At 44.8% G+C, this 72,089-nt stretch overlaps 1 protein-coding gene across 1 annotated transcript; it reads left to right on the forward strand.

The window, feature by feature from the left end:
- The first annotated feature begins 7,085 nt into the window (after window positions 1-7,085).
- LOC147683425 (C-C motif chemokine 26-like) lies at window positions 7,086-31,825 on the forward strand. Its single transcript, XM_086943858.1, has 4 exons — window positions 7,086-7,213; window positions 11,761-11,881; window positions 25,582-25,659; window positions 29,026-31,825. Exons 1-4 carry the CDS (start codon window positions 7,093-7,095, stop codon window positions 29,060-29,062), a joined length of 357 nt encoding a protein of 118 aa, XP_086799984.1. The 5' UTR covers window positions 7,086-7,092; the 3' UTR covers window positions 29,063-31,825.
- Window positions 31,826-72,089: the final 40,264 nt, after the last annotated feature.

Below are 72,089 nucleotides of genomic sequence, written 5' to 3' on the forward strand. Positions count from 1 at the left end.
TGCATGGACAAATGATTAAGTAAATACAGTTGGAGCTATTGCAGTTTGTGTGGCCTCTCATTTCCCAAGTGAAAGTGTCAGAAAGAGTTATGGATTTGTATTTTTTGGTGAAAGGGCACGCCGTGCAATTCCCACATGGGTAGTGTCCGGTGACAGGTGGCAAACCCCATAATGTCGCTTGCCGGGTAGGTTCATTTTTTATGTTAGGTCTGGTATGGATAAGGATATCCTTTATGTTCCTAGACCTTTTAAAGGCAAACCTTGGTTGGTCTATATTGAGGGTGCCAGTGTTTAGAATGGACCAGTGGCGTTTCACAATTTTCTTTACTTTGTTGGATATGGGTGTGAAAGTAGTCACACAAGTCATGGGTTGGGCGGAAGCCTGGTCTCTCTCTCTTGGTTCAATCAAGCTCTCCCTATTGTTGTTCTGAGCTCTTTTTAAACTCCTTTTTATGTCTCTGGTAGGGTACCCTCTTTCCATCAGGTTCCTTGAAAGAATTGCAGATTCAATTCTGTAGTTGGCCATGGTGCTACAGTTTCGCCGTATTCTAAGGAATTGCCCATACGGTAAGTTGGTCCGGAGGGCTTTGGGATGGTGGCTTTTGTAATGGAGCAAGCTATTGCGATCAGTACTTTTTTTATAAAGGGTTGTGTTCATGGAACCACCTTCCAAACATATCATGAGATCAAGAAACGCTATGCGGTTATTTGAAACAGTCATAGTAAATGACAAGTATTGATTAAGAGTATTCATCCATGCAAGAAATTCTTTGTACGAATCTTCGCTGCCGGACCAGAAGATCAAGATGTCATCTATATAACGTTTATACAGCTTTATGTTCTCATGGAAGGGGTTGGTAGGGGGTGCTATGTTAGTTTCTTCAAAGTGTGCCATATACAGACACGCTACACTGGGGGCTACCGTGCTCCCCATACAAGTACCTTGTATCTGGTGGTAATATGTACCCTTAAATTCGAAGTAATTCTCGGTTAGGACCTTTTCTGCACATTCCATGATGAAGCTGATGGGCGTGGCAGATTTCCATTCAGTCTTATCCAAAGCAGTGGCTATAACTCCTAGGGAGGCCCTCTGTGGGATGTTGGTGTAGAGGGCCTCAACATCTAGGGTTAGAAGGTAATCAATGGATATTGCCTCATTGTAATCCTGTAAAAGGCACAATAGGTCTGTGGTGTCCTGAATATAGGAAGGTATTTGTTTTACTAGAGGTTGTAAGAAGTGATCGCAAAATTTGGAGAGTGGTTCCAGTACTGAGTCGATCCCGGACACGATCGGGCGTCCCGGGACTGGGGTAACTCCTTTATGTATCTTAGGTAACGTATAGAAATACGGAACTTTGGGGTTCTTTTTTACAAGGAATTCAGCCTCCTTCTTACTGAGCCAGCCTTGACATTCTGCTGACTCCACCATACTCACAATGGATAAAGTGAGTCGTTCTGTGGGGTTATGGTTAATAGCCTTGTAGTATTTTGTGTCATTGAGTTGTCTTTGACATTCTGTCTCGTAATCTACAGTGTCCATTAATACCGTAGCGCCACCTTTATCTGCTTGTTTGATCGTTAGCAGAGGGTCGTTGGATAGGGCGTCGAGAATCGCTCTTTCTTCTCTCGACATATTATTGTATGATGGAATATTGGTTAGTTTGTTGATGTCTCTCAGGACTGCTTGTTCATACGTCAGAACTTCACTGGGTACCATGCCGCTATGGGGGGTGAAGGTAGATGCGTTGTGTAACCCTGAGTCCTCTGTGGGTTCTTGTGGTTTCCCATCAAAAAATGCATGCAGTCTTATTTTCCTGAAGAACTTTTGTAACTCCACAGTTTGGAGAAAATCGTCAATCTTGGGAGTCGGGACAAAACCTAGCCCTTTTTGGAGGACCTTCTCTTGTCTCTCCATATATGGCCACTCAGTTAATATAGGCTTACCTGGTCAAGGATAGCCTTATCTCCTTTCGATTGGGGGGGGCGGTTATGTAGGAGGGTGGATACCTGACTATGGTTACCCCAGATTTTTTGCCTTGTGTTTAGCTGGTTTTCGACTTAGTTGGCCTGGGACCCTGCTAATCAGGGCCCCAGGCTATCTGCTCTCTTGTAAAATGGACTCCATGCACCCTAGGTGCATAACCAATTTGGTACTGGAGACCTTGTCAGCCCCTATACAGTGTACTATAGGTGCCCAGGGCATAGGTGCATCCAAGGCATACCAGGGGCTGCAGCATATCTTTTGCCACCCCTGGCTGGTCCTTAAAGTGACACAACTGGCTGATCACGCAGCTGGGGCAAGGTGGTGTAATCACCCCTTGCTTAGATATAGTATACCTATATCTAAACCTACAACTGGACACATATATACCTATAAGTCACTCCTATGGCAGGCCTTAACAATCCTGGAGGCAGAGTGCTTGGTTTTATGTGAGATGTGCTCTAGCATGAGCTGAGCCTGTCTGCAGCTGTTGGGACCAACTCCCTTAGCTGTTCCGGAATATTGCCATACCATATACTCTTAAGTGCATTATAATCCTCGAGGTTATGTGCTAACTTTGGTTTGGCTTTATCAAAACATGTCGTGTAAGGTGTCATACGATTTGGAATACTACCCCCTCGCCAGTACTGGCGACGGGGTAGCATTCCACCCTTCCAGAGGGAGAAGACATGTTACTTTACTGAAACGCGGTTAATTCTAACCAGAGCCTCAGCATCACAAAATGGATGCTGCTGCCACAGACACGAGTCTGACCTCCTACTGCTGACCGAAACTTGGCAGGGGAGGCCTGGACAAAGGGTTTCCTGTCGCAGGGAGGTGCTACACCTCCACAGACAGGAGATAGTGTATTGGGGCAGGGTGGGTTGAATTAAACTAGACACTGCCTGGGGAGCACAAGGCTTCCCCTTGCATAAACTACTCAAACGGTTATGAGCTACACCAGCCCCAGTCCTGGCGCGAAACTGGACAAAGGGAAAGGGGTGTAACCACCCCCTTCCTGGGTCCCACCCATAGGAGGGACCTAGCAGGTAATCCAGCCCACTAGTTTGGAATAAATGTGGGAGCAGTGCCAGAATATCCTGACTGAAAGTTTGATACAGAACTCTGGACCCTTCGACATCCCACTCGACGTGGAAGACTGAAGAATCTCCCTTGTGGTCAAGGAGTGACCACCCTGTGCAAACAGGCACCATCCAGCACCTCACCATTTGTTTTGTTGCAGTTCCCGCCAGAACTCAAGCAGCAGAGATCAACAAGACCCAGCTTTCCCACCTTCCAACAGCCCGATTCACAGTTCCAGGGAATCTGAGACCCGTGGACGCGACCTGAAGCGTGGGGCCGGCCATCTTGAAAAAACCGCAAAGTGCTGACCGTGCAGCTCCCGAGGCTCCCTCGATGCTGTGCATTGGGGTTTGAGAAGCCCCAGCCCCGAACAGCTTTTGCACCAAAGCTACCCCCTCCACACTTTCCGAGTGCTGCGTGGGGCCTTTCTGCATTTTGCTGATTGACGCATTGGTCCGGTCGCTTGCCTGTTGGCTAGTAGCCCCAGTACTGATGAACCTTTGAATTTGCTCTGCCAGTCCGGTTGCTCTGGACTGGCCCTCGTCCCCCTGAAAAGGAGCACCCGCTCTGACCTTGCTGGTCCGAGTAAGAAGCGATCTTCGAATCCTGCGTGGGTTGCGCTTGCCAAGGTTTGTTTGCTCCAATCCGGAAGCCGACACCGCCGACAGCGAGAGCTTTTGTGGGACAGCTTGTGGTCCACTCCTGGACATCCTCGGTACCCCAGAGCCCACATGGCAGCAGAAACAAGCTTCACAACAACCACCTGATTGCGTCCGACATTGCCTGGTTCCTTCCTGGTTCCACGCTGGTCACTGCTGAGTGACCCAGACTCTGTCCCCTCTGCGTTCAGGTACTCTACATCTTCGATCCACCCTTGGATCCAACCGGACACTTCTCTTCTGGACGCCTGCAGCATCTTCATCTCCAGGCACCATCAGACTGCGTGACGAAACCCGACACACTTTGGCACCTATGCACCCGCTTCCTGTGAGTGCGGTAACTCGTGAACGCCGGTGCTCCTGCATTGGTATACACCTCTAGTGTCTAAGTCTAAAGTTTGGTAATTCTAGTCCAGTCGGAACTTCCTAAAACAGTAACTTTGTAACTTTTACGCACCATTGACTTTGCTTTGGTGCATGCGTGTGCTTTAAGCGCTGCACCCGAGTCCCGCGGGCTTTTCCCGACTTCACCACTGCTAGTCCCGAATAGCCCCAGCGATTCCCAAGGCCTCAGGCCTTACCACTGTTCGATTAGTGATACCTATACCACTATTTTAGTATATGGTTTGATTGGCCCCTGGGCCTCATCCATAATTGTGCAACTTTCATATGTTTTACTGTGCTTTTGTTTAAACGCTTGTGCTTCTAGACTCATAAAGAGTATAGAGGATTATTCTGAGAATAAATACACATATTTTTATAATATATAACTTGTGTGGTGTCCTTTCATTTGATATTACAGGATTGTGATTGGTAAAACAGCTGGCTTCACATGCCCTCTTGAGTTTAGCATGAAGGCTGCTTAGTCCATGCTATCCCTAGGATAACTTGTCTATAAGGTTGACTTACAACCACCACCATAAGGGATTGTTTGGACTGATACAAGGTGCCCCCAGAATTGAAGACATCATATATCAGGCGAACTTCTCACAATTAACATGTTTTTTTTGTTTTTTTTTCTTTTTTTTTAAATACTTCTAATCATTTTACATGGATACCATATTTGTATTATGACATTGTTATGGTTTTAAATAATTTAAACAATAAAGATATATTTATTCATTCATTCACTCATTTCGGAAACTGGGAGTTATTTTTTATCATCAGACTCAGAGCAAAGAGAGGGGAAGACAGAAAATGAGGTAGAAGAAGCAAGAGAGTGATCGGAAACAGTGACCAAGGAAGAAAGCAAGAGAGAAAAAGTGCATGTCAAAGTGAGATAAAGAAACAGGAAGATGGTAGAAGAAAAAGACATGAGATGAAATCTGAACGATTCAGCATTGGTATTTGGCAACTCCTGCATTCCACATCGCTGGAGGCGGGTTCCTAAAAAAAGTTTGGGCTCCTACAATTATTTTCTTTTAATAAACGAAGCCATTGACAAGGTGGTAAATTAGTATATTAGGGTAAGAGCTCACTTTAAATAAAATGAGTGCTCATGAGTTTGGAATTGGTAGCGTTTATCAGCTGGCGCTACACAAATTGGCGAAGCTGTGCTAAAAATATACCCAACACAATTAATTGCAAAAGGTCATGTGGTTTTGCGCTTTTTTTGTAGTTTTTATAGCACCAACTCAACCCCGAAGGTATCAGAGCGCTTTACATGAGCACCAGTTGCGTTACAGTCAGACAAATTCATTTATAGACACTGGGGGCCTCATTTATGAGGCTGTGCGTCACTTTTACGCCGCCGGTGCGTCATTTTTTGTGACGCACCAGTGGCGTAAAAAATGCGCCTTGTTGCGCCACATTTACAAAGTGAAGCATCTAGGTTGATACGTCACTTTGTAAACCCCTGCGCCACATTATACCTGCGCCAGGTATAATGTATGCAAGGGGGGCGTATTGACGCAAGAAAGGTCGTAGAAGTGACGCAGTGAAATCTATAAGATTTCACTGCGTCACTTCTAGGACGCCGTTGCGTCAAAATCTTGCGCCTGCCTCACAGCAGGCGTAAGACTGATGCAGGCCCTTTCACAAGGGGCTTGCCCCATGTGAAAGGACGCATTGCTGGAGTTGCGTCACTTTTGTGACACACCAGCAATGCGTCACTTTTGCGCTTACAGATACGTCAGAAATACTGACGTGTCTGTAAGTCCTTGCGCAATGATGCGTCATATTGAAAATATGACGCATCATTGGGGTCGCAAGGAGGGCGCAATGAAAAGTGACGCATCGCTGTTTTCTCGCAGCGATGCGTCACTTTTCATAAATGAGGCCCTGGGAGAAAAACAGCTAGATTCATCATTGTCCCGTTTTGCGAGTCCTTAATAGCGATTATTAAGGAATCGCTATTAAGGACTTGCAAAACGGGATTCATATAGGAATCGCTAAATAAATTGAGATTCCTACACATTCCTTATTTGCGATTAGAAAATTGCTAATCGCAAATAAGGAATAACTCCCCATTCAATGAATGGGGAGTTATTCCTTATTTGCGATTATCAATTTGCTAATCGCAAATAAGGATGCGATTTCAAGGGTGCCAGGGGTGTCCAAAGGACACCCTGTAGCACCCCTGAAATGTAAATTTAGACTTATGTTGCGCGCACACATGTCCAAAGGACATGTGTGTGTGTAACATACAACTGAGAAAAATGCACAAAAGTGCATTTTCTCAGTTTTCGCTGTTTACCACGAAGTCAGACTTTGCTGTAAATAGCGGCAAAAAATAGCGAAATCGCAAGTTTTTAATGGTTCATGAATAGCATTTAAGGAATCTCAAATTGAGATTCCTTAAATGCGATCGCAATTTGAAAAATCGCAATTTTTTGCGATTTTTCAAATTGCGAGTTCATGACACTTGATGAATTCCAAATGCCATTTTTGCGGGCGCAAACGGCCGAATTCAGCGATTCGCCCCGTTTGCGCCCGCAAAAATGCTTGATGAATCTAGCTGTAAGTGATTTGCCCAGAATCACAGGACGTTTTAGCCTCCATGCAGACCCGAACCGTTTCCCCAGCTTCAAAGGGGGCCGCTCTAGTCGTTGAGCCACATCCTCTCTTTGCCCTGCACACTTATATATTATTACCTCTGCTCATTGCACGTTACTGTACTAACGGCAGTGCCACGCAGTTCACACTCCATGGGTGGAAGGGAGAGGAGGTGTGAGCGCGCAGGCCGCGATAAGGAAACTGAGCAGCCATTCAACTATTTTAAGTCCGGATTTTTATTTCCATTCCGAGTAGTTTCCTTTGTCGGTGGTCTGTGTGCGACAGGAAGACGTAGTGTGTTTCCACCCCTATTGCCGAGAGAGGAGGAGGAGGTGTCGCGGCCAGCGCACAGGTGAGCAGTCTTATATAGCCTGCATGCTCCCCTGCCCGCTTTCTTGCTGGACGGACGGACCGCGGACAATGCTGCTGAACAGGACCACGCTGGGGGTGTGCGCAGTGCTGCTGTTTTGTCTGATGACTGCAACGGCCGACGATTGTAAGTAATTTGATGTGCACAGTGCAATGCTTAATTTGAGCTGGTGTTTGCCAGTGATGCAGAGACGTTTTAACGCATTCGCAAAGTTTGCTCTGACTCAGGGCCTCAGCCTTTCAGGCTCTGTTCTGCAGCGAGTCTTGCCCTGATGGCCTTGAATAATTCTTAAACAGTGTTCCAAATACAGTTTTTATTTAATTTATTTTTAATGTGTGTGATGTGTAGAGTCTATTACTGACATTTTGCAGAGAAATGTTGTGTTCATGTTTCATACAACAGCCATAAAAAAAGATCTCTTAGATACAAAGTACCTCACATATGAAAAACGGGAGGGTGTAACAGAATATTTGCATTAATATTAGTGAATGGCTGCTGTGGTACAATATTGAAAACAAATCTCACAGTCTGTAAACACATTTAATATTTGGGGGAATGTGTCTGTGCAGTGTCAGTGACCTGGCTAAAGAGGGCGTGATAGAGCCTAACTTGTACTGTAAGTTCGAAGCTGTTCTGAACAGGGACCCCCAAAATATCTTTGGCCCAGGGCCCCCAACATTTTTAAGATGTCCCTGTAGTGATGGCCAATTCTAATGAGAAAGGGGGTATAGAAAAATGTTACTGAATCGCGGGTGCATTGGATGTGTGTGTTTGCACTCCGGAGGGGAAAGGCTTTGGCCAGGCTGAAACTTTAAGCAACAAACATTGGTAAAGCCAATAGGTTTGGCCTTTTAAATCTATAAGTGTTTCTGCATTAACTAGTGATTGTAGTGTGTCTTTTTGGGTGGGTGTGAATATGAGTCAATTGGTGGATGGATGGGTGAGTGAGGGCACAGATGGATAAATGTGCTCACTCATTTGTGACTGTGATCCACCTATGCAGATAGTAGCGCAGCTCCTGATGACAAGAACACGTGTATGGGAGAGTTTGTGCTTGTATACTGTTACACAGTACAGGAAGGAAGGAGTGAACTTACTTGAGAGAATGAGTGCAGCACTGAGTGTATGAGTGCAGGAAAGAATGAAGTGAATGCGCGCAATAGTTAATGAAACAGCACCGGGTTCACAAATAAAATCTTGGGCATAAAGGAGTAAATGAGTTTTTCAGTAAGTGCGTGAATACCGGGAAGACTGCATTGAAGTACAGATTTAAATGAGTGTAGCCCTGAACAAGTGAGCAGGAGAAATAATGCATCAGAGTACAGGAGTGAATGAGCGGAGAAGTGAATGAATTACTAAGTATAAGAATGAGTTAGAGTACAAGAGTAAATGAGTACAGACTGGAAGAAGTGGAAGGCCACTAAAGCTGTGAGTGTAAAGAAGAGAATGTCTGCGGTACTGATGTGTGAGTAGAGGATTATATGAATGAATAGTGAATGGATGTTACAGAGTTAGCAGTAGTGAGGAAATGACTACAGCAGAGGGTGCATGCAGCTGTAAGTGAGAGACTGACACAGTAGGTGCTGGCAGCAGTAAGTGAGAGACTGACACAGCGAGTGCTGACAGCAGTAAGTGAGAGACTGACACAGTGAGTGCTGGCAACAGTGAGTGAGAGACTGACTGACACAGTGAGTGCATGCAACAGTTACAGAGAGACTGACTGACACAGGCGGTGCTTGCAGCAGTGACCGGTAAATTGACTGACCCAGTGAGTGCTGGCAACAGTGAGTGAGAGACTGGCACAGTGAGTGCAGGCAGCAGTAAGTGAGAGACTGTCTGACACAGTGAGTGCTGGCAACAGCGAGTGAGAGACTGACTGACACAGTGAGTGCATGCAACAGTCACTGAGAGACTGACTGACACAGGCGGTGCTTGCAGCAGTGACCAGTAAATTGACTGACACAGTGAGTGCAGGCAACAGTGAGTGAGAGACTGGCACAGTGAGTGCGGGCAGCAGTAAGTGAGAGGCTGTCTGACACAGTGAGTGCTGGAAACAGCGAGTGAGAGACTGACTGACACAGTGAGTGCATGCAACAGTTACAGAGAGACTGACTGACACAGGCGGTGCTTGCAGCAGTGACCAGTAAATTGACTGACCCAGTGAGTGCTGGCAACAGTGAGTGAGAGACTGGCACAGTGAGTGCGGGCAGCAGTAAGTGAGAGACTGACTGACACAGTGAGTGCATGCAACAGTTACAGGGAGACTGACTGATACAGGCGGTGCTTGCAGCAGTGACCAGTAAATTGACTGACCCAGTGAGTGCTGGCAACAGTGAGTGAGAGACTGGCACAGTGAGTGCGGGCAGCAGTAAGTGAGAGGCTGTCTGACACAGTGAGTGCTGGAAACAGCGAGTGAGAGACTGACTGACACAGTGAGTGCATGCAACAGTTACAGAGAGACTGACTGACACAGGCGGTGCTTGCAGCAGTGACCAGTAAATTGACTGACCCAGTGAGTGCTGGCAACAGTGAGTGAGAGACTGGCACAGTGAGTGCGGGCAGCAGTAAGTGAGAGACTGTCTGACACAGTGAGTGCTGGCAACAGTGAGTGAGAGACTGACTGACACAGTGAGTGCATGCAACAGTTACAGGGAGACTGACTGATACAGGCGGTGCTTGCAGCAGTGACCAGTAAATTGACTAACCCAGTGAGTGCTGGCAACAGTGAGTGAGAGACTGGCACAGTGAGTGCGGGCAGCAGTAAGTGAGAGACTGACACAGTGAGTGCTGGCAACAGCGAGTGAAAGACTGACTGACACAGTGAGTGCATGCAACAGTCACTGAGAGACTGACTGACTCAGGCGGTGCTTGCAGCAGTGACCGGTAAATTGACTGACACAGTGAGTGCTGGCAACAGTGAGTGAGAGACTGGCACAGTGAGTCCGGGCAGCAGTAAGTGAGAGACTGTCTGACACAGTGAGTGCTGGCAACAGCGAGTGAGAGACTGACTGACACAGTGAGTGCATGCAACAGTCACTGAGAGACTGACTGACACAGGCGGTGCTTGCAGCAGTGACCGGTAAATTGACTGACACAGTGAGTGCTGGCAACAGTGACTGAGATACTGTACATCGTTTCAAATGACTATTGATGATTTTAAGAGAATTGTAATAGTTATGTCTGTATAGGAGACCCCTAGTTGAGGTGTTTGTTTTTCCCCCTCCCTTCAGACCTTAGCTCGAAATGTAAAACTATTACTAGGATGTCTTCGACAGGGGTGCGATGGAAGATTTAATATCATTATTTTATGAAGCATTTTAATAATATACTGGAAATTATATTGGTATTTATTTTATTGTAATATTTGTCCTTTTTTTGTACTTTTACGGTCTATTTTGATAGATTGAGTACAATCTATTATGATTATGATCATGACTGAGAGACTGACACAGTGAGTGCTGGCAACAGTGAGTGAGAGACTGGCTGACAGTGAGTGTGCACGCAGCTGTGAGTGAAAGACTGACTGACACAGTGAGTGCTGGGAGCTGTGAGCGAGAGATTGACTGGTACATTGAGTGCTTGCAGCAGTGAGTGTGTGCAGTGGTGAATGTATGTGAAATGAGCATGTGACCTGCGCGCCATTTTTCTACCCGTAGAATCCAACAGCCCTGAAGAGTCACATCCTACACACGATGTGACGAAACACGTGTCGGCTAGTTGTATGTCATTTGTACTGATCAAGATTGAACTATAAACTAACATTTAAAGTCGCTGGATTTCGACCTCAGTTACTTTTTTTTGTCTTACTCATCTGGTTCCAACAGAAGGACCGAGAATGTTTATATGTGTGCACAGGACTTCTACTCAAGGTTGTAGAATGAGATAGAGCGGTAGAGAAAGCTGCACTCTTTAAAAATAACTTTTCATTTTTTGAGTTAGAAATTGCTTGAATTTGTCGAGATCTGCAAATTGTAGTTCGTGTGTTATGCACAGTAAATCCACACTCTGTCTGCAAAAATTAATTCAAATTCTTTGAACATAAAAAAAATCTACACTTGTAGAATTACATTATCTTAATTCCAGTGCCCTTTGTTATAGTTTACAGTCATACATGGTGCAATCTGTAACGGATGAACATAAAAGCACGATCCTAGAAGGCAGGGCATCATAGAGAAAATTGACAGGCACTTAAGTTACTGAATGATTCACAGCAGCTCAGTTCAATAGTGTGTGAATCACCATTTTTAAAGCTCAGTTGTGGATTTGCCACATTTGCCACACAATCCATCATTTGTTGCGTGATTTGCAGATTTTATCATAAAAATTGCTTCTGACTCAAAAAAATCAAAAACTTGCTAAAATGCCGAAAATGTGTTGCATCGCAGGGGAAGGTTTTCTCGATGGTTGAATGGGCACCACTCAGCATCTCATAGCTCTATTTGAGTGTTAACCTGATACTAGCGAGGTGAAACCTTTGCTAAGGCAGTTTAAACAGTGAAAGAAATGACAAAATAGTGAAGTAAAAGCGTCACAAACTGTGCAGCACTACCCTGCATAATTTGCCTTTTCTTGCCGCATAACTGAGTCAACTCTGCCACATAATTTGATCTTCTCTCAGCTTGGGGTGCACATGGATAAGGTTACATGGTGATGTGTTCTCTTTCCATTCACAGATCGCAGACCTACTAAAGTGACCACTAGCTGCTGCAAGTCTGTTTCCAAGTCCAGGATTCCTTATACCATTACAGACTACAAAAGGCAAAGCCACTTGGGGCCATGTATTGCGGCCTACATGTAAGTATTCGCAATATCATTTAGGAAAAACCGTAAAAAGTAGTTTGTCTCATTGAGTCTACGATGCAGAAAGTTTTGACTTCAATCCTCAAAGTAGATGCCAGAAAAACTTTTGCTTGTAGAGTGTTCCACATCGCTCAAAAAAAGGTCTTCAATCTGTGTTGTGCAAGTGAAACTGGACAGCAGCTACACTAACTTACCTTTATCGATATGCAGTTCGAATTGTACTTAAAATTACAGAATGAAACCAAAACAAGCTTACAATGTTTCACCAATTCTGCATTCTTACAAAAATGTCACATACTTTGAACAAAAAAACCCGCATGAAATGCAGTTTCGATTGTAAATTCAGCTAATGTTATCCAGATCTAAAACTCCTGCTTTCAAACACCTCTTTCTCAAAACAACGCTCATACAATTGATCAGGCCTAAAGTCCTGGGTTCTACTTTTAAGATTCAACCCAACTTAAAAAGGGCCCCAGGTAGGATTTTTTCACAGTGTCTCCGTCTGTAGAATTCTAGAATCTGCAGAGTGCATCAGAATGTTACCTGCTGTGGACAGCCCACATCTTTGCTGCCACCAGACCCCCCCCCCCTGGCTCCCTGCTGCTAAAAGTTAACATGGAAGTTCCTAAAGTCTCTCGCGTCTCTCAGAGCTTATCTGATTGGGTCTGGAAATGGGTAGAAGACACAACTTATGTAATGTAAATGTAAACTGATACTTGTATAGCGCACTACTCACCCGCAAGGGTCTCAAGGCGCTTGTACGAATACCGCTGTGGAACCCATCCTGGCTTTACCTGTGAGGCATCCATTCCTGGGCACCCCCAAGGTGGAGGCCAGGCATCCTTAGCGTTGTGGGGGCCGTTGTGGTGATTAAGCAAGCTATTACCCAGAGTTGCCGAGTGGGACTCCATGATTGGAATAGGCACCGAGGCGAGAATTATCAGGTCCGTGGAATTTGAGCCCAAGACCCACCGAGGCAGGGAATTGAACCCTGGTCCCAGGCTAGACCTCTGCATCAGGGTCTGCCGCTCTAATCATTGAGCCACACTTCTCCACTCAACTTACAAACGCAATATGTCTCGCCTTGCTAAGCCCTCTTCCCCACATTTCAGCACTTGGAAAAACCCACCTATCCTACATTTTATGGAGGTTTGATAAGTAGGTAGAATAGCATATACTTTACGCGTGGACAGTAGGATTGGCTCCCCTCTTCTATGAGGGTGCTTGAACTTTAATGTATTCACAATGATTACATTTGTTCCATGGTACCTTCATGCCATGGCTGCCCATAATATGGCAGGAATGTACACCATTAAGCCACAACCAGCATTATGCTTCGGTGTCACTAACATGTCGTGGGTGGCCACATGATGTCATAAATCACCACCATAATGCAAGGGCGAGCATTATAGAAGGTGTGGGTGCCATAGTTGCCCATTTCAAGAATTACCAGGATTGTGCAGGGCATTCCCATGATATGGCAAGTATGGTCACCCTACCGTCAGAACCATAACAATGCCATAGATGTCCATTGGATTGTGGGAATTACCAGCATTGTGCCTATGTGGATATTGTGCCACAGTTGGAGGTCATTGTGCAGTGGGTGTCAGCTAAATGTCAAGAATGACCACAATACTGCCGGGATTGCCTTAATGCCCTTGGCGGGCACCTTCGTGCCAACGATACACAGAATGGTCTGTCAGAATAGGCATTAGGTCAGAGATAAGCATCATAATACCAGAGAGACATACAAGGAATTACATTCATCAACTCAGGATTTTTTTTTTACTCTGGGTGGTTACCATTGAACGAATGCTCATAACTACCCAATGCTTACCACCATTGTGCCAAGGCCAGCATGTAGCATGTTACCAGGCTGAGCAATGGCATCAAAGTTACATGCGCCTCATACATTCACACATGCCCACAGACAGACATGCACATGTGCACACAAGTGCGCGCACACACTCTATACCTGCACTATGCATGCACATACACACACACTTTCTTCTTTTTAATTCTATTAATTTTAATGTGATTTGTTTTAGATACATACAGTATTTTGCTTATCCTTTGCTGACTGTTTATCCAGTTTTAATGTATCAGATATGTATTCATATTTAGTATTGCAGATCCGTGATCTGCTTCGTTGAATATATTTAGCTAAATCCAAATGTTTATAAGGAATTTCTATATCGTCTATTAATATGTGAATTCAATGTCTTCTTTTATGGTTGTGGAAACCCAAATAAAGAATATTTGACTGACTGAGTGACACACACACGCACACACACAGCATCAACATTAATTTTTAAAAAATACTTTCCTCTCACGGCTGCCTTCCAAAAGTTCTGCTTCTGTCACTCCTCTCCCATGATTGATGGCTTCTTCTCCTGATTGGCACCACTGAGAGGAACAAGTGAGGGACGGGTGTGCCCTGGGAGGCTTTTGGAAGGAAGTGAGTGGAAGTGCCAGAGTATAGGGAGTAAGGGGGATTTCCTGGGGGTTTGAGGGGAAGGGTACAGGAGTGAGTTCTTGCATGGCGGAGGGAGAGAAGCAAGTAGAAGAAGCCCGCCAAAAGAGAGGCAGCATGAGTCTGGGTAACAGAAAGGAAGAGGTACAAGCAAGCAGGTACCTCCCCGTTCAAAGAGACTGGCCCTACTCACCTTCCCGCTCTGGTGTTTCTGCTCTGAGACGGAGGGCCACCACCCAAAGCAATGCTGCCCAGCCTAGTTGGTGAAAGGAAAACAGAACAAAACCTGGCCTTGCAAACTGACCACCAGTTTGCAACTGCTACTACTAGGTATTCTGCAATGCAAGGCCCAAAGCCCACTCTGACATGCAATGCCCAGTCTGAAGAAAAGAAAGCAGTAACCCCACCCCACCTTAAAGTTGATTGAATATATAGGTGAGCAACCCAATATACCCTTGCGTGCTAGGGCAAGGTTAATTAAAAAAGAGTTGGCCAGCAAGGGGTTTTGTTTATTAACTATTTTACAGCACCATTAGGACCTGTATTAAATCATCAGGGTACCTAAGTCTGAGATCGATCAGTGGCTGTCTTAGATTTATTTATTTCTTGGAGAAGAAGTCCAGTAAAATCAGAACAAAAAGTGTTACCACACTAACACATTATGTACAATGAATGAAAAAACGAAAAAAACAGGATTTTGTGTTATCTGAAAGTTATTATTCAAATCAAGCAGGGTACATACATGGATATTATTTAGATATTCAAGGTACTGGTAGTATCTTCCTTTAACATATCTAAACATTAAGTCCAGACTGCTCAAACATATAAACAATGATTTCAACCCAATAATCAGAAGAAAATCAAAGTATGGCAAAAGCTCAAAATATGCAGAGATGGACTGAAGTAGTCGACGTTTCGGTCGTTTTGAAGGTTTTCACAAGACCATCATCAGGACAGAAAAGTTCTATATACAATTGATGACCCTTTAGATTTCTTGAATGTACATCTATTTGGATTTGAGACGACCGCAACACTTTAAATCGTGGCGTTGATTGGGGGCAAAGAATGATTCTTATATGCCACAATATCACTGTATTAAATGAAGAAGAGCGAAAGTCTCTTGATCTACATAGGAATGCTCTCTATGATTTCCGCCATGGAATCCAGATTAAATCGATTTCCAATACACTTGTAAATTTTTTGAGTTTTCAATGTGACCGCATCAGAGAAGGCTTCCAACGAGTCCGGTAAAGGCTTAAAGTGGCAAGAAATAGAGCACATTGCCAGGAACAGTCATTCACCGGCATCACTTCAGACACCCAAATGCTGTTCAACAACCAGATCCGCCCTGTCCCGCAACTGTCCGGCTCCTCTTACAAGGCTCTCTAACTACAAACCACCCAGTTTCATAGAGTCAAGGAGTGACATCTGAAGAAATGCAGAACAGTGCCTAGGGCTGTCATTCAATTAAGCCCATACAAAGAGGCTTGAATGATAGAATGACATTCTGTTGAACTCCCCCTATAACTCACAAATCCCACTTGAGTACAAGAGGCCAGTCCCAAATACTGACAGCGGTCACCATATTACATGTGGACCAGCTTCAAAGAAGAGGGAGAAAGGTTTGAAGCCACCGCTTCCACTCTGATGCTCACACTCACAAACTGAAGACCATTAGCCAAATCTCAACTGTCTAGTTCCGGCCTTCACGGTGGAAACAGAATACCACCTGATCTCATTCCAGTGTTCTGGTGCATCTCTGCACCTGCTCCAGCTGAGGAGCCTAGCATCAAAGAGAAGAGGACATGAGCAGACAAGAAAAAAGGAAGAGAAGAAAGGTCCTCTCCCTTCTCCCCATTCATCACCTTCAGATAGCTCCCAAAAGACAAGAGAAAGGCACTGTCTGGGAAGGGGAAAGGGGAGGAGCTTCTAATACACAGACAGAGTGAGATTTTCCTCAAAAAAAGGTATACCAAATTATGGTAAAAGGTGAACCTGAATCTGCTGACAATTGAACCACCTTCTATCAACACAAATGGAACATTTCTTGCGGAATGAACAGTTCCTCATCAGCACAATTTGATTTCTCTCCATTCAACTTCTTAACTACTTTATATTCAGAAAAACTCACAACTAAATTTATTTTGTCATCATATCATTCTCAATATCTTGATTCTCTTTGACTTTCTTCTGACCGCTCTCACACACGTTCAAGAAATGAACACGTTTGTTCCATTTAAAGCACTATTTCCCTACAGCTGCATCGTTCTTATTATCACAGATGGAATTCCTTCAAACCACAAGAGAAACATTCCACCTTTCCGGAAGTCGTCAATACAATTTTTTCTTTCTCTTTACCATTTGCATCACCTTCTTTTTGAACTTGCTTGTTTCTAACCAAGCAAACAGACAATTGTCTTCCCTTAGACCACTTCTTGACAGATCATACTGATCATTCCACACTTTTCACAATATCTATAGTCTCCTTGACAGAAGGATGTCTGTGGCTTGAAACTCAATCTCCAATTTCCTTCAAGTAGCAACGATGAGCTATTTGATTTCTAACATATTGATTAATAGTACTATCAAATTCAGAATTCGAAGAGAAACAACATAGTACTCCATTTGCTCTCGATATCTTATATAAAATGTGCTTCTTTCCATGGCAATAAGAGATTCTTCAGTGAAGTGTCATTTGAGATGTTCCAAAGCTTCTACAAATCCATTTGAATTCCCACTGTAGAACCTGGTGAAGGTCTGCATTTTGGCTGATGGTCAAAAACAGTCTGTCCATACCCAATAAACTGAATTAAAGTCCATGCCCAATAAACGTAATAAAAGTCCTACACAATAATCTGAATAAAAGACCTTTCTTTCGCTCAACATCAAAACGTGCAATGAATGGCAAGTATGTAGGTCTCCTATTTCATACCGGCTCCCAACGATTCTTTCGCAACGAGGTGGTTGATAATAGCTGTGCATTTTCCTTGGAATACCAACTTGAAGCAAAGAAAAAAAAACACACATTGTAAAACCAAGTACACTGCCTGAAACAGCCGAATGACTTGAAACACAGGCAACTAGAATGCTGTAGACACCCTAAGGCAAATTTCAGACAAAAAAATACAGATACTACATTTCCCTTCATAGAGACATTTGGGCTGCTTGAGATAAAACTTGAATGTAGGCCAGCTACAGCTGTCGGAATTACAAATACTGGTTCAGTGCTTGATGGCTTCCTAAACGTCACTGGCACCACTGCGCTGTTAATAAAGCACAACAATTAATTGTAGTACAAAAATGTACATCTGCCAATGATCTGCGAAGGAAATATTCCATTGTGGGATATACTGAGACTAGCAGAGGGGAGACATACAGGACAGATGCTAGGTAGTATGGAGGATGCAGCACACACAGGGAGGAGTAGACACATCAGTCCAGTACACAGGCACAAATACGGATTCATAATATCAACAGGAGGGGGCAGTCGATGTCCCACAAAGCCAGGTGCTGGGAGTTCCCACCATTTCAAAACATAAGATGCCAATAGACCTTCAGTGCTGCATCCTTGTTGTTGATTTCAGCAGATCCACTACTGATGACCTGAAGTACTGCACCCTTTCTGCTGACTTCAGAGGAACCTTAATTAAGAAATAATCCATTTTGGAGAAGGAGGGGTGTAGTGCCATCAGAATAAACACTATAAGCCTCATTTAGTGTTTAGCAGAAACTTAAAGTAGTCCAAATTCTTCAGCAAGCTCTAAATACAAAGGAAGCCAACGCCCACATTGACTCCACAGTACTGTGCAAATGCAGGAGGAAATCCAGCAGGTGGATTCTACTCCTTATTTAGATTTTCCTCCAGAAATGTGAGGATTTTCAGTTAATTACAACTCTAAATGAGACCCTTTGTCATTTGCATATGAAAATGGCATGATATTATTAGCAAATCTATTGTTTTTGTTTAAATGTTTGCAAATTGAAAGTGGTAGTATTATTGAGTACTGGTCCAAATATGGGCATGTACTGAGGAATAATGAGTGGAGGTTAAAATCTCAGCGTGTACTAACGATTACTGCATGATGGTGAGAATATGAGCATGCACTAGTTTAATGAGTAATGGTATATATATACCCACTCTGCCGAGTCTTCTAAGTAATGATGAAAATATCGATTAACAGGTAGATAGCAAGGACATAAACAAATATTCAAGATGAATGAGTAGTGTTGAAAAGCTGAATATGCACTAAGTAAGTAAGTAAGTAAGTAATGTTTTTATTTGTACATGATTAATTAAAATCTTTACAAAATTGTAAAACCTCTGATAAAATCATTGTTAAAAGAAGCCATTTGTACTTGAACTTGACAAATTGGAATACATAAAATTACAGATTTGTTGGAAACAGTTCATGATTATCCTCAAGGGATTTAAAAGTTCATCCGGCGTTGTTGAGTCTCTTTCTTGTTAAGTCGAAGAACTTCACGACTTGGCAGTTCAATTTAGTGTTGCTGGTGGAAAAGCACAATTTGACTGCCTGCCTACAGGTCCGAACGGCAAGTAGATTGAAAGATGGATGTAGGAGGTTGTAGCTCAAGTCCTTTAAGCTAGGACAGATGCAAATCACATGAACAATGTCCTCCTTGCCAGTTTTGCACAGGCAACACTGTTGTGAAGGGTTGTTTCTCTCCCAAGGGGGAAGATGTGGGAGTATGGGAATTACGCCAAGGTGTAGTTTTAAGAATTTTTCTTTAACTTTTATGTTCATGCCAATGTTGAGGTATGCTTGTGACTGCATTTTTCCATAATCACCCAGCGTTAGCCATCCATGCGCTCTATTTGCTGGGTCCTTCTTGTCTACAATCGCTGAAATGATATGTGCCGATTTTTGGGATACTTTTTTAAAAGACAAGAGATCTATTGATGTTTCCCAGATTCGGTCAAGCCTAGAACTTTAAGGGATTCATATAAGTAGGCTCTCGGCGGGGAGTTGCGATGCCGAAGTAACTCTTCCCATACATTTGCACATAAAGATCCAGCCTCTGCATTGCGAATCTTATGCCAGCTTGTTGTATACACACTCCGCCTTTCTAAAGTTTGTTTCAGGATACTGAATTCTAGTCAAATCTGAGCAGGGGAGACATATTTGGGAAGATTCAAAATAGCCCTGTATGAGTTAGCTATGAGTGTGTCCAGCAATGCTGCATCCTTACCATGGTGTGATTCGCTCCCATAGGTAAGAGTCGGTTGTAGTTTGGCACGCAAAATTTCAAGGAGAGGTTTGAGTGTAAGGTCAGGTAGTTTGGCCTTTAGTGATTTTAGTGCCAAATAGGTCATTGTGGCCTACCCTCGCAAGGAGTTGAGCTGCACCCTAGAGGTATTACTTGAGTCCAGGATTACTCCCAGGATTACTCCCAGGTACTTATATGTGGTAACCCGGTCAACTTTTTGGCCATTCAAGTGCCAGCGGGGATTCTTTTTTTTCCTGTAATTCACAGCCATAACCTTTGACTTATTGAAGTTTATTTGTAGTGCATTCTTTGCTGAAAAAGCATGAATTGTGTTCAGGAGGTTTTGGAGGCCCGTTGGGGTCCGACTTGTCAGAAACAGGTCATCCGCATATAACAGGTTGGAAAGGGTAATTTTCCCTAATTTCGTTGCATGATTGGGACATTTATCGAGTTGCCCAGGTAGATCGCTAGGAAGAAGTTGAATAAAATGGGCGCGGGTAGGCACCCCTGTTTTAATCCTTTTGTTGTCCTGTTGGGCTTTGAGAGGTGTGTTCCAGTCCCAAGTTTGATTTTAATCCAGGTGTTTGAGTGGAGCAGTATTAGGACGTCTAATAAGCATTTAGGTATTCCCCAATTGTCCAGTTTCAGCCAAAGTTTGTTATGGTCCACGTGATCAAATGCAGCAGTATAGTCGATGAACGAGAAGAATAAAGATGACTTAGTTTCTTTTGCTGCTTCCATCAGCACTAAGTATAAGTGAATAACAGTGCACATTTCTAAATGTTCTAAGGCTTACTGATTGAAAAGGCAAAACAAAACATGCAGTTAAGATTAATGTCTGATTTTGTTGGTCTAAACATGCACTAAAGATTACTGAATGATGATTAAAATCTGAATATGCACAATGGTGGTAATTCTTTCATATGGTGTGCATTCATGGCACAGTGATTCCCACTCATGATTATGCATTTACTAGTGCCATAGCAGTAAATCTTGTCTTATTGCAGGCAATCATGGTAGAATTGTGCCCGCTGTTGTGGTTATGCTTGCACGGGTATAATGCTTTTAATGGAGTGTTCTTGGTATGCTGCTGTCAAGCCCTGCTGCAGAGCTTGCAGTGGCATATTATTGTACTTCTTTGTGTTTTTATAAAACTGTTTCTACAGTTGCACTACTGTTGTAAGAACTTCCGCCATTAGAATTGGTGTAGCTCTCTTTACCCATCCATTCACTCAGTCATGAATCCATTCATGCACTCAACAGTTTATCAGTAGTCTCTCATCCATTTAACTGTTAATTGCTGATACAGTGGTTCCCAAACTTTTTCGACCCATTGCTCCTTTGACCTATTGGCTGTTAGCTGCGGCTCCCCGTTATGTCTCTTTTCTTGGCGTGTGAAGAAATGTAAGCCTGGCCTCAGGGGTACTTCAGTTTTTCTTCCTGAAAATAATTGGGATGATGCTATTATATTCACAAATGTAATCCTATCTTATCCACTGCAGAGCCCCATGGAGTGTCACTGACTTATTGGAGGGATACCGGGTTCTTAGATAAGGGAGCTGTGAAGGAATGCTTGATGCTAGGCCCCACCCTTAACAATACTTAATTCTAAAAGGTATATGCTTGGGTGCTACATGTTATGGCTGCTGGTAAACTGTTTTGTGTGCCAGATGCTGGAATCATGGAAGGATGTTTATGCAAATGTTTTTGAGTGAAATTATCGAGTCTGCCTTTCCATAGGAGTGGTTTTAGAGCTGCTCTCCTTTAACCCCTTCCGTGCCGATGACGAGCCCAGGCTCGTCATGCAGCACGGTGCTCGTGTGCTCATGATGAGCCTGGGCTCGTCATGAGCCATGGAAGGCTCACACGCGGGGCTAATTCCCCCGCTGTGCTGAGCGTTCCTTTGCGTGGACGGGTTCATGACGAGCCCAGGCTCGTCATGAGAACACGAGCACCGTGCTGCATGACGAGCCTGGGCTCGTCCTCAGCACCACGGCGCCGTGCGCGGCCCCCCTCACCCCGCACCGTGGGGGAATTAGCCCAGCGGCGAAGGGGTTAAAGATTTAGTTTTCACTCCTCCCCACGCCCCTCCTGTGGCTTATCCTGTCACTGTGCCCTGTCACTGTGCAATACACTCAGAAAACCCACCCATACAAAGTCACTGTCACTTTCATCCCATTATATCCCAATACAACAGCTAAGGAAATAGCTTGCAGCCGATGCGTTTTAACATGCTACTTATTTACCATGATATGTAGGAAGGCCAGCCACAAAAAACAAATGCCAAACACCTTTAAATGCCCTGTGTAGCATTTATTGTGTCACCGTACTGGTGCAGTAATCAAGCACTTCCTTTATCAGCAACAAATACTCACCTAACCTCTTCTACTTTTAAACTCCAGGCCTTGAAGCCTTACCCCATGCGATTACGCTATGAAAGCATCTTCTTCAATGGCAGCATCTTGCATCATACTCTGCATATCACGGAATGAAATTGAATGCAAATCCCTGCCAATCCTCAGCAACAAACATGATACACCCACTGAGCATATGCAGGCAATTTAAACATTTATTTTAATGTTAAAGGCCAGAAGTAAAATAACAGAACCACCATTCTTTCCAGCACTCCTGATTATGGTGGGACACTGTTTAACCCAACAATCACACTGTTTTTAATTTCCCCCGACCAAAAAGATCCCCCTGTTCAATAAAAGCCCAACAGAGACAATACCTTCCCGGGATTTTATCGAAACCTCCCTCTTATCTCTTCGCAGATATTGGCATGTATGGAAGTGAATTTTATAGTCAGATTAACAAGCGGTTCCACCTGCTGTTCAGTGGAAAAGAAACAGAAGATTTAAAAAAACACACATTTCCTAAGAACATAGTGGTTTTAGCAGATTCCAAAACCTGCATTCCCCTCTACCTTGTCCCCCATAGCACACCTCGGCACGAGGTAAACAGCTCTGGCAGACAGAGAGAGAATAAACATACTGCATACCTCAGTGAGGAGTGTAGTGAACGTGGACTTGGCGCTGGTTATGCACATCACGCTGGAAGTAAACGCTTCCTGGTTCAGCAAGTGTCTGAAGTGAAGTCGAAGCTGCCTGCGCTTTGTTCAAAGACATTCATATAGATTCATCAAAGTCCCCTTTTGCGAGTCTGTATTAGCGATCATTAAGGAATCGCTATTACAGACTCGCAAAACGGGATGCATGTAGAAATCGCAATATTTTTGCGATTTCTACTGCTTCCTTATTTGAGATTCGCAAATTGCTAATCGCAAATAAGGATGCAATTTCCTATTCATTCCTATGGGCCTGGCCCATAGGAATGAATGGGGAGTCAATCCTTATTTGCGATTAGCAATTAGCGAATCGCAAATAAGGATGCGATTTCAAGGGTGCCAGGGTTTCCAAAGGACACCCTGTAGCACCCCTGAAATGCAAATGTACACAGGTGTTGCGCACACACATGTCCAAAGGACATGTGTGTGTGTAACATACAACTTAGAAAAATGCATCAAAGTCCCCTTTTGCGAGTCTGTATTAGCGATCATTAAGGAATCGCTATTACAGACTCGCAAAACGGGATGCATGTAGAAATCGCAATATTTTTGCGATTTCTACTGCTTCCTTATTTGCGATTCGCAAATTGCTAATCGCAAATAAGGATGCAATTTCCTATTCATTCCTATGGGCCTAAAGGCCCATAGGAATGAATGGGGAGTCAATCCTTATTTGCGATTAGCAATTAGCGAATCGCAAATAAGGATGCGATTTCAAGGGTGCCAGGGTTTCCAAAGGACACCCTGTAGCACCCCTGAAATGCAAATGTACACAGGTGTTGCGCACACACATGTCCAAAGGACATGTGTGTGTGTAACATACAACTTAGAAAAATGCACTAAAGTGCATTTTTCTAAGTTTTCGCTATTTACCACAAAGTTACACTTCGCGGTAAATAGCGGCCCCATATTGCGAATTCGCAATTTTTAAAAGGTTCATGAATAGCATTTAAGGAATCTCTAATTGAGATTCCTTAAATACGATTGTTCGCAATTTAGCGAGTTCTGTAATTGCGATTTTTGCATTTGGGATGATGAATCCCAAATGCAAAAATAGTGCTCGCAAAGGGGCGGATTCTCAGAATCTGGCCCTTTGCGAGCCGATTTTACTTTGATGAATCTATATGATTGCCTTTTTGAGCGAAACTATTTTTTCCACAGCTAAGCTTTTATTTTTTGCAGCGAGATCCATGCAGTGGTTCACAAACTGTTTGCTTGGTGCGCGGCTCCCCAGGCTAGTTTCGATGGCGCACAGGGGTGCTGCGGCGCACAGATTGGGAACTCCTGGTTTATCACATTCCTCGATTACTTATCCACACACCAACATACACAAATTCACCAATGAATAAAGAACCACTCACGTTTAAAATAGCTCAACTTAATGGCACCGCCAGGGCTTGTACATCTGTGTTTGTTTCACTATTTATGTATGTAAAAAATGTGTATTTGATCTTGTAAAGCTCACTGCTACCCGTAGGTATCCTGGCGCTGTGTAACGCTGGGGAACCTGTCCTGGCTTTCCCTGTGAGATGGTCCCTATTGGGCACCCCTAAGGTGAAGCGAGGCATCCCCGGCGTTGATGGGGCCGTTTGTGGAGATTAAGCAAGCTATTGCCCAGAGTTGCTGAGTAGGACCCATGATTAGAGTAGCACCGAAAGCGAGATTTATCGAGCCTGCTGGCATTGGCCCAACACCGTGCCGCATTGGGAATTGAACCCTCTCGGGCCGACCTCTGCTGCCTCTAACCAGTGAGCCACACTACTCCACATGTAGGTAGTATTTGTGTAGCACAGATGTGTTTGCTATCTGATCATTTCTCTACTGACAGTTCTACTTGTTTGCTGATCATTGCTCTTCAGTGTACCTGTGCTGGCTGTCAATCTGCAACAGACTAGGCAATAGTTGCTCTCCTTGTCTTATTTGCAGTGGACCAATGCATGTCAGATGATGCTTCGTATCGCTTCAAGGATGCTAGTCAGACTTCGTGGTAAATAGCGAAAACTTAGAAAAATGCATTTTAGTGCATTTTTCTAAGTTGGATGTTACACACACACATGTCCTTTGGACATGTGTGTGCACAACATCAGTCTACATTGACATTTCAGGGGTGCTACAGGGTGTCCTTTGGACACCCCTGGCACCCTTGAAATCGCATCCTTATTTGCGATTAGCAAACTGCTAATCGCAAATAAGGAATAACTCCCTATTCATTCCTATGGGCCTTTAGGCCCATATGAATGAATGGGGAGTTATTCCTTATTTGCGATTAGCAATTTGCTAATCGCAAATAAGGAGGCTGTAGGAATCGCATTTTATTTTGCGATTTCTTCATGAATCCCGATTTTCAAGTCCTTAATTGCGATTCCTTAATGATCGCTATTAAGGACTCGCAAATCGGGACATTGATACATCTGGCTGTATGTTACTACAAACCCCAACGAAATATGCTTTTATTTTTTTTTTAAATGTGTGTACCGTAAATGGAAACAGAATGCTGCAGAGTCAAAAAGCAAAGATACAGGCAACAGGATTTAAGGGGTAGCTGAGTTTTGAGAGCGGAAGTGGATTGTTACTTTGTGGTGATGTAGTGTCCTTTAGAGAGGAGGGTCTTTAGCGCTTTCCTAACTTGGAGCAGGGTTCGGGCGGTCGTGATAGAAACAGGGGTGTTGTTCCAGACTTTGAGAGCACAGATAGATATGGCCTGTTGTCTTGTGTTTTTTCTTTTTGTCTCTTCTTCATCTTCAGTCTTATACTGTCTTGACTGTGGCAAGCCACTGGATTGTTTTTATTATTATTATCAATGACACAGGGCAACCTACCAAGCTAAGATGAGAGACATTTGTGTTTGCAAACATTTTGTTATCTAAAAAATGCCCCATAAAACGTTTCTGAAATCTTGAATCTGTAAAATGTGTTTCCTTGTAGATTCGTCACAGAAAGAAATGGAGCCTTCTGCACACATCCAAAAGCCCCTTGGGCAGAAAAGGCCATTCAAAATCTCAAGTAAGTGACATGAAAAGAGCAGGGCGAGGAAGAAAAATATGGGGAAAACTGTGGGACAGAAAAAGAATAAACTGGAGGGTAGAAGGTGTGAAGCCGAATAGAGAGAGGTGGTGATACATGAGTTGGGGTGATGTATATATGAGTCACTAAACATGATAAGCGAATCAAGAGAATTATTGGAGACAGGGGTGTGATTTGCTGTGAGATCTGAGAGAGGAGTGGACTTTGCACTAACTGAAAATTATTCTTTCCATTCACGAGTTGCTTTAAGAATGAAAAGACAAAAAAAAGACAAAGAAATGAAAGAGAAGAAACAGAGCAAACATAAAATAGAAGCACAATTAGAAAAGAAGGAAACAATTTCCAAGAAGAATGTATTTCAATTTTCGGAGTTCAAAATAAAAACTCACTTGTGTTGCACCCTAATTTCTCTTTTTTGACTGCTGAAGCTGTACATTTCCCAGTGATTGGTAGCATCTGGATTATTGTTTGGCCCCTTGCAGTGGCAGGAGGACCTCTTACAGATAACATCATTAAAAAAAACTGCTGCTCCATAGAATCTAATGGTATTCCCACACCCAGGGGTTTATTTATGTCACTTTCCCATGTTAAAAATGATGTGCCATTCATATTTAGGCCCTTAGTGCTTTGTCTCTAGACAGCCCAACACAACTCAGAAAGAGGCAAACCTTACTCACAGTTTCTGAGCTGTACCATCTGAAATGAAAGAACCAACTACAAAAAATAGTTTTGCGTTGTGAAAGAACATTGGGGGAGCATGCAGCGGTCATTAAGTTTGTTTTCTGCTTTCTACAGTGGACAATGTACTGCACAAACAGGTTTTGAAGCCTTAATCGCAGCTGCAATTCCGCTGCGGTGCGGGCGTTCTAAAGGGTGGGCGGAGCTGCGTCGGCCAACGACCGTTCGCAGCACCAGGGGCATGGAAGGGGTTAATTTCTAAATGTGTACTAACACAGGAAGTTGGTAAACTTTCAGGGGCTTATTTACAAGTCACTTTGTCCCATGTTAAAAGTGACGCACCGGCGGCACGGGGGCTTGTAAATAAGCCCCTCAATTCTTAACGACCAGAAGACCAGTTGCAATCCATTGATACATCTTCTTGTGTGTTTCATGTAGCATTGAATGACCTTTTGTCTCGCTCTTTCCATGCTCTGGATCAAGGGCATTTGCAATTCACAGTATCACTTAGATACATTGCGTTTTACTTTAACACCCTTTCAAGGACTGTCACTTTATAACAACATAGGATTTGCAAGGGTGACATTGATTTGATACATTGAACTTGTCATCTCCACCATTTTCCCCAATAAGGATCTGACAGTGATCAATATCAAATCGATGTCAGATGTAGTATTCAAATTTTTGGGTCTCTGTGCAAGATTTGGCAAGACATTCCCTTGTACTTCTTCGGGCCCTGCCTGCCTGATATTAAATAGCAGAGTCCCAATTTGTAATTTATTTTTGCTTTTTATTTCATCATGGGGGATTTCATTTTGCAAAATTGCTTTTCTTCCTTCTCTTCCTCCTATGTTTTCACCTCTAGTTGTAGCAGTCATTTTTATATCATACAGAACCTTGAAGACTTTTTGATATGCAAGCACTTAAAAAAATTAATTCAATTGTTGACTGGCTGAGTCAATTCAAGTCAATAGAATCTTTATTCGACCAAGTTCTGGTCATAAAAGTACATTTTACATAAAAGCACGTACATTTTTAATTAAATACAAAAGATTAAAATAATGTCATGATAAAAGACATGTTCTAACAACCCAGTCATAATTATTAGCCCCCCATATTGTTTCTTTTACAAATTGCCCTTGATAAGAAATGTGCAACCCCATAACAAACAAGTGGGGAGGAAAGCATTTGTTAGTAAATCAATGCTGGCCTAACTTGTGCAAATTGGCAATCTCTTGAAAGTGGTAGGATATATTTAACTCGCAGCTCAGTATAAAAACCACAAAAAACCAAAGTGCAATAGGTCTTGCTCAGAAAAGTTGTCACATGCACATGTTTGCAAGGAACCTAACATTGGGGTCCATTAGGATGGCGGACGGACAAAGTCCGTCCGCCATCCTGTCGGGGGCCGGTACCATCCGCCACAAGGGCGGAGGAACCGTGCCCCCAATTAGGATGCACCCGCCCCAGTGGCGGGTGCATCCCGCATTTTTAACATTGTGGCGGACGGTGCTTAAAGCATAGGTTCCCCCTCATGTGCACCCCCACCCCCCCTTCACCCTGGGTGCCCGCAATGGGCCCCCAAAGCAGGAACTGTATGCATTTTCGTGGCAGCATTGCCACCACGGAAAGGCATTCCTCCCAGGCCATCCTAATATGGCTGGCGGTGTCTGATAGACACCGCCACCATATCAGGCCTTTTCCGCAGCGGGTGGCAAGGCGACCGTGGTGGAAAAGCGGCAGACGGTCTTCCCCTCTGCCACGGTCCCCCCGCCATTGTAATATGGCGGGGGGAAGAAAGGTGGCGGATGGGCAAGGATGGCGGACGGATCGCCACCGCCTGCATGGCGGTGGCGATCCGTCCGCCATCCTAATGGACCCCTTAGACTGGTTGAGCGTCATATGACTCTTGCTCTTTGTCACAATGACACCCGGACATACTGTTTTTGCGGTAGAGTTTTACTATTCAATCTAACTGCAAATTATGTATTTTCTTGAGGCGCTGGGTAAATCTCAATTGTGTAGTGATTAAAAAGGCAGATGTAGCCTGGGTCAAGTCGGCTTTTGTGGCACATAGGAAGGGGGAAAGGGATAAAGGTGTTTTGATTAAAAGTGCATGTATCCATCATGGGATGGTGTCCTCCCCGAGTAAACTAGAACTGTATCTTACGATAGACATGCAAGTTTTGCGTAGAAGATTTTAAACATATTTTCTGTTTAACATGTTTCCTTACTCCTAGAGGGGTGGCATAGTCCCTCTGGTTCCCCAAACTGTTCATGTGATATGGGTGCTGCATTAGACACCTTACATATTACTCTTATCTGTCCAAGGTGGGCAAGTTTACAACACAAGTATATTCGTCCCCTTCTTTTACCCTTGAATTTTAAACAAGATAAGCCAGCATTATTACATTTGCAGTTTTTAGAGAATCTTAATGTATGTTATTATATTACATGTTTCTTAGTTGGTGTGTATCATGTTAATTTATGATTCTTAGAGTGATATGAAATGTCTTTTTTAATGAAATATGTACTTTTCTGATTTGCTTTTTGAAATCAAATAACGTTTTAATTGACTTATGTATTTCCTAAATTGATTTAATGACTAGCACTATTCCTTTGTACTGAGCTATACCATTTCTAATATTTGCTCTATTTTCCCCATAGGAACAGAAAACAGAAAAGTAATGGGCCAAGAAGATGATCTGCTTGTGTAAAGAATATTTCTCCAAAGAACTGTGACTTTTCTGTTCTCAACCAGTCACACCCTGATATTTGTGCTGTCAGTGATGGTGTCAGGATGACTAGCTACTGACCTTTCCTATCATTTTAAAGCAACTTGAACTTGTCTTAACTTTATGGGCAATTTCAAAATGTTCCTTGTTTTTAAGTATTTGAGTCTTTTGCCAAATCGAGGACATTACTTTGCACTTAAATGAAAGCCTACAAGGAAATTCATATCAGAACATCAATGAAACGTTCAAAATGCCCCTAGATAAACATGAATCCGTTTTTTTTTGTCTGAACCTCACCAAAAAAAGCATCTGATCTTGAGTCAAGCAGATACCTTGCTAACTCAGGTGTGTGACTTTCCAAGCCACTCCCACAGCCACTCATTGGCTGGTGGGAATTTGAGGCCCTATTTTGCTGACAGCCCTTTCTACTAATGAAGGAACATTTATTAATGTGATACATACACCGTTGGCATCCAATAAAAGACATCAGGATATGTTCCATGTTGGATTTGTACTGAAGGCATGTCCAGGCTGTACAAATTCCTATGTGTAAACAACTGAAGAAGTGTCAAATGCATTGGAAGTATGCTGTGTAGTGACGCACACGTGCAATCCATTAGCTCTGGGGTGAATCAATGCATTTCTACTCATTAATACCGCTTTCTCTAGACGTTAATTTTTGACAAAAAGTCCAGTCAGACTATCTTAGTTGATTTGAATTCATATCAAAACCTTTGACAGTTTGTTCAACTCACTCCACAGTAACTCAACTCACTTAAAGCAAAACCTCACACAAAACAGCACAAACTGATTTGGCACCCTGAAAAGGTCTAATACACAAAAGACCTAGACCTGGTAGGCATTAATACATTCATCTCTTTTAAGGATATACTGTGTGTTGCATAGTATTTGCAACGCTTACTCCCCATCCATCAATTACCAGGGTAGCCAGTGTATCCTAATGATGTGCCTCCCTTTAAGAAACGCCCATTCCCTGACAGTAAACATCCAGTTACGAGACAACACAAATATACACACTCAGTGTCAAGTGATAATATCAGAAACCTAAGAAAAGTGTGTGAGAGCGAGATGGCACCTCACGGGCGCACCACCTACGGAAACCTGGCAGGTACTTGCCAGGATTGCCCTGTTCTCATCATCGGTGCCATCAAGCTCGAAAGGAAAATGTGTCCAAGAAACACAACAAAAGTTTTGTGAAGAAATGCAGTGCAAAGGCACACAGCTTGTTCTCTCTTCACAGGTGCTTAAGAGAGGCGTGCTTTTGCCGTTGTTCAGTCCTTGTATATAAGAGATGCATGCACTGTAATAATGTCTGGTGTGTCAGTCTGTCCCAGTATTTATACAAATAACAATTTAAATACCATGATTTTATTTCTTTTATAGCTCTGTGCAACCCAATGCAGTGGGTCGGAGCTCTTTATGTAACATACACATTATACATTGACAATAAATCATATACATGTGTAAATCAATGTACAAGATGAGTTACATGAGACAGGGTTACAAGGTGTCAAAGTTGCATGTCCTCAACAGCTCACTGTGTTATATTACAAGGATTACAGTTTATATGAACTGCAGGTAATAAAAATATCTCTGTGTTAAAGTCAGTAATCCACTTTACTATCTACATAAAATAAAAATCTGTCATCTGCATGTTGCATGGTGTATTTTGCAGGAGACACATTAACCTGCTATGCTACTTTGATTCAAATCTGGGACTTCACAAAACACAGATCTCTCCAACAAACACATTAACCTCCAGAGTTATATCACCATTATTTTTATTCCCGGAGATTTACTGGGCACTTCTGCAGCACATGCCTTAGCCCATTAAATATTTTAAAATGCAGACTTTGAAACCAATTAAGCAGACAGAACTACTGCCATGCTTCTCCTTGTTGCCAATTTCTTTCTGGATTGCGCCAGCTTTTTTGGCACAATCCAATGCCAAATTTCATTTGTTAAATCTCTTAATGTGCTTAAATGTACTCATGATATACCCGATAAACATGTACGATGTGTTAATATCTGATGTCACTTCTTGTAATGTCACATCCAGTGATGTCACTTCCTTTTATGGCACGTGCAATGTCACGGTTCACTTACATACTGCCTAACCTGGTTAGTGCCCCCATTTCTTTTTTTAGGACTTGTGCCCTGAAGCATCACGCAAAGTGGGCCATCGAATTTCTGCAAATTAATATGTCCTTTGAATTGCCTATTGCAAGTGTGTAAAAAAAGAAAATCACCACACACTTTACCAATAGAATTGTGTTAAAATCAGAATGAAATTGTCACTGGTGGAAGCGTATTCAAGTCTTTCAATGGCAACAAAAAAAAAAATCAGTGTGCTGCTGGGTAACCCGTGGTATCATACTTTGCCGCTTTCTGTGCAAGGTTTTTTTTTTAATTATTAAATTATTTTAGAATTGAGCATCCTTGACTGACCAGTGTTACTTTAACAGTGTCTCCCCAATAATTGTGAATCAGTTAGAAACTGCATACTATACTACATTCATTTTCCAAATTCTTCCTATATTTCAGCATTTAATAAATCAATTGTTGTGTATTTATCTTGTTTATAATTAACCACAAACTAGTGCTAGGGAAAACGTACTGCTTCGAGTTTGTTATTGATATTTCAGTATGTATTGTTTATATCTCAGTTTTCATGCTATCATTCTTTTTAAAGTAAATAAAAATATTTTATTACATTTCTTTATTTTTACGAGTTTTATAAAATTAGTGCCCGTCACACAGAATAGAGCCTGAAACGCTACTTGGAAAATGAAATAAAGTAAAAAATCAACTATTTCAGCATTTAATTACAAATACAACTGCACAAGCATTGAGTTCTAAAGAGAAATTGCAGCACAATTTGGGTATAGGCATAGAATAAGGCAAGCAAACTGTCCAGTGCAAAGTCTGACTCTAGATAGAGCTCAGTACTGAGTATTATGTTAGGATAATGGGGCGGGAATGTTCCCTGCGTGGTGGGGAGGCTGCCTTCACGTGAGTCTGATATCTCTCCTTATTTCTCTCTGGTATCACACAAAACTAGGGAGTGCACGGGAATCTAGGTCTGTCATTTTGATACCCCTGATTACTGCTTCAAGAAGGCCTATGACTGCCAGGTGCAAAGATCTCATGCTTCATTGTGCCCTTGTTTTGGTGACTCCTGATTTCCTGCTTCGAATCAACATCATTGCTACCTGCTGCAAGAGACATCACATAGCACAAAGAACACCAGCAAAATTACTTTTGATAAAGACCCACCCCAAACTGTTTCTGAAACCTTAGACAGTGAATTCTCATACCTGGTACGAAAATGTGAAATCCATACCACCCCACTTTGTTCCAGTTCCTGGTTCTTCAGGGCCAAGGGAGGAGTTCTCCGCGGAATATTGGAAGGACTGCTGTCTGATTAGATATGATGACAGCGAGTTTCCTAGAGGTGAGGGGGTGTCATTTGCAGTCTGACCTTTGTGCTGGAGGATCTGAGGGTCTGTGTAGAGCCTAGAAGCTTACCTGACTGTTGGGAGAATGAATGAGTGTGCCTGGCCCTGCAGAAAGAGATATTGTAGAGGAGGAGAAGCTCAGCATGTTCCCAGCATGAAAAATGACCAAAGAGATTTAGGAACTGAAAGCGAGAATAGCCAGGAGTGATCTGTGTGGAAGGCGTCTCCTCCACCCGCTCCACCATTCGACACCCACCATGGTCTTCCTAAATGGTTCAGGTCATGTATAACACCAAACCTTCTGCACTAGTCAAGTATAGAGTAACATCTGACAGCTCTCCATGGCTGAGTCTGGTGCTGCCAGTGAGAGGGCCAGGCCCATAGGTTCTAGACCTGTTCTAGAATTACAATTCATTGGTTATTTTCCACAGCATGAAAGTGTAAAGGGGAGAAGAGTTGTTAACTAAACAATCAACTTGTTAACAATTTCCATTGATACATAATAATTCAGGGACAACTACTCAAGGTTAGTTAATTTATCATAAGGCCAAAAACAGCTGAACATAAAGAAACCTCAACACGAGAGTATAAAAGTACAAAGGAACCAGAATGAAGCCAAATCTGCACATCCAGTTTAAATGATGTAACATCAGTAATACAATTAATTCAAGAAGTAGAATACAAAAAATCAGGTAGCATGAGTCCAAGTTTCCCCACATCGAGGGTTGGTATGTAAAAAGCCTTAATATGTCCCTACTGTAGCACTAAGGTGACATCCCTAACTAAGCATTTTCAGGAGGGAGGATAAAAGGTGTCAGTACGTGGAGTCTCCCTAAGATGTATCTCGACATCAATGGGTCATGTAGCATAACGCTACCAAAGGCAGAGCTAATTCTAGGATGCTCCCTCTCTTAAGGCAAGAAAGAAGTGGCACACTATCCCTAACTTCAGCATACAATTATTCTCAGGTGGCACTCCCACGCTGCACTTTGGATCACGCCATCCACCCTGGAACCACAATGTCGATGGTGTACCTTCTTCGATACAGTTTGTCCTTGGTTCCCAGACTTTCTCCTGTGTGAAGCACAAGAACATTCCTTTATCGACTCAAGCCACACAATTGTAACTTCTTCTCTCCTGGCCTAACTAGTTAAGCAAAGACATTATTCTATCTAGTGAGAGCGCTTCTTTCACCTGCAACACAAAACGTGAGAAACAACAAGTTCTACAGCACACATAAAATTCCAACTGTTAAGAGTTTTCAGGGACTTGCATTTCAGGCCTACGAATTTCAGCTAAGATGAGAAAGCATCATATAAACTTTTACGAGTTCACATAACATTGATGTAATTCAATGAATGCATCTACCCATGTATGGAATGACATAATTAATGAGCACATCTAGTGCATGTATAATTGTCATTTGACAACACAAGTTCTTCACGTTAATGTTTTCTGCTAGTTACATTCATATTCTATGTTGAATCTCCATTTTACTTTTCAATGCCCTAAAATACATCACATTTCCATGTTAATACATTTCACAATTCTAACACTTCACGTTAATCCAACAAGTGATTTTATGCGGGTGGGCTCTACGTGTGGTTATGATGCACCCCTACAATTGAAGTTAAATTTCTGCTTCATCACCAGCATCAGAGCCGACCACTATGTCAATGCTGAAGGGAGTGTACTGGTGAGCCATGCACCAACTGCCAAAGTTCTCAAATAGTGTGAGATGGGCCCAGAGGCCACGTCTGCAACAGGAGCCCTTCTCCACTCAGTTCGGGGATGCCATCATTGCCAAATTTGGGAACATCCATCGGTAGCTGCTACTCTGAAATATTTAAAGTCTTCAAGTTCACAGCGAGGTTGTCACAGGGGCCTGACAGCCCTGAAACCACACTACAGGGGCAAGATAATGATGCATGTCCATCCCCACCACCTATAATTGCAACTCCGAGGTGCATGTAAGCACCAGGGTTGAGAACTTTTACCCTATGAGTAACAGACTGAGGTCTGCAGGATGGACTACGACGTTTTGAGACTAACCACAAGAAGTGAATCTTGAACTGTTGAGCGCATATTCACCTTGGGGATGAGAGAGTGAACTGCAATAGTGCTTGATCCGCACAGTATCCCAGATTAGGCATCATACATTTTAGATGCCGGGAAACTCCATTAGCAGGTACAGGTACAGAAGTGTGCAGCATTTAAAGATCATACAAAGGATTTCAAACATGTGAAGCATTCCATTAATTGAGTTGTTTAGTATTATGTTTACTGGTGTGATTATTTTCTTTTGTCTAAAAGATAAGCACAGGTCTAGACAGTATGTTATTGTGTATATTAATTGACTTTTGAATTCTGAGCTCTTCAACTGCACTATCTCTGTGAGAAGCCTTTCACTACTCATCCTTGCTACCCTGGAACTCAAGCGCAGAGGGGTGCACTTGACCCAGTTTGCAGAATCATAGTAGGGCAGGCACAAAAACAGCTGTGGCAATCAACCTCAAACACTATAATTGGTACCCAGTAGTCCTATCTGCCCATGTCTGCGCTTACCCACACTTTTGCAAAGAGCATCCAGGCTATTAATAACAACTTGTTTCTTTTGTATTTTACTGAAGAAAGTTTCGAAAAAAAAGAGGTTTTGGTGTATTTAAAAAATCATTAAGGTTTAGGTGCTTTCACCTTATGTCCTATTCCCACTGTACGGTGTCAACCTTACCTCACACCTTTCTTAGTACTGAAGATAGTTTGAAATGGGATGTATTTCAGAGACTGAATACTTATGTGTATATGTGTGTAAAGGGTTATGTGATGGTGTGACTGCAATATTTGAATGACACTATAGAGCATTGGTAAATGGTGACTGTGTGAGTGAGCAATGGGTGATGTTTTGGCATGTGGTATGTGGTTGAGCAATGGTAGCTGTAAATGTGTACTATGGTGGATGATTAGATGTTTAGATGTATGAAGCTAGGTGTACTAGCATATGATGCTTCTTGTGTGGGTGTGTGATGGTGGCTATGTGAGCATGCACCGGCAGGTGAATGTATATATGTTGGTGTGTGCAGACATCTTAAGATAGCTATGGGGCAGAGAGATGAGGTGCAGGCAAGTGTAAACTGGTAGTTGTGTAACACATAGTGGTGGGTGTATTGTCGTTTAATGTTAGGTGAATGGCCATATGTGATGGGTGTATTGTCGTATGATGCTGGTGGATGCACACATCAAGGTGGGTATGTTGGTATTCTATGGTAAGTTTGTTTACATATCATATTGATTCTGTTGATGTATAGATAATGGCAAATGCTTTAGAATATGATACTTTATATTGTGAGGTGTGCACATTTTTTTTAAATAAGTGTGATGTTGCTTGTGTTAATATATGATGTTGGCTGTGTGCTTGCATGAAGAATATTGATTGTGTCCACCTATGATGGTAGGTGATTTGGTATGTGGTGGTCTGTGTTTGTGTTTATTTTGTTATTTGATGGTGGGTATGTCCCTATCATCTGCAGTCCCTCTGTATATGTGCAACATATCCCACATCACTCGTGTCCTGCACCTCAGAGGTAGAAGACACCCTCTGAGTGCCCTCTCACTCCCTTTGCAGCTCTTCTATGTGCCTCCACACACCTGCAGCCCTTCAGTATACCCCCGATTGCCTTCATTTTCCCCCTAGCCTCCTAGCACTGTCACTTTTTCATTCTTCATTCAATGCCATCACCTGTGGAGTCCCACTGGGCTCTGTTCCGTGCCCCACACTTTTCAACATCTTCATGACCCCCTTTCCGTTGCTTATCTCTTCTTTTGGCCGTAGATTCTACACATTTGTAGGTGATTCCCAGTTGATCCTTCACCTTGAGGGAGATTGTGATCATCTCCAGAACCAGTTTAAAGGATGCCTATGCTCAGTAGCTGACTGGATGTCCTCGAACTCTGTCAGGCTCAATATGGATCAGACTGAGGTCCTTGTTCTTGGCAAGATCTCAATTTGGTAAGCCAATCAGTAGCCAGACACCATTGGCACCCATCTTACACCCTCCTGCAGAGCTCATAATCTTGGGTAACCTTTGAGATAAACTTACTTTTGAGTCCCACAACAACAAGCTTACCTCTAAGCAAGAAAATCACTCTGTTGCCTCCCAGCTCCTCCAGGAATTTGTTGGCCCAAGCCCTTATCATTTCTAAGCTGGACTATTGCAACCTTTTGTTCATAAGTTTGCTCAGGTACCGTCACTACAGATTTCAGCCTATGCAAAATATGGCGGCCCACCTCATCCTGGGTTTAAGCAGAAAAGTAAGCATCACAGTTCTTCTCTCTGCTCTTCAATGGCTGCCCATACACACATTCAGTTTTTTCAAAGCCCTTTATTTCTGTCATAAGGTTTAGATACTGTGCCTTCTAATAGCTGCATGCACCCTCTTTTTATTTTCTATGCTCCTGGGAGATGCCTTAGCTCCAAAACATGTTGCTATGTCAACATTCCGAATTTCAAGAAAGCTTGCATCTGTGGCCATTTATTTTCAGTGGTCTCCTCTCAAGCATGAATGCTCTCTTTGTAACTCTGCACTAAAAGGTGTGGTCTCACAAAACCCACACATTTTCCACCGAAGATCTTTATGCAATGTAGGGCCATATTATCAAGAACAGCGATAAAATTATCGCCGCTTTAGCGGCAAGGAAACTGCAGCTAGAGCTGCGAAAATGGGCTTGATAATATGCCCTTGTGGATTCCCATAGAAGCCCAGGTTTGATGTCCTTCACACCAGAACCTGGGATTCTATGGGAATTCACAAGGGCATATTATTAGGCCCATTATCGCAGCTTTAGCGACAGTTTCCTGCTGCTAAAGTGGCGATAATGTTATCGCCATTCTTGATGATATGGCCCGTAGTTCTATGTAGCACTAGGATACGCCGTATTTACCCACTTTGTAAAAATAAAAATTAAATTAAATCCTAAAGCCGCTATGTGTATTTCTGCCCTCCTGTCCCCTTTGTGCCATCCTGGCCCACCCATACAGCTGCTTTATTTGTCCCTTTGCCAATCCTTTTTGGGTTGTGTGGATGCAAATTAGATACAGCCGATGGAGAATGGGCTGAGGAAGACAGACTCCAGAACTGTTCCCATGTGGTTTTCCATAGACCTGTTATCTGGGGTAGGACGAATCCAGAATTGATGGGTGGCCCGGTTCTATGGGAAGAGTTAGTTAAAGGAGTGAGTCAGATAGTGTAAAATGCATTTGCAGGAATAAAGCTAAAATGGGGGAAACTGGAGCAGAAAGCAGCTGGGCAGTGGGATGGCTTTTCGTGTCTCCTCTCTGTACAGTGAACAGGCAAACATTAATCCAAGATGCTGAAATAAGGAAGTCGCAGGATGAGATAGCTACCTCGCAGGAAAAAAGTTTATCATGGTTGAAGATGTGAAAAGTGCAGTCTCCAGAGGAGATCAGGTGGAGGCAAGATGCACTGCCTTAGCAGTGCTGGTAGCTCAGAAGAAAAGTTGCATCGCTAGGGCACCCTCGCCAGTGCAAGTAAGGGTGCTGGTGTGCAAAGAAGATTGGTGTCCCGGTACAAGGAGTGAATCAGTCTCTGACAGCAATAAGTGGGCCTGGGATTAGAGGGTAGAAGTACGTTTGAAATGAAATTAAATGAAAAAGACATTTGTAAAGCGCATGGCTACCCAAAGGCCTCCCAGCGCTAGGAAGAGAGCAAACAAATATAAACTGATTATCTGGCTGGAAATAGGTGGGTCTTCAGCTTTTTCCGAAAGGCGAAATTATCTTCTTCCAGACGAATATGTTCAGGGAGTTCATTCCATTTTTTGGAGGCAACATAAGAAAAACGTCGGCCTCCACTCCTGGCCTTCTTGATTTTTGGTACCATAGCCTTGCGTTTACTCCCAGAGCGAAGAGCTCTTTTGGGACAATATGGGCAAACCATCAGCTGCAGTATTGGCGGCCCCTTGAAAGTCAGGATTTTGTGCGTAATGCAGAGGGATTTAAACTGAACTCTCTCAGCAATTGGTAACCAAAGAAGATAATTTAACGCACCTCTTGCTGATTCTCTCTGTGGAATATGAAGAAGCATACGTGCGGCACAGTTCTGTACTTTCTGAAGAATATTTATCGTGGATTGAGGTACTCCAAGATAAAGCGCGTTTGCGTAGTCCAGGCGTGATAATAACAGGGCCTGGAGGAGCAGCTTCTTTGCATGGAATGAAAGTAGGGTTAAGATTTTCCTAACCATTCTTAGCACTCCGAAGCAGCACCCTGCAACTTTCCTTGCCTGAAACTTCATATTGAGTTTGTCATCAAGCCAAACTCCTAGGCTCTTTATATGGTCTTTGGGGGTGGGCAAACTCCCCATACAGTTGGACCATCTAATCATAGTGCTAGATTACAGAGTTTTGCCCAGTATCATGAGGTCCGTTTTTTTCTCCGTTCAATTGTAAGAACGAACATTTCATTCAGGCTGAGACTTCCTCAAGGCATCTTGAAAGATTGTTTACGCCTTCTCCTAATTGATTAAGGGATACAATTAGTTGGGTATCATCGGCGTAAGTTACAATTTGTATACCAAATGATTCCACAATTGTTGCCAAAGGATGCATATAAACATTAAAAAGAGTAGGGCTTAATGAAGAGCTCTGTGGCACTTCGCAATTCAATGGCATGTCCTTTGAAGTCGTATCCTCTTCGAACACCTGGAATGATCGATTTTCCAGGAAGGATGTTAGCCACCTCAGTGCGGTTCATGTCACCCCCAAATCTTGACACCTGGAGATAAGAAGTTGATGGTTGACGGTATCAAAAGCCGCACTGAGGTCTAGGAGGATTATTGCTACTCCTCCTCCTGCATCCATGATTTCTCGCGCTTCCTCAATTACTACCATCATAGCGGTTTCAGTGCCCTGATGAGGTCTGAAACCCGTCTGTGTTGGATGCAGGCGTCCATTGTCCTCAAGGAAGGTGGACAAAGTGGAGTTCACATATTTCTCAGCCATTTTTGCTATTCCTGGTAGTAATGAGATAGAGCGATAGTTTGCCCACACCTCAGGCTCAGATCCGGCCTTTTTTAACAGGGCTTTCACCATGGCTTTTTTCCACTGAGCAGGTACTTTTCCAGCTTCCAGCGACAGGTTAATAAGTGTGACAATAGTAGGAACTACTGTTGAAGCTACTTTATTCAGAATAGTAGGGGGAGCCCTGTCTCTTGGAGAGCCTGATTTGAGCTTGGCCAGCAGGGATATAGCGCCCTCCAGCGTCAGACGCGGCAAGTATTCAAGACTAGGTTTGTTTCCTTCCGGTTGTTGTTCATTTTGTAGATTATCAGATGTTGAAAAGACTGAGTAGATCCGCTCAATTTTGGCATGGAAAAACTCAGCGATAGCATTACATCTTCCCAGTGAGTCACTAGGGTTAACTATAATGGGTGGAGGAGTGGTAAGAGATTTAAATATTTTAAAAATTTCTCGAGGGGTATTTGCAGCTGATATAATTTTTGCCTCGTAAAATTTAGATTGTGCAGTGTAGATTTCTAATTTGTAAAGTTTTACAGCTGCACGGTAGGCTTGTTTTTTTTCTAGTGAGAACTCTTTCCTCCACTGCCTCTCTAGCTGTTTGCATTTGCGTTTTATATCTTTTAGCTCAAGGGTATACCACGCTACCCTCTTGGGACCCTGTTTTATATTTTTGCAGCTTTTTGGAGCTAGCTGGTCCAAGGAAGCTTCGATCCAGCTATCAAATTGTCCATTTGCTACCTCTGGGTCATCATGCAGTATTGGGCCAGTATCTGCAAGGATGGCTGCCCAGGTTTCCAGGGGGATTTTTGACCAATTCCGACTAAACTTCTTAAGATGGTTTTCTAACACCTCCTTTACCGGAGGAGACCAAGAGAAGTGGATCAGATAGTGGTCGCTCCAGAGAAACGGAGAAGGATTTCCCACTGCTATGTCCGAGTTGGTAAAAATAGGATCTAGAAGGTGAGCCTTAATATGGGTCGGTTCTTTGACTTTCTGGGTTAGCAAAAATGCAGTTAGAGTGTCGACTAATTCTTCCACATGAGGTGCCGTTCTCTCATCTAGGTGCAGATTTAGGTCGCCTAGAACTGAGAAATTTAGTAAGGTGTTTGCTGAAATCGCAATATTTTCAGTTAAATCCATAATAAAAGAGCCAATAGCACCAGGCGGCCTATAAATTAGCATTCCCGAGAAAGTACATGTTGAGGTAAAACTTATGGCGAAGGAGCAGCTTTCACAATCGCGGATCAGCCCATCTTTAATTCGACAGCCAAAAGGCTCTTTGTAAATGATAGCAAGCCCCCCGCCTTTGCTCTCTAATCGGTCTTGCCTTTGAATGTAGTATCCTGCTGGAAGTCCCTGGACCACAGCTGGATTAGAGCAGTCCGTGAGCCATGTTTCCATAAGATACATAACATCAGGGCTATAATTTTCCAGGATTAGCCGTATTTCAAACGCATGTTTAGAAAGTGAACGACAGTTAAGCAAGTACATTTTATATTTGGTAGCTGGGGGAAGGTTTTTACCCACCAAACTGCCAATATCCAAGACTAAAGGACATCGTGGGCACTTTTTGTAGGTAAATGGGGGTCCCAGACAGACGTTGCATTCATGTGTGCTGCGCAGCTGTCGCAACTGTGAGGCCGTGTAAACACAAGATCCTGCCTCGGATGTACCAGGGGTTCTTGCCCCAGGTCCCGGATGGGCGCGGACGGCGCAGACGGGCTTGCCTCTGGCGCGCCAGTGGCACGCCCGCTGAGCGCGTCCACTGCGCGGTCGCGTCATCCGCCCCTTTTAAGCTTTGGCGCGAGGATTCCCCAGGCAACTATGCCGCTGACCCTCTTCTCCCAAGATGTCCGCCGGCCCCGGAGTATGGAACACAACTCCGTCCCCCAACAGGTAACACACAAAGGAGAATTGATTTTCAAATTAAAAGGTTTTTAAAAGTTCGTGCAAATAGTCAATGTGCAAAGTACAAATTTCCAATTTTTACATAGCCAGACACTCAGTTCACTGCTCTGTGTGCTCTCTTCTGGCGCGCGGTCGCGTCATCCGCCCCTTTTAAGCTTTTGCGTGAGAATTCCCCAGGCAACTATGCCGCTAACCCTCTTCTCACAAGACGTCTGCTGCCCCCGGAGTATTGAACACAACTCCGTCCCCCAACAGGTGACACACAAAGGAGAACTGATTTTCAAATTAAAAGGTTTTTAAAAGTTCGTGCAAATAGTCAATGTGCAAAGTACAAATTTCCAATTTTTACATAGCCTGACACGCAGTTCGCTGCTCTGTGGGCTCTCTTCTCCACGTTTAGCAGCGGTAAGAAGGGATGTGGGTGGTGAGGAAGAGGCAATAGAGACTCACCCTCTTGTTCCAAACAAGTCAAAAGGAGTAGGTAGAAGACAAGTGCAGAATACTCACTTAGTAAGAGATTATACACAAAGTGAATTGCTGGAAACAGCACATATGTTCAGGCAGAAGGCTTGTTTTCAATGACTAGCTCGATTTTGAGATACGGGGGCACAGGGAACATTCTTAACACCTGAAGAACTGTTAAAAAAAGGATCATTTACAACTCATGTCATGTTGGGGCAATGGTTACAAGTTGAGCAAGGGCAGCAAGCATATTTATTGATGGGATAGTTAACAGAGGGAGTAAGACAGCTGTATCCGACTACAATGGATATTGATGAAAAGTGGGAACACTAGCACTTCACCACAAAGCAAACCAGCAATTGAAAGAGATGTGAATGCAGACTGCAATTTATTCTCAACAATTTGCTGGGTCTGATATGGAGCTAATGACTGCTGGAATAAGAGTGTGATTGATTAGAAATGCTCCCCCACACATGAAAGGAGCTTTGGTCACCCTTCTAGGACCCACTCAGGGACAGGCTATGGGAGAAGTGGTATTATTGATGTCACAGCTGGAAGGGTTTCACAGGCAGAAACCACCCTGAGTGGTGAAGCTTGACAGTACAGAGAAGGGGGTGAAGCCCACCATAAAACTTACCTACCATCAGATCTGAATAGATCTCCCAAATGCCTGAGTGAATCAGGAGCAAATAGATCTGAAACCAACTAGTTTTGTTATTCGTTAAATTGAGAGCACTAGACCACGGAAAAAATAGTAAGACTACTCCCTGTTGGGAACAGCCCTCTGCACCTCCCTCGGAGGAGAGGGAGGAGAGGAAGGCCGGATCACACAGCAAAGGGTGGAAGGCAACCATTTCAAAATTGTACAAAGACTTTTCCAGCGATGGCTGAGATGTCCCAGAGCTATGATGAGGGTCATGCCAAATCCCAGTAGTGAGAGCAGTGTGAGAGATAAGCTCCGGGGACAGGATACCATATGTACCTCTCACTCTTTATCATCAAAACAAGAGTACTTCTGATGGCACTGCTTGATTCAGGAGCAGAAGTAACATTAATAAATAAAAACCCCCATGAATGACCTTGGAAAGGTTTCATTATTAACAGTTATAGGGGTGTTGAAACTGAAGCTAAACCTGCCAAGATGAAACTGTCAATAGACAAAGGACAACCATTTGCAGCTCACATGTTAATAGTTGAGGTGCCATAGTATATTATTGGCATGGACTTACTACTGGGCAAAGCTGTTGAGACAGAGTTGGGAAGTTTACCTTTGGTGTGATGGAGGTGTGAGCCCTGAGAATATTTCTCTTTGGTGTGCCAAATGCAGCCCCTTGCATTTGCCCCTGCAGCCTGAGCCAGTTTGTATTAAGCAGTACCTCATACCTGAGGGGCACACAGAGATTTCAGAAACTATTCAGAGATTGTTGGAGGTGAGTGTCCACAGACCAGCTGTGAGCCTTGTCAACTTCCCTATATGGCAAAGAAAAAAATAGACAGTTCCTACTGAATGACTGTTGATTACCACCAGTTAAGGTACCCACTCATTTGACAGCAGATGTTCCAGACATTATAACACTAGTTGGAAATTTGAGCAAAGAAGTGGGGGAATGGCATGCAGTTATTGTTTTAGGGAATGCTTTCTTCTCCATTGATAATGGTGAGTTGAGTCAGGATCAATTTGACTTTATGTAGGGTAGTAAACTGTGCACATTTTGGAAATGGCCAATAGAGTATATGCATAATCATACTTCGTGTCATGGATTGATAGCCAGGGATCCGGCCAACTTTTCAGCAGGTGACTTCCGACTGACACATTAAATTGATGACATCATGATAACTGGGGACACAGAGGATTAGGACACTGAGACACTAGAGATGCTGATTGACAACTTGCAGCAAAGGTAGTGGGTCAGTAACACCAAAAGGTGCAGGGTTCCACCCAAGAAGTAACATTTTGGGTACTATCTGGGCGTAAACAGTGAAGAGAATACTACACAAAGTGACTAATAAGGTGTAGCAGTTGAAGGGCCCTACAGAAAAAGTAGAAGTGCATAAATATATTGGGCTAATGGGGTTTTGGAGACATCACATTCCTCATTTAGGATTAATACTGAAACTATTGTACCAAGTAACCAGGAAGAAACACACCATTCAGTGGGGTTCCAAATAACAGGAAGCTTTGCAGTAGAAAAAGATGCATTCCAGAAGTATGTTTCACTAGGTCCGATCACCGAGGAGGATTCTTTTGAGCAAGAGGTAGCAATACAGGAGGATGTGGCAGTATAGAGTCCGTGGTAAGCATGGGCGTAAAATCCGTTCCGCTCGCGGATTTTGTGGATTTTCGGTAAATTCGCAATCCGCAAGATTCGCGAATTTCCCGCAAAATACGCAAATTCGCACGCAGCGGATTTTTTTTTTCTTGGTGATACAATTTTGCGGTGCGCGGCGTTTACTTGCCGTCATTCACCGTTTGCCGAGTTGTTTTTCTTGATATTTTGCGAGTGCTGCGCCATTTTGGATCTTGCCCTGGGATCCCGCGAGAATTTGGCGAGCGCGATTACGTAATCGCGGCTTGCCAACTTGCACAGCGAGAGTTTGTCAACGCGATTACGCCGTGATCACGTATCGCGGGACTTCGCAATTGCGAGCTTGGAGATGCGGCGAGCAGCAACAATCTCGCACTCGCGAAAATATAAAATGTGCAATTCTGCACAAGAAATCCACCAGCAAGCAGCATAAACCTTCTGGAAATGATGATTTTTATCTGAATAACTCCTCAGGTTGACATTTGCCTGCACTTTTTTTGCGAGGAGTCCATTTTGGGGAGGGGGGTGGGGTGGGAGGAAGGAAGTGCCCCACAGTCTTCAACTTCCTGTTCCTGTCCAGCAGGCTCCTCCCAGTGCATTGTCCATCTCCTGGTCACTTTTCATTTGGATCTGGAGCTGGAAGGATTACTTTTTGTGGATGCTGCTGGATATTTGGATTTGAGGCCTTTTTGACTTTCTTTGGATCACTTTTGGATTAGAAATTTCACAAGTAAGTTTGTTTGGGGCATTACAGTTGCTGCAACTACAATTTTGGAATTTTCGATTTTTGGGCTGTTTTGGGGCCTTTTGCACAGGGGTACTCAGTGGTTGGTGCACTGAGTCTTTGTGTGGGGTGTTTTGAATTTAAACATCATGGAGGGGCTGGATGGCTTGGGATTGTGCTGATTTTTCTGTGATTTTCGTTTTTTTGGCCTGTTGTGGCCTTTTCACCCTGGGTAGTGAGTGGTGCATGGGCCTAGTCTTTCTGTGGGTTGTCTTGAATTTAAACATCATGGAGGGGCTGGATGGCATGGGATTGTGCTGATTTTTCTGTGATTTTCGTTTTTTTGGCCTGTTGTGGACAGGCCATGTGGTTGGGGGCCATTTTGAGTGCTGCTACAGGCCCTGGCCATGTGCTGTGATGGAGGGGGCCATTTTGAATGCAGGCAGTGTTCTCAGGCCTGCACCCATTTTGCCTAGCTTTCATCCATTATGCCCAGGGGTAGTGAGTGGTGCATGGGCCTAGTTTTTCTGTGGGTTGTCTTGAATTTAAACATCATGGAGGGGCTGGATGGCATGGGATTGTGCTGATTTTTCTGTGATTTTCGTTTTTTTGGCCTGTTGTGGACAGGCCATGTGGTTGGGGGCCATTTTGAGTGCTGCTACAGGCCCTGGCCATGTGCCGTGATGGAGGGGGCCATTTTGAATGCAGGCACTGTTCTCAGGCCTGCACCCATTTTGCCTAGCTTTCATCCATTATGCCCAGGGGTAGTGAGTGGTGCATGGGCCTAGTCTTTCTGTGGGTTGTCTTGAATTTAAACATCATGGGGGGGCTGGGTGGCTTGGGATTGTGCTGATTTTTCTGCGAGTTTCGTTTTTTTGGCCTGTTGTGGCCTTTTCACCAGGAAGTAGTGAGTGGTGCATGTGCCTAGTCTTTCTGTGGGTTGTCTTGAATTTAAACATCATGGAGGGGCTGGATGGCTTGGGATTGTGCTGATTTTTCTGTGATTTTCGTTTTTTTGGCCTGTTGTTGTGGCCTTTTCACCAGGGGTAGTGGCTAGTGAGTGTTGCATGTGCCTAGTCTTTCTGTGGTGTGTCTTGAATTTAAGCATCATGGAGGGCATGTGATTGTGCTGATTTTTCTGTTTTTTTTCGATTTTTTTGGGGTGTATAACTGAACTGATGTTCCTCTGTCTTCCATTGCTTTTAGGTGCACAAGACTCAAGAGAACCACCAGTGCCAGGAAGAAGTCATGCAGCGGTGTGTGTGTGCAGCATAACGTCACGCGACGTCACGTCTGGCCTCAGACAACTCTACAATTCGTGCAACTACGGCCTGCTGTCTGACCTGCTCTGAAGAAGATGGCCCCAAAAAAAGGTCTCCATAGCTCCTCTAGCAAGAAAGTTGCTAGTAAGGAGCAGAAGAAGCAAGTTACCAAGGAGGCTGGTGTGCCGCCCGCCGCGTTTTTTGGGAGCAAAAAAAAAATTACGCCTGCAGCAGCAGCAGGATCTGCTGGGGACCAAGCTGGGAGCAGCACCCAGCTCCATTGGGTTCAGTGCCTCCACCACCACGCCAACTTAAGTCAAAGCCCTTGAGTGCTTCAGAGGCAGTCAGTGTACTTCTTCAATCACCATCGACCAGTGATGTTGGCTCATCGCAAGAAAGTAGCAGCAATGTCCCTGAATCAACACAGGTTGTTGTAACTCATCTGACAAGTGGTGAACAACCACAGCCGCAACAACAACACCATGTGCAAGTACAAGCCCAAGTACATGTGGAAGGAGAGGCAGCGCAAGGAGATGCGCAAGCAGAGGTGCATGGAGGGTCACAAGTGCCCACAATAGTTGTTCCTCCCGAAGTAGGGGCACATCAGGAAATTGACAATCAAACTGAGGTATCATTTGAGGAAGCCACTCCTCCTGATGATCATTCATTGTCTTCCACATCCCTAGCAAGGAAAAGATCAAGGGGGTGTCTACATCTTCTTCAAGCCCACCTCCTTCTGATGATCCCATTCTGGATGAAGATTGGGAACCATCATCACGGCAGTCTGAGAGTGAGGCACACCATGATCTGACAAAGATACCTAAGCGTAAAAGGAAGGTCGTTGAAAAACTCATAGCTATGGACTGTGATGAGGCTCAACAAGAAGTGACGGATACTGCTGCTGATGAAGCCTCTCACGATGACGACGAGCCAGTCATCATAAAGGTCACTGCAGCCCCAGCGGGCATGCAGCAAAGAGACATTTTGACCCTATCCCGAGAAGCTGCTGAGCGTGATGATGATGTCGACGAGGAGGCAATGGAAATGGAAACACAACAATCATTAGATTTGGAGTTAACTAGTACACCAACACCTACCGCTTCCATATTTCTTCCTCGCAAGAAGGGAACTCCATCCACCTCGACCTCAATTAGTGGTGGTGAAAGTGCAAAACGTACTGAAGTTCGGCAATCCACATCCTCCACATCATCTGGCATTAGCAGCAGGACCACCACCACCAGTATCGCCGCCTCCTCCGGCCCCCAAAGACATTTCAAGTCTCCAGTTTGGGACTTCTTTAGTGTTTGCCCAAAAAAGGAAAACGTAGCCATTTGTAGCATTTGTAAGCTTCGAGTTAGCCGTGGTAAGTTTGGCACCAACTATGGTACTGGAGGCCAGAGAGGTCATCTTAGGAGAACGCACACTGTCCAATGGTTTGCGCACCTAGAGGCGATCAAGGAAGCCCGAATTGCACGTAATGAAAACGTTGATTTTTCATCTGATGATGACGAGGAGGAAGAAGACGATTCAAACACTTCACTTACACCCAGTACCCCTGTCAGCAGCACACCCCATGTGAGCCACACTAAGAGTGTGGGAGAGAGTGAGACACCAATGCGAAAAAGTTCATCAGCGAGCGTAACTGGGTCGAAGATATCATCATCATCATCCCGTAAATCCTTGGTCCAGGGCAACATTAAAAAGATGTTGTTTACAGAAGCGCAATATGAACGCAACCACCCACTGACGCGTCTGTATAACACTAAGCTGGCTAAAATGCTAGCTCTGGACCTTCTCCCTTTTTCTTTTGTAGAAGGGGTTGGTTTTCTAGAATTAGTGGCAGCGCTCTGCCCTAAATGGAAGGTTCCTAGCCGGTTCTATTTTGCCCGAGTTGCGGTTCCAGCACTACATGAAGATTTTCTGGAGGTGATTGGGGCAGCTTTGCAGAAGAGTGCTGTTCACACTATACATCTGACAACAGACATGTGGACCAGTGGCGCAGGCGCTGATTACATGTGCATCACTGCACACTGGGTCTCTTTTTCAGGGGCTAAAGCAAAGCTAAACGCAGGTGTTGACCCGGACATTGTTTTTAAAGCTGCTCGGAAACATGCAACACTAGCCATGTTTAGTTTGGAGAAACGTCACACAGCACAAAACATTTTGGATGTCTTTAACACAAAGGTCCTTGACTGGCTGTCCCCAAAAAACGCCAGGTTGGTTATGTTTCCATGGACAATGGCGCCAATATAGTTAAGGCCATGCAGCTGGGTGACTATTTCAGAGTGCCGTGTTTGGCGCACTGTATAAACCTGGTTGTCAAAAAATTCTTGGGTGATAAAGACAGTGCAGCGTACAGAGTAGTGGACACCTGCCGAAAAATGTTCAACCATTTCAGCCATTCTTTTAAGGCCCGGAAGCATCTGATGAACGTCAAATGCCAGTGAAAGCACTCATCCAGGAGGTGGTAACACGTTGGAACTCAACCTTCTACATGCTTGAGCATCTGTATGAGCAGTATACGGTACTCAATCACTATTTCTTAACACAGGGTACAGCTCAGAAGGAGGACCTGAGGATGGGTGCGGCGCAATGGAACATAGTTAAAAGCCTGACACGCATGCTTCGTCCTTTTGAGTTCTTCACGCGTGCAGTCAGCAAGGAGGACTGTAATTTGGGAAAAGCTATCCCATTGTTGTACATGCTGGAGCACCAACTGAAGGAGGTGTGTTCTGTGTTTGAAAAAGATGAAGAAAAACAAGTCCCTTTTGTTCTGGCTGAGAAATTATTAGAGCACCTACAAGGTGATGAACGTCTTAAAATGATCCACTCAAACCAGCATTACATTTGTGCCACTATTCTGGATCCACGCTACAAAAAGGCGCTGGCAGGCCAAGCATTCTTTCCTTTTGCTGATGAAGATGTTACAAAGTACAAACAGTGGATAGCCTCCTAAGCCAAGAGGTTTGAAAGAGAACGGCAGCAAATTGAAGGAAAAGGCAGTACATCAGCATCAGCAGGCCATCCCCAGTCACGGCAATCCACTTCTGCACCTGTGGATGCGGCACAAGTGACCTCTCAGCCGTTAAAGAGACCGGCAACCGGATCATCTGCACCACCAGACACAACAGTAACATTGGAGGCTGAAGAGGATTGGCTAGCTCGGCTTGGGTTTGGTTCTCAAAAGGTCACAGCAACAGCTAAGCAAAGTGGAGGAACCTTGGAGGAGAACCTTGAGTCGATGGTGAAGGACTATCTGAATGACTCAAAAGAGGTCTATGTTAATGCTGACCCATTGGCGTATTGGCATGGGAAAAAAGAATTGTGGCCACAGCTCACCAACCTGGCTTTAAACTACTTGTCTTGCCCACTCGCAAGCGTGTCTTCTGAATGAGTTTTCAGTGCTGCTGGTGGCATTGTAACTTCCAAACGGAGCCGCCTCTCGCCCAAAAATGTGGAGAGGTTAACAATGATCAAGATGAATCAGCACCTCATACCACCAGATTTCAGAGTACGAGAAAGCTCGCCGGATGAAGACGAGGTGGACAGCAACATAGATGAGGGAATTTCTTCTCCGTCAGGTGACACTGAACTCACCCTGCCTGAATTCGCAGAGTATGATGACGAAGCCTTATTCTCATTCATGGACCGTGATACCGAGCCCTGAAAATGAGACAACAAATCAATAACTTTCTTTTTCGTCCTTATTCACTTTTATTCCTGTGTGTCTGTCTTTCTTTGTTGTGCACAGTTAATATAATTCAAACTTTAATCAGATAATCACAAAAACAAGCCCATCAGCAGAACTGTCTTCACTTGTTTGCTAATTGATTTGAAGGTGCCGCAGTCTGCATTCCTCATGTTCACAAGTTCAGAAGAACATGCTCCTCTATCCTCCTCCTCCAGACTCCTATTTCCATCAAAGCAGAGGGCTGGTTTACGCCCAATGAAGAAAGACTCAGCACTTGTGGGGGTGTTGTTCTACCTCTTTGCAGGTGAGTTGACGGCTCTGGGGCCATTGCTGGGAAGCTCTAATACAGGATAAAAGTGGTTTGGGCCAAATCCGAGGCGGAAATTATTGGGTGTTTTTGCTGACTTGTTTGCCGTTGATGTGCTCTTTGAGGGGGTTCAAGCTGTTTGTGGGTGAATTTCGGGGTCTGGGAGCACTGCTGGGACACTCTAATCTTGATTGCTTTTGCTTTTCAGGAAATCCGTGGTGGTAAACCGGACTTATGGCCTAGCTACACAGCGCGTTTGGACCGAAGGCCGAGAAACATTGTGAGTATGAGATTTTGCTTTTGGCCTGTTTGGGGGTGTTATGCTTTTTGGCGGGTGGGTTGGCGGGTCTTGGGGCATTCCTGGGAAGGTCTGATACCGGATAGAAGTGGTTGGGACAAAATCCACGCCGTTTTTTTTGTGGCTATTTCTGACATTTTGCTCAATGTAGCGTTTTTGGGGGCCTGTTTGGGGGGCTCCCTGGTGTTTGTGGGTGGGTTTCGGGGTCTGGGAGCACTGCTGGCTATGGATACTTTACTTTGCAAGAGGTTTGAAGCAAATCCATGGTGGCAGAGGGGAGTTAGGGCCTAGCTGAAGAGCGCGGCAGAGTGATTTGGGAAATTTGCCAAAAAATGACTAAGTCCCCATTTTTGTACTTTTGCTCTTTGGCTGTTTGGGGGTCTTCTACTCGTTTTCTCCTGGGTTGACGGCTCTGGGGCCATTGCTGGGAAGCTCTAATACCGGATAAAAGTGGTTTGGACCAAATCCGAGGCGGAAATTTTTTGTTTTTTTTGCTGACTTGCTTGCCTTTGAGGTGCTCTTTGAGGGGGTTCCGGCTGTTTGTGGGTGAGTTTCGGGGTCTGGGAGCACTGCTGGGACACTCTAATCTTGATTGCATTTGCTTTTCAGGAAATCCGTGGTGGTAAACCGGACTTATGGCCTAGCTACACAGCGCGTTTGGACCGAAGGCCGAGAAATATTGTAAGTATGAGATTTTGCTTTTGGCCTGTTTGGGGGTGTTATGCTTTTTGGCGGGTGGGTTGGCGGGTCTTGGGGCATTCCTGGGAAGGTCTGATACCGGATAGAAGTGGTTGGGACAAAATCCACGCGGAAAAGCCTTTTGGCACTTTTTGTAACTTAGGGTTCGTTAGGGTTAGCCCTAGCAGCAGGATTGCATGTGTTTCGGGGTGTTCTAGATTTTTGCAACTGAGTTCTGGGGTCTTAGAGCACTCGTGAGAATGTGTAATTTTGGTTGCAAGTCATTTGAAGAAAATCCATGGTGGGAAAGGGGGGATTTGGCATAGTTAAAGAAAGCCTTTGCCACTATTCTTAACTTAGGGTTCGTTAGGGTTAGCAGTATTTCTATTGCATGTGTTTGGGTGGGGGGGTTTTCGAGTCTTGGAGCGATGCTGGCTATGGATACTTTTGCTTGGTTGCTTGCAAGTGGTTTGAATGCAATCCACGGTGGGTAACGGGGTATTTGGGCCTACTTTTACTTTCAAAGTACGTTTTGTCACCAGTTTTCTGCTAGGCCTCGTTTTTTGAGATTTGATTGGGGGTCTTCTACATTTTTGCGACTGGCTTTAGTAAGGGTCTGGGTGGGAGCACTGCTGGGAAGATCTAATTTTGTTCTAAAACACAGTTTACAGTACACCTAGCTTGAGGGGAAAGATCCGCTACATTAATTTGCCCATGCTTATTTATCCTTCAAAAGGTGACTCAGGCAGAGTACGCACTTTCAAAAATATTGTACTGTCTACTAGGAAAATCAAAGTGTGACTTTTTGCACTCCACAGCCTACATACCTTATATTTATTTATCAGTGGTGTTGTAATATTATATCACTTCCTGTTTTTCGTTGAATAATTACAGGCCGGGTTTCAGTCTGTGCAATGGGGAAAAAAGGATGGAGTCAGGCTTCACATTAGCGAGCCGCAATTCAGCATCCGCCAGGCAGGCAGTGGATAGGGTGTCTTCTGGTCACCAACATTGATGGACGAAGCGTCAGATGGAATGGAGGAGTGTCGCTAATAAGAGGAATTTTTTTCTGCATGCAACTTACTTACCAAATTCAACAGGACAACTACAACAACATACAGATACAGTATCCATTGTGTTTTTCTATGACTGTGACTGCATTTCTTGGATCTCTCTCTGCTTCTAAATTGATCCCTTAACACATCACTTAGTCCACTCCACTATCACATCTGCACCACACATAGTCATTTGTAAGTGCTCCTACGTAATTCGCAAGTCGCAGCATGCCCCAGCCCGTAGAGGACTGGGATGGCCCCAATGATGAAGCATGTCACCAAGGGGCAACCCTGGTGAGTGAGGGGACACCTAGAAAAAGAGCAATTTCTCCGTTTCTATCTACTATACCTTCCAGACCAGCCCCATTGAGTGTTGTGAATGGATTTATAGTGACCAGCAAGGCTCTCAGGTATCTGGCAACAGAGACCTTATCTTGAATATAGTTATCAATATTTCCACACACGCCCTGTACTGTCGCATTCTTTCTTCCACAGTTGTCGAAAGTACTACTTACTTTTCACTGACATGCATGCAGTAGTGCATGCACTTTCAAAGATTGATGGATAGGTTTGTACCCAAAGATTTGTTTATGTTCACAATTGTTTGTCCATGCTGTGCTTTTTTTACAGGGTGTCTTCTGGTGACCAACATCGATGGACGAAGCGTCAGCTGCAATGGAGGAGTGCCGCTAATAAGAGGAATTTTTTTCTGCATGCAACTTACTTACCAATTTCAACAGGACAACTACAACATCATACAGATACAGTATCCATTGTTTCTTTCTATGACTGTGACTGCATTTCTTGGATCTCTCTCTGCTTCTAAATTGATCCCTTAACACATCACTTAGTCCACTCCACTATCACATCTGCACCACACATAGTCATTTGTAAGTGCTCCTACGTAATTCGCAAGTCGCAGCACGCCCCAGCCCGTAGAGGACTGGGCTGGCCCCAATAATGAAGAATGTCACCAAGGGGCAACCCTGGTGAGTGAGGGGACACCTAGAAAAAGAGCAATTTCTCTGTTTCTATCTACTATACCTTCCAGACCAACCCCATTGAGTGTTGTGAATGGATTTATAGTGACCAGCAAGGCTCTCAGGTATCTGGCAACAGAGACCTTATCTTGAATATAGTTATCAATATTTCCACACACGCCCTGTACTGTCGCATTCTTTCTTCCACAGTTGTCGAAAGTACTACTTACTTTTCACTGACATGCATGCAGTAGTGCATGCACTTTCAAAGATTGATGGATAGGTTTGTACCCAAAGATTTGTTTATGTTCACAATTGTTTGTCCATGCTGTGCTTTTTTTACAGGGTGTCTTCTGGTGACCAACATCGATGGACGAAGCGTCAGCTGCAATGGAGGAGTGCCGCTAATAAGAGGAATTTTTTTCTGCATGCAACTTACTTACCAATTTCAACAGGACAACTACAACAACATACAGATACAGTATCCATTGTTTCTTTTTATGACTGTGACTGCATTTCTTGGATCTCTCTCTGCTTCTAAATTGATCCTTTAACACATCACTTAGTCCACTCCACTATCACATCTGCACCACACATAGTCATTTGTAAGTGCTCCTACGTAATTCGCAAGTCGCAGCACGCCCCAGCCCGTAGAGGACTGGGATGGCCCCAATGATGAAGCATGTCACCAAGGGGCAACTCTGGTGAGTGAGGGGACACCTAGAAAAAGAGCAATTTCTCCTTTTCTATCTACTATACCTTCCAGACCAACCCCATTGAGTGTTGTGAATGGATTTATAGTGACCAGCAAGGCTCTCAGGTATCTGGCAACAGAGACCTTATCTTGAATATAGTTATCAATATTTCCACACACGCCCTGTACTGTCGCATTCTTTCTTCCACAGTTGTCGAAAGTACTACTTACTTTTCACTGACATGCATGCAGTAGTGCATGCACTTTCAAAGATTGATGGATAGGTTTGTACCCAAAGATTTGTTTATGTTCACAATTGTTTGTCCATGCTGTGCTATTTTTTCTTGTCTCCCAAAACCTTTCCCAAAAACCCCCGTACCCATCCATTTTTCAAACCCTAACCCTCTTCCCCCGGGCTGTGTGGTTTTGATTGATGTGTGACTAAATTACAGCAATAAATCCACACACTTGCTGGGGAGGATAAGGTGATACCAACAGGCTGGTGAAGAAATCCGAGGATATATTCTTACTCTGCATGACAAAGACCCATGGCTAATGTCAAAGAACTTCAACCGAATTAGTAGTTATACTTTACCATTCGTTAGGCTACAATGTGGCACTGTTCTAGTGTACTGTCACCTGCTATATTCTCTATTGTACCGTTGTATTGCTCAGGAGGACAAACCAGATTTCATTTTCTTTTTTTTCATAGGCATGCAACTGCCACTGTGTCACACCACTAGTACCAACGCTATGAAGAAATGTTATCCGCCCAGGATTGCCAACCTTATTCGCTGTTTCCCGTGGAGCCAGCCCTGGGCCTAGCCCTACTTGCAAACAGAAATTACAGGTAAGATAGGCGTTTGGATGGAGGTAGTATAATGGAGTATTAGGAGAGACAAGAGATTGACGGTAGTACTACTAAAGTCCTAGGACTATTCAGGAAAACAGGACCTCCTGCTCCAGGTAGGACAGTCTGAGGGATAAGCGGCGCCGGTGTGCCTTGCAAATCCTGTGGGGGGCAGCTGCTGTCTTTGCTGCTCGGCGGTGGCGTTTGGCTTTGGTAGCCCGGCTCCGTACCGCTGGAGCACTGCGCTGGCTGGCAGCCCGCACGGAGGAGGATGCAGCTGTCCCCGTGGGCATTGTTGTTGTACCAGACTGCGTCTCCTCCTCCTCCAGGGCCACCAGCCGCCGATATTCAGTGACAGTGGCATCCAGCCTCCGTTGCTGGGCCATTCGAGCCAGCTCCTTCCTCCTTGATGGTCTCTTGGATTTGGAAGGAGCAACTACATGAAGAAAGAAAGACTTACAGCCTGATTCATCAAGCTGAAATCGGCTCGCAAAGGGTCAGATTCTGAGAATCTGGCCCTTTGCGAGCGCTATTTTTGCATTTGGGATTCATCATCCCAAATGCAAAAATCGGTAATTGCTAATTCGCTAAATTGCGAGGAATTACATTTAAGGAATCTCTATTTGAGATTCCTTAAATGCAATTCATCAAACATTTTTAAATTGCTAATTCGCAATTTCGGGCCGCTATTTACCGAGAGGTCAGACCTCTCGGTAAATAGCAAAAACTTAGAAAAATGCTTTTAAAAGCATTTTTCTAAGTTGCATGTTGCACACACACATGTCCTTTGGACATGTGTGTGTGCAACACCTGTGTGAAATTTCATTTGAGGGGTGCTACAGGGTGTCCTGTGGACACCCCTGGCACCCTTCAAATCGCAATCTTATTTGCGATTAGCTAATTGCTAATCGCAAATAAGGAATACTCCCCATTCATTCCTATGGGCCTTTTGGCCCATAGGAATGAATGGCGAGTTATTCCTTATTTGCGATTAGCAATTAGCTAATCGCAAATAAGGAATTGTAAGGAATCGCATTTTTATTGCATATTCCTACATGAATCCCGTTTTGCGAGTCCTTAATAGCGATTCGCTATGAATCGCTATTAGGGCCTCGCAAAACGGGAGCATGATGAATCAGGCGGATAGTCTGTAACCAATGCTCCTTAAGATTAACACAAAACTATTGAGCAGAAAGTTGTCACAGTACAAGTAGCAAATTGAAAGCACAGTACATAACTATTGAGGACAGTATCTATGTAACCTCCGACTTCTTCATCCTTGCTCTAACATTAGTGGGAGTTTAAGGAACAAATTCTACAAGCACTATGGACTTCCATTACAGTCGACTATGACAGTACACCGGTCTTATTCTTCTTCTTCTCTCTTGTTTCGGAAAATTGGTACGTTATCTTATGCAAGCCGGCATAATGCCAGCGCAGTGAACTTGCACCCGAGAAAAACAGACGCACACCATGGTGAGTGAGACAGACTTGCGTTACTGTACCGGTCCAGTACATGCAGGTGGTGAAGCTCTTACTTTTCTATTACGGGTGGCACTGAGAATACTCTGTTAAAAGGGCTACTGCTTAATTAATTTAGCTTTCACCCTACAGTGCAAATGAGTATTAGAAAAGGAAAATAAAGAAGCTAAATAATCTGATTATCTATCACTTCACATGGGATGTATTTGATGACATATGGGATGACTTTAGGTGCTTTGCTTATTATTGAGTGAACAGTGATACCCCCACACATGAATGACGTACTACTACTAAACTAAAGTTATTAAGAGAGGTAGGGAGTGTCCACCGTAATAACCGGATATATGCTGTGCTTGCAGTTGCAATACAAACTACTGCTACTATTCATGGTAGTATTTGGACAAAATTACAACTTCTTTTCCTTGCCTTTCCTACACTGGAACGGACGTGCGGGTGCGGTGTTACATGCTCTTCAAAGTAACACTTAGTTCATCCAGTGACCGTCTACTCTCTCTAGATACACATATGCTATCTAAGAGTCAGATAGTACCATGAATGATCCAGGCATCCATCCATTCAAAGTATATGCACACATACAGTTTCTGTTTCACCCACCCAGGCTGTTCTCCTTCCACCCATCCTTGCTTCGTCATTCACCCAGCCATGCACCATACCATATTATTTCCTTCCCAGCCACCTCGGGGACCAAGCAAACACATATCATTCTTCTTTGCCAGTCATCATTACATTTCTCGTCCTTCCACACTTACTTACACCCTTCTTTCGCTTTTCGTTCATCCCTTCCATCAAGTTCACCTCAGATCTGATTGGGATTCTTCTCGCCAAAAACTTCACAGCTAAGTTGAAGTACATTTAGAGGAGGCTACTACCTGGTTTATTTATAATACACCCGTGCAGAAAGCACACTCTGCAGTCTTCAATCTCAAATGAGTAAGGAATGTATAGCTTACCTCTGCCCGCCACCACCGTGTCATCCCCCACAGATTTGTCCGGCACTTCCACCGCCTCCTCCCCAGAGTTGTCCTCGTCCAATGCCACCACCACCTCGACGCTGGCCCCGCCTCCAGATGTTCCACCTACAAAGTACATTTAATAATGTTAGAATACACCACTCACTACTATATAATATTTGGTCTAGGAGGAAGAAAGAAATGTGAAAAACACAGTATACAATTTTAAATTAGTGACTGTCTACTCTAAAGTAAAAATGTCCCTTTTTCCAGGGAAGGCTGTTGTCTTGCTGCACTTTTTGGCACAATTGATGAATGCTTGCTTTTTATTTTTAACACGCACCACTTTTTCTCCTAACAGACAGAAGCTTGACTTCTAAGAACACGAGCAGGATCAAGTTCAAACCAGGTGAGAGCTCAGCTCGACCACAAGAAATGTGTCTAATTAATCGTCAGCACTAAGCACTTTTCCATTTCCAGTTAAACGCTTACTTTTATGACAAACTTGATTTTAATAAATGTGTTTACTTTTAATAAAGTTTTTAAACTTAAATAGACTCTGTGGTTTTTGGTCCTCCAGACTAGAGTGGATGAGCTAAAGGTTTTGGAATTTTTGCAAGCATAAGTCTGTGCCTCTGCCATCGGTGACTTTGGGAGCTAAATGACTCTGCCACACTATCTAGTCAGTAAGGAGATTGGGGGTTCAACTATAAAGTCTGTTATCACTGAGGTATGTGGAAAGTCTAACAGCACCTATTATAATTGATAAGCTAAGCAATGTATTATTTAGTGTCCATAGTTCTGTTTGTGCAGATTTGTCCCTGCAACAGTAGTAGAATGGATTGTCCTCCTATCCAAACCAAAAGTAAAGTAGTATCTTATTCTTTCTTGGTGGTCATTCACCTTTTTATTGTTGGCAATTGTCAAAGCATAAACATTTAGAATACTTGAAAAGACATTATGGACAATCCCAGAGGACTGCACTCAGTGCATAGAGCTATTGCTGACTAGAATGGGAGTCCAATGGAAATGCCAAATGTGCAATCTTAGTTAGCTACACAGACAGACTAATAAGAATAATCTAGTAATACCACACGGAGTCATAGTCGAGGCAGGATAAGAATTTAGATCCTGTCTACAAGAAGATCAAAGACGATTTAGAAAAAATCGAATGAGGAACGCTAGGAAAAAATAAGTACTCTATATTAAAATTAAAACTTACTGGGGCCAGCAAAGGAGCCCTCGCCTGCCCGGTCCTGGCCTGCATCATCAACAGCACCCTCCTCCTCCTCCTCCTGTGTCCTCCTCTTGCCCCTGGGGGAAGCTGATGTACAAGATGAAAGAAAGAAAAACAGAAAACATGGATGATATTTGTCAACCAAATCAAACATTTCAAAAGAACTAACAAAATATTTTTGCGAAATAGCAAATAGACAACTACTCCACGGGATATATTATTGACCAATCTCATGTGGTCGACTACGTTATTACTTTAGTATTGCTTGATTTGCGGACCGTCGAATTGGAAATTACCTTATGTAATTCACTAAACAAAGTACTAAAAAGGTTTGCCTAGGATTGGCAGGCAGCAGTCCGCAGCACGCGAAGTGACAGCCAAAATCCATCGTGATTGAAGATCAGCGACAACACTAAAGTTTCTTACTACATTAACCAGTCATTAAAATACTCAAACTATCAATCCACCACCACTATTTCTTCTTATCGCCATGTGTACAAAGGAAGGACTGGACTTGAGTCTGTAGGGGCTGATTTAGAAGCCCCTTGCGGCTCTTTTGCTCCATTGTTGCGTGACCTTTGTGACGCAGCGGCAGCACAAAAGAGGCACAATGGTGCGGCGTATATTAACAACGTGACGCATATGGAAGATGCATCACGTTGTAAAGCCCTGCGCCAATAGGGGGTGTTCCGGCGCAAGGGAGGGCGTTCCTGCGCAGGAACGCATCCTAAAAGTGGCTGAGGGAAATATACAAGATTTCAATCAGTCACTTTGAGGACAATGATGCGTGACTCAAACCCTGCGCCTGCTTGAAGCAGACGTACGGCTTGACGCAGCATTGGAGAGATAGGGCACCCCAGAGCATTGATGGAGCTGAACCATCATTGCGACGCAACTCCAGCAATGCGCCGCCTTTACGGCACAGATGCGTAACGCTTTGGTGAGGTTTTGGGCCCATGGTGCGCCGCATTGTAAATACGGCGCACCATGGGTGATGGTGGCGTGACGCACAATTACTGGCCCATCCCTGCTACTTTGCAGGGATGCGCCGGTAATTAAAAATCTGAACCTTAGTGTGTAGCATTACGCAGTTCTTTAAACTACACTCATACATAATTTCACAGGCCTATGAAATGAACACAAAATCTAAAACAAATAAGCATAGTAGCAACACTACTGAGAAGAAGGAGAGCAGTGTACCTGAAATGCACAGAAGATTTTGAAATGTAATTTACCTACAATGTAATGAGCAGCATTATTGCTCTTGGTAAAAAACAAAACTTTGCAATATAATAACACAGCAGGAGAAAACAGAGTAGTAAAGAAATAGCTACTACTACTCACCAAGCCCAGGGATCTCAAGGCCAAGGAGGTCGAGCAGATCTCGCTCACGGGTCAGGACATCCGTCCAGCGGTGCGCCAGACCCGAGAGTGGTGGTAAATGGCCTGGCACACCTTCTCCCACCGCTTCCGGCGCTCCCGGATCCCGTACCTGGCACTGATCTTGCCGCCTCCCATGATGGTCCTGGGGAGGCGGCGCTGAACATAAAAATGAGTTGGCCCACCTCCTCCGGGCTAAAGATCTCCCTGGGTACGACCTCCTCCCCCCTCAAACGCCCGCACGGGAGCCGGACACGGGGTGCGGGACCCTTCCCCTTCTCGGGATTCTTCCCGGCTCCCTTCACCATGGTCTGGGCGGAAAGGAATAAAGAAAATAGAATAGGGAAGAGAAGAAAAGAAAAGAGTTTAAAAAAGTAGTTTAAAATTAACCAAAAGTAGCAGTAAACACAAAAATATAGGGCTACAAAAATAGAGGGATAGATAATAAGTAAAATAGATTAAAAAAAACTTCAAACAAGCAAAGGATGGCAGAGATTTAGAGAGGATACAAAGACCATGCCCAGAACCATAGCAATGAATGAGAAACAAGATGGCCGCGCCCGTTCACGACCGCGCGGGTAAGTTCGCGCGAGATTTTCCTCGCGAACACTCGCGAAACTGTACTGGCAAGCCGCACACTTTGCGAGATTACACTTCGCGCCCGGAAACGGAAATACGTCAGGCAAACAAGATGGCCGCGCCCTTGAACGACTGCGAGGGTAACTTCGCGCCTTGCGCTACGAGCGGCTCGCGAAAACGCACAAAACCTAACACGCCGCTAAAAAACAAGTCGCATATTCACACGAATTCGCGGCTTCCGAATCCGATCTCGCGAGTGTTCGCGCCCCGCAAATCCCGCGAAATTGCAGTAAAGCGAGTTTTGCTAAACTGAAAGCACTCGGCAGGTGCAAGAGTTCAAACTCATCATTAGTAACAATTCCCTGTAGTGCTTCCTGACTGGGGCCCCTCCAGAGTTCAGTTGCTAGTTGCAACAATTGTATGACCCTGCTCTGACCCTCACAGCAGGCTCATAGAATAGCTACAAGTAGTCCACAAAGGTCCTGGAAAAAAAAATGCACTGCAACAGAAAGCAAATTACAGATAAGGAAGCAGGTGCCAGACTGGAATTTTAAAACAGTGACACATTAATAAACTAACCCCAAATTAATTCATGTCAGTTGAAACAGGGCTGGTGTGCTTGCTTTTCCCCCCCATAATCTACAGTGATGATGAACCAGAGGGTGGCATTGATGTAACAGAGGGTGGCAGTGGTGAAACAGAGGGTGCTGGGAACCTGTGATGATGAACCAGACGTAGAAACAACATAATCGCGACCGTTGCGAGCCGAAATGTAAGTTCGCAATTGCGAACTGGTACAAAACCCTCGCGAACTGGCAGAAATCCTTGCGAACACAAAAAAAAAAATCCGCAAATTCGTGAGAATTCGCAGATTTTGCAGATTGCGAGTTCGCAAATCCGCAAACTTCACGAACGCGAGATTCGCAAAATTCGCCCATACTTAGTCCGTGGTAGAGGCAGGAAAGAAAGAAAGTGGCTGAAGCATTAGTCCAGGAATTTGACACCCTCAATGAGCAATAATACCCCTTTAGAGAAGGAGTTATCAGGGGCATACTGGGCACAATACCAGTGACTGACCAGTCTGTTTGAAAACAAAAGTTCTGTTTGTTGGGCTGGCTAACAGAAGGAGGAGCAGATATTAGAGTAGTTAGGGCACAGGAATCCTCCACCATAAAGTGGAAATAGTATCAGCAGCAGAGAGCAAAGCCCAGTCTCACTGGGGTGTCCAGGCTAGAAGAAGGTACGCTGGTGGCAGAGGCCTTACAGACAAAAGACCATCCATCATAAGTGACTGAAATGGAGTACCCTACATTCAAAACTGCCCTCTCTTTCGAACAACTCACTGACCTCCCTTTCGAACAACTCACTGAGGAAGAGCAGCAAAATGTATTGTTTACTGATGCGACTGCCCAGTATCAGAAGGACAACATGCAATGGCAAGCAGGAACATTCCAACCTGCCACAGAAATGGAGCTGCTGAGAAGAGGAGAGCAATTTGAGCCAGTTTTCTGAATTAAAAGAGGTAGTATAAGTGATTGAGCAGTTCCCTGTTGGAGAAAAAAACCTTTGGGTACACTGAAAGCCTGGCCAATTATCAAGGACTATGGACAGAGATGTCAAAGAAAGGGCAGTAGTGTGAAATCTATGTCGTTGCCCATTGTTTGTTTTGAAGCATATCAAATGACTAAAGCATGACCAGGGGTATCAATGAAGAAGCTGAAGTGGCCTTAGCAAACTGGGCTTACGCAACATCAGGGCATCTGGAAGCAAATGGAACTTGTGCATGGGCACAACAACAACAAATCCCAGACTCCAAAGATCAATTGCAGAAGCAGTGAGGAGTGCCCTACATGCACCTAGATCATACATATGCCCTTCCACAAGAAACCAAGTGGGCATATCAAAAAGAGGAGCTGCAGTGGTCACAGGGTGGCCAATGGACTGTATTCAACCACTACCTAAGGAAGTAGTCAATGGTTATGTGCTGACTAAAGTGGACACACTTATTCTGGACTCATTCTAGGCTTGCTTTGCGAATCTGCAGACCACAAATCCACTTTGAGGGGGGTTAGATTCCCTAATTATGCATTTATTTATTTTATTTATTTATTTATAAAATTTCTAGAGCGCACAAATACCTTCCGGTGTCTCGGCGCTAGGAGGCATCAGGAGGTACCAGAAGAAATCCAGACAGACAGACATACCCATTTTCGGGGAAAGCAGTACAAGATTGGGCTTAGGAACTCTGGGTTTGGGTCGTGCTGCACATTACATATTAACAACAAGCTGCAGGAATGATAGAAAGATACAATGGCTTGCTGAAAGGAGAGTTAAGAAAGCTATCAGCATGACAGAACTTATACGGGTGGAGTAGCAAACTAAAAAGCACTGTTTGAGGTAACCAATAGGCCAGTAGGACAACAGACTCCATTTATTTGAATGACAGGACAGGACACTGGGGCTACACCCACAATGATCTTATGAATGGAAAACAGATCCCCTAGCTAGACTTCCATTACAGGCTACACCTGGCAGATAAGTTTTAGACTTATTTGCCCTGGACGATAGAGAGATTGAGATAGGGTAGGCAAAGCTAATTCCCTTGGGGATAGGGGTGAAACTGCTGGTGGAAACACCTGACTAGATTGTCCCATGGTCAAAACTAGCTATCAAAGGAATATCAGTACTGGGAGAAGGGATTGATCCAGACTACAGAGGGGAGATCATAGTGATATCACTGAACCATGGAGAAAGTGCTGTATCATACAAAACACATGATCGAATTGCACAACTGATTTGCGAGAAAGCACACATCCCACAAATAGAGGAAAGGTCTGGATCCCCAGAAACTACCCAAAGAGGGGAAGGTGCATTTGGGAGAACTGGAAAGAAAGTGTGGGCACACCATGTAGGAAAGAAAGCAAAAACTGATGAAATATTAGGTCAAGGAATAGGAAGTAGATGTGTTTTATGTGAGAAATTGGGTTGTTGGTTGTGGGGGTGAAACCCTACTCAATAGCCACAATACTTGTCTGGGTGAACCACAAAAAAGATCACTAAAATAACCTGTTCTTAACCCTCTCGTAACTTGGCACAAACACAGTCAGGTTTTGCTTAGAGATAATGTGTAAAGTATTTATGCAGCACTTAAACAGAAATAAAGTGAAAACACAGCACAAGAAAAATCCCACACCAATTTAGAACAATCAAGGACATTTTAATACATTATCTAACACCAAGACGACAAAAATCCAATCAGTAGTACCAGAGTTATACATTTTAAAAGTTTAAAGTGAAAAATAGCACCTAAAAGATCACAGACATTTAGCCATGTGAGACCAGGGCAAAGTCAAACGCTATGGCTGACCGAGATGGGGCACAGCTCTTGGAGTCACTCTGGAAGGCTTGGGTTTAAGCAGAGAAGCGGTTCTCAAGCAGCAGAGCAGTCCTCTGAGGGCAATGGACAGGAAGCGGGCAGTTCTCTTGGTGCAGCAGGGCAGTTCTCTGAAGTACAATGTAGGCCACTGGCAGCAGGGCAGTCCTCTGAGAGTCCTACCGCAGAGTCAGAAGTGAACTGAAGAATGGGTCTAACAGTCCTAATTGTATAGCTGGAACCTGTATTCAAGCGGAAGAGACTTCCGGGGATTCCCCCCACAGAAGTGTCTGGAGTGTCCTGCCTCCCTGCTCTGACCCCTGACTGTCTGCAGTCACAATAGGCTAGTGTGAAGCTCTTTGTGTGTGAGCTGAGGCAGGATCTTAGAGGTTCAAGTAGGGTTATGCAGAGCGACGCCCCTAATCCAGCTAGGATGGCTCATCTGGCCAACATCCAGTCCCTCTATTGTGTGGCTGTGAGAAGTTGGCCTGATATATGATGTTCACTAGTTCTAGTGATCACCTTGTATCAGTCCAAACAACCCTTATGGTGATTGGTTGTAAGTCAACCTTATAGACCAGCTATCCTAGTGGTAGCATGGACAAAGCAGTCTTAGGCTAAACTCTTTTGGCATGTGAAGCCAGCTGTTTTACCACATATAACCCTGTGAATACAAAGTGAAAGGACACCACACAGGTTGTTATGAAAATAAACAAGTATTTATTAACTAACATACACCTCTGAACTCTTTATGAGGTCAGAGGGCTATGCACATGACAAACTCTTAGGAAAAATACGTTTAAGTTGCACGATTTACAATGGTGCCCTAGGGGCACGACAAACCATATACTAAGTAAGTGGAATGTGAAAGTCAATAATAGGAATGGAGCTGTCCAGAGGCTGTAGGATCGCTGGGACCACGCTATACTATCTTGAGGTAAGTAATAGGAGGCCCACGGAGCGCGTGTGCAGAGTGTGAACTCACACGCGAGATGCATACAAACGTCTATGGACAGTACAGTTTAAGAAAAAGGTGAGTACGGATGTCCCTGACTAGATAGGACTAAAATGACTGTGGAACTGGACACTAGGAGAGTCAAGCTACCCTTGACACCGAAATGCTCGTGTTACCTCACCCACAGGCTGCGGGTGCATAGGTGCCAAGTCGTGTCGGGTTCCGGCGCTCAAGTCTATGGAGCCTGGAGGAAAAGATGCTGCAGGCGGTCAGGAGGAAGATGTCCGGTGTGATCCAAGGGTGGATCAGTGAAGAGAAGAACCTGAAAGCAGAGGGGACAATGTTCAAAGTCACTAGCCAGTGACTGGAGTGGAATCAGGAGATGAACCAGATGTCGTCGTCACGATCAGGTGAAGGTGGACGCTTGTCTCTGCAGCCACGTGGACCAGGTGGTGTCTTCAATGACCAAGATGGAGGCACGAGCTGTCCCACGCAGGCTCTCACTGTCGGCGGTGTCCGCTTCGGATTCGGAGTCAACAGGCCTTGGCAAAGGCAACCCACGCTGTGAGTGGAAACGGCGTCTGGAGTGGACCAGGAGGGTCCTGGGTGCTCCTCTTTTGGAAGGGAGCAAGGGCCAGTCTGGAGCAACCAGACCAGCAGTGAAGATTTTGCAGTTCGTCGTCTAGGAGGTCACCAGCCAGCCGGCAAGTGACCAGATAACGCATTGAGCAGCAAACAGGCAGAAGGGCCCCACGCAGATCTCGTGGATGCTTAAGGGCTGGTCTTCGGTGCCAGAGTTGCTCGGGGTCAGGGCTTCTCAGTCCCCAAAGCACTTGGACGAGGATACCTCTGAAGTTGTGCTGGAGCGAAGTGCTGCTTCTTTCAAGATGGGTGGTCCCACGTGTCTCGTCGCACCCACAGATTTCAGCTGTGCTCCAGATGTAGGTAGAGGTCGGAGAGGTCTGGGAATCCGGGTCTCGTCAGGCTCTGAAGTCTGGATCCGGGAAGGAAGACGACAAAGGGAAGCCGCTGTACGCTGATGGTGCCTGCTTCTGCAGGGTGGACACTCCTTGCCCACAAGGGAGATTTCTTCAGTCTTCTGTGGAGCAGAACGTCGAAGTCCAGAGTTTCTTCTTGTAAAGTTGTTCAGGATAATCTAATTTGGAATGATACCAGCTCCTACCTTTATCCAGCTAAAGGGGGCTGTACTACGACTAGGTCCCTCCTCTGGGTGGGACCATGAAGGGGGGTGGTTTCACCCTCTATCCTTTGTCCGGTCTTGCGCCAGCTCTGGGGCTGGAGTGCCCCAGGAACTGGTTTAGACCGGAGTATGCACAGGGACACCTTGTGTGCCCCAGGCATGTCTCAGTCCTTTCAGCCCTGTCCTACCTAATACACAAAATCCTGTCTGGGGTGGTGCTAGCACCTCCCAAGGCAGGAAACCCTTTGTCCAAACCTCCCTCGCTGGAAGGATTCCCAGCAGCAGGAGGTCAGACTTGTGTCTGTGGTGGCAGCATCCATTTTGTGATGCTGAGGCTCGAGTTAACTTTAACCGGGGTTCACAGTTACATACATGTCGTGTCCCTCTAGAAGGGTGGAATGCTACCCCTGTCGCCAGAATTGGCGAGGGGGTAGTATTCCAATTTGTATGACACCTTACTCGACATGTTTTGATAATGCTATATCAAAGTTGGCAATAACCGCGAGGATTATAATGCACTTAAGAGTATATGGTATAGCGTTATCATGGAAACAGCTAAAGGACTTGGTTCCGAAAGCTGCAGACAGGCTCAGCTCATGCTAGAGCACCATCTCACATAATTCCAAGCACTCTGCCTTCAGGATTGATAAGGCCTGTCATAGGAGTGACTGATAGGAGGATATGTGTCCATTTTAGGGTTAGATATAGGGATACTATATCTAAAGCAAAGGGTGATTACACCACCTTGCCCCAGCTGATTGATCTGCCAGTTGTGTCAGATGTGGATGGCCCACCAGGGGTGGCATAATACATGCTGCAGCCCCTGGTAGGCCCTGGGTGCACCTATGCCCTGGGTACCTAAGGTACACTGTACAGGGGCTGATAAGGTGACTCAGTATCCAATTAGATACGTACCTATAGTACATGGAATCCATTTTACAGAGAGAGCAGTGGGCATGGGGTCCTGAATAGCAGGGCCTCAGGTCAACTAAGTCGAAAAAACAGCTAAACACCAGGCAAAAAGTTGGGGGCAACCATAGTCAGATATCCACCTTCCTACAGTGGCTTCCTGGGAGGAATACACAAAGCAATCTGTCAACTACACCTGTTCCCGTGAATGTGAAAACAGGTAGCAGGCACAAAATGGGTAGGACAAGAATATTACTAAACAACAGAAGAGTGTCAAAAAAGGAAAAAGTGTGTATAAGCACTGGACGCAGAGAAGGAAAAATAACCTACAAAAGTCACATTGGAAATCAGTCGGGATTTTTTCAGGAAGCCCTCACTCACCACCCTGGGTGGTGGCATGCTTCATCATTGGACCCACCAGGAGAAGCCGAATGCCTCCCTGGTGTGCTACAACACCAGATTCCTGCGTAGCTGGTTCTTCGTGGCAGGGGTGTCAAAAAGAAATGTGATTTAAAAATGTCAAAACTGTACCATACAAAAAGTTTATTCAATGGTCAGTTCGACATGGATAAAATATGTGTGGGAAATCTACCAAATAATGGTTTGGTTGTTTCCACTTAAACTGGGGTCAACATGTTTCTGCCCATATATGTGTTGTTTACAGGGCTTTCGTCAGGACCGTAGGATTGTGTACCTCGGCGGTATGGGCGCGCTAAGGCCCACTCTTACCAGAGGACGTGAAAGTTAAAAGCAAGTGTGGAAAAATTGGTGCAAAAAACACAAACCATCAAGTAGTGAGTTATCCTCAATTAGGAGGTACCTGTATAGTTTGTGATTTAAAAGATCCACACCCCATAGGTCTCGGGAGGGGGTGGAGGCAACAATGGCACACCGCCCGCAACGCCTGTCACCCGTTCAGCACCTAGCGTCTTCTACTACTGGACCTCATGGCCTAGGACAAGAATATGCCACCTTTCTAAAAGTGGCATTTTTAGTATTGTGACTAAAAATCAGACTTTACCCACTATTATGGGAGTGTAAGACTCACAATAGTGGAAAACAAAATATGTGCTTTTTTCACTACCAGGGCATTTAAAACTTAAAAGTACATGTCCGGGGGGCGTGGCTTCGCGGGCGAAGATGGTGGACGCAGCCTTCTAGAGCTCCCGCCAGCCCGACACTTATCCGTCGATTTATCCTGGCCCCCGGACCTGATCTGCAGCCCACACTTAGGGCACTTGTGGCGGAAGGTGTGAAGAGTCACCTGGTGCCGGGTGCGGTGTTCCCGGTCCCTCCGACGCAGACTTGCGGCAGGGGCGCCCTGCGGCCTGATCCGGGAGGTGCAGCTGGGGCCTCGATTTTGGCACCTCCCAGTCGAGAAGGTTCCGTGCGGGCGGGCCGCGCCATCATTCATCCTGGGCCCGGCGCCTCTCATTGTCAGCGGAACTATGGGCGAGTCTTCTGCCTTATTCACCAGGAACGATTCAGAAAAGGGGGTGGTGATGAACAGAGTGTCTGAATTGAGCAGACCACTCTTACCCAGTCCAAAGATCAGGGCTTGATCCATCACCGTTATTTATCTCACTGCCCCATCCCAGCTCAGAACCTGGCTATATGCAAATCAGTCTGTCCCTGGCCCAGTGCATCATGGGAACAGGGCAGACTAAACTACCAAGCCAATTCTTCACCAGAAAGGAAACAAGCTACCGGGGACCGGTTTCTGGCATTTCAGCCGTCTATTTTTGTCCACCCTAAGCGTGGAAGGGTATTCTCAGATGTGAGACCCTTGCTCATTGCACCATCAGGATTCAAGCAAACCGGGCCGAAGACGGCTGTAATGCCAGAAACCGGTCCCCGGGAGCTTGTTTCCTTCCCAGTGTAAGAATTGGCTTTTGTAGTTTGGTTTGCCCTGTTCCCATCATGCACTGGGACAGGAACAGACTAATTTGCATACAGCCAGGTTCTGAAACTGGGATGGTGCAGTGAGCTAAAAAACGGTGTTGGATCTAGCCCTGATCTCTTGACTGGGTGAGAGCTTTCTGCTTAATTCAGAGACTCTGTCCCTCACCACCCCTTGTTGTAAATATTTTTGTCCACCCTAAGCGTGGAAGGGTATTCTCAGATGTGAGACCCTTGCTCATTGCACCATCAGGATTCAAGCAAACCGGGCCGAAGACGGCTGTAATGCCAGAAACCGGTCCCCGGGAGCTTGTTTCCTTCCCAGTGTAAGAATTGGCTTTTGTAGTTTGGTTTGCCCTGTTCCCATCATGCACTGGGACAGGAACAGACTAATTTGCATACAGCCAGGTTCTGAAACTGGGATGGTGCAGTGAGCTAAAAAACGGTGTTGGATCTAGCCCTGATCTCTTGACTGGGTGAGAGCTTTCTGCTTAATTCAGAGACTCTGTCCCTCACCACCCCTTGTTGTAAATATTTTTGTCCACCCTAAGCGTGGAAGGGTATTCTCAGATGTGAGACCCTTGCTCATTGCACCATCAGGATTCAAGCAAACCGGGCCGAAGACGGCTGTAATGCCAGAAACCGGTCCCCGGGAGCTTGTTTCCTTCCCAGTGTAAGAATTGGCTTTTGTAGTTTGGTTTGCCCTGTTCCCATCATGCACTGGGACAGGAACAGACTAATTTGCATACAGCCAGGTTCTGAAACTGGGATGGTGCAGTGAGCTAAAAAACGGTGTTGGATCTAGCCCTGATCTCTTGACTGGGTGAGAGCTTTCTGCTTAATTCAGAGACTCTGTCCCTCACCACCCCTTGTTGTAAATATTTTTGTCCACCCTAAGCGTGGAAGGGTATTCTCAGATGTGAGACCCTTGCTCATTGCACCATCAGGATTCAAGCAAACCGGGCCGAAGACGGCTGTAATGCCAGAAACCGGTCCCCGGGAGCTTGTTTCCTTCCCAGTGTAAGAATTGGCTTTTGTAGTTTGGTTTGCCCTGTTCCCATCATGCACTGGGACAGGAACAGACTAATTTGCATACAGCCAGGTTCTGAAACTGGGATGGTGCAGTGAGCTAAAAAACGGTGTTGGATCTAGCCCTGATCTCTTGACTGGGTGAGAGCTTTCTGCTTAATTCAGAGACTCTGTCCCTCACCACCCCTTGTTGTAAATATTTTTGTCCACCCTAAGCGTGGAAGGGTATTCTCAGATGTGAGACCCTTGCTCATTGCACCATCAGGATTCAAGCAAACCGGGCCGAAGACGGCTGTAATGCCAGAAACCGGTCCCCGGGAGCTTGTTTCCTTCCCAGTGTAAGAATTGGCTTTTGTAGTTTGGTTTGCCCTGTTCCCATCATGCACTGGGACAGGAACAGACTAATTTGCATACAGCCAGGTTCTGAAACTGGGATGGTGCAGTGAGCTAAAAAACGGTGTTGGATCTAGCCCTGATCTCTTGACTGGGTGAGAGCTTTCTGCTTAATTCAGAGACTCTGTCCCTCACCACCCCTTGTTGTAAATATTTTTGTCCACCCTAAGCGTGGAAGGGTATTCTCAGATGTGAGACCCTTGCTCATTGCACCATCAGGATTCAAGCAAACCGGGCCGAAGACGGCTGTAATGCCAGAAACCAGTCCCCGGGAGCTTGTTTCCTTCCCAGTGTAAGAATTGGCTTTTGTAGTTTGGTTTGCCCTGTTCCCATCATGCACTGGGACAGGAACAGACTAATTTGCATACAGCCAGGTTCTGAAACTGGGATGGTGCAGTGAGCTAAAAAACGGTGTTGGAACTAGCCCTGATCTCTTGACTGGGTGAGAGCTTTCTGCTTAATTCAGAGACTCTGTCCCTCACCACCCCTTGTTGTAAATATTTTTGTCCACCCTTAGCGTGGAAGGGTATTCTCAGATGTGAGACCCTTGCTCATTGCACCATCAGGATTCAAGCAAACCGGGCCGAAGACGGCTGTAATGCCAGAAACCGGTCCCCGGGAGCTTGTTTCCTTCCCAGTGTAAGAATTGGCTTTTGTAGTTTGGTTTGCCCTGTTCCCATCATGCACTGGGACAGGAACAGACTAATTTGCATACAGCCAGGTTCTGAAACTGGGATGGTGCAATGAGCTAAAAAACGGTGTTGGATCTAGCCCTGATCTCTTGACTGGGTGAGAGCTTTCTGCTTCATTCAGAGACTCTGTCCCTCACCACCCCTTGTTGTAAATATTATTCACCAGGAAGGCTGAGACGGCCAGTGCATCGGAAATGCCCGGAGGAAGCTCGAGTTTGGTGGTTCCCGGCAGTGAAGTGGAGAATCCGGCGGAGCTGTGACCCCTGGTACAAGACCCCACCCGACAAGCCGGGCATAGCGTTGCTGTGCTTCCTTGATCTACGAACGGTCCGGCAGGTATCACGCCCAGACCTGGAGAGGCCCTGCGAAGGAGTCGGAGGTGACGCAGTGACGGAATGAGTGACTTTCTGGGGGCCCTGTATGAGTGTTATCGAAGGGCGAGGGGGGACCGGGGCCAGCGACTGCGGTACCTGTGGAGGCCCGGCGCATTTAGACTGTGTGGGAGGCCAGACCAAGAGCAGCAGGATGGGGCCCGGCCGGAACCGCGCTCCGAACCTACGACAGGGGGTGACCCTGTACCTCCCAGTGTCCCTCCCCCCCAGTAACAGACGGCAGCAGAGTGAGAGAACTGTGTGCCTGGGGGTAGAGAGGACATTCGTGTGGACTACCCTTGGCCATTACTGGTGGTGCGAGGGGCCCCCGCTGAGACGATCTGTGAACGCTCCGAAGTCAGCAGCCCCTGGGTGAGCCGCAGCCATGACCAGAGGGGGCAGTGGGCCCGCCAAACAGGGACCCATCGACAAATTCACGGGACCAAGTGGGGGGCCCGGAGCGACAGGAGGTGGCCAGGGATCGGGCCGGACAATGCAGCGCTCGTGGCGGCAATTACCCAGTCCAGGGACATGCTGGATGCCAAGATAGGGGCAGTTGGGGCGGACGTGACCCTGCTGCGTCAAGACCTGCGAAATGCGGTGGCACGTATTACGGAGGCGGAATCCAGAATTTCTGTGGTGGAGGACAATGTTGGGACCATGAAGCAGAAAATTGCGGCGATGGAAAACATTCAAAGGGGCCTTGCGCTTCGTGTGGAAGATGCCGAAGGGCGGGCGCGCAGGAACAACCTTCGTTTTGTGGGTTTTCCGAAGGGATGCGAGAAGGGCAATATG

This window comes from Lissotriton vulgaris, chromosome 11, assembly GCF_964263255.1.
Source record: "Lissotriton vulgaris chromosome 11, aLisVul1.2, whole genome shotgun sequence".
NCBI lineage: Eukaryota > Metazoa > Chordata > Amphibia > Caudata > Salamandridae > Lissotriton > Lissotriton vulgaris.

Bases quoted from the DNA above. Each gene is read 5' to 3' on its own strand.
- LOC147683425 (XM_086943858.1), top strand. From the start codon at position 7,093: ATGCTCCCCTGCCCGCTTTCTTGCTGGACGGACGGACCGCGGACAATG. The intron at 7,214-11,760 runs GTAAGTAATTTG...TTCCATTCACAG, and splicing joins GACTGCAACGGCCGACGATT to ATCGCAGACCTACTAAAGTG. The intron at 25,660-29,025 runs GTAAGTGACATG...TTTTCCCCATAG, and splicing joins AAGGCCATTCAAAATCTCAA to GAACAGAAAACAGAAAAGTA.